The sequence below is a fragment of the Embiotoca jacksoni genome, unplaced genomic scaffold (assembly GCF_022577435.1).
Source record: "Embiotoca jacksoni isolate LCO1_2020_lvr unplaced genomic scaffold, fEmbJac1.0.p SCAF_78, whole genome shotgun sequence".
NCBI classification, from domain to species: domain Eukaryota; kingdom Metazoa; phylum Chordata; class Actinopteri; family Embiotocidae; genus Embiotoca; species Embiotoca jacksoni.
This window is the reverse complement of record NW_027185434.1, coordinates 810,133-881,248: the sequence shown is the minus strand read 5'-3', so window position 1 is coordinate 881,248 and position 71,116 is coordinate 810,133. Positions and strand designations below refer to the sequence as shown.

Genomic DNA, 71,116 nt, shown 5'->3' with positions numbered 1-71,116 from the left:
TCAGTGGTAGAAGTTACACCGCTGTCCTCAGTTGATAATGTTGAGTCTGTTGTCCTAGTTCCATCAGAAGTAGCGGTGGGATTTGCTGTTTCGGTTGATGGGGAAGAGCCATCGGTTGAGTCTGTTGTCTGCGTTGCATCGGATGTCTGGGTTTGCCCAGCTGTTGAAAGTCCATCGGTCGAACCGCTTGTTATGAAGGTGGTGTCAGATTGGTCCGTTGAGAAGGTGCCATCGTTGGACCCAGTTGTAAACCCAGTTGTATCAGATTGATCAGTTGTGAAGATTGAATCCGTTACCTCAGTTGTTATCATGTCAGGAGTTGTGCTACTCTCATCAGTTGTTGATGAGCCATCGGTTTTCCCAATTGTCACCTCGCTAGTTGCTGACTGATCAGTTGTAAGTGTGGCATCTGTGGGTTCTGTTGTCAGCTCGGATTCAGAGGTTGTCACGTGATCAGTGGTAGAAGTTGCACCGCTTTCCTCAGTTGATATCATTGAGTCTGTTGTCCTAGATCCATCGGAAGTAGCGGTGGTGTCAGATTTGTCTGTTGAGAAGGTGCCATCGGTGGACTCAGTTGTCACCTCGCTAGTTGCTGACTGATCAGTTGTAAGCGTGGCATCTGCGGGTTCTGTTGTCAGCTCGGATTCAGAGGTTGTCACGTGATCAGTGATAGAAGTTGCACCGCTTTCCTCAGTTGATAACATTGAGTCTGTTGTCCTCGTTCCATCGGAAGTCGCGGTGGTGTCAGATTTGTCTGTTGAGAAGGTGCCATCGGTGGACTCAGTTGTCACCTCGCTAGTTGCTGACTGATCAGTGGTAAGTGTGGCATCCGTGGGTTCTGCTGTCAGCTCGGATTCAGAGGTTGTCACTTGATCAGTGGTAGAAGTTGCACCACTTTCCTCAGTTGATAACATTGAGTCTGTTGTCCTAGTTCCATCAGAAGTAGCGGTGGGATTTGCTGTTTCGGTTGATGGGGAAGAGCCATCGGTTGAGTCTGTTGTCTGCGTTGCATCGGATGTCTGGGTTTGCCCTGCTGTTGAAAGTCCATCGGTCGAACCGCTTGTTATGAAGGTGGTGTCAGATTGGTTCGTTGAGAAGGTGCCATCGGTGGACCCAGTTGTAAACCCAGTTGTATCAGATTGATCAGTTGTGAAGATTGAATCCGTTACCTCAGTTGTTATCATGTCAGGAGTTGTGCTACTCTCATCAGTTGTTGATGAGCCATCGGTTTTCCCAATTGTCACCTCGCTAGTTGCTGACTGATCAGTTGTAAGTGTGGCATCTGTGGGTTCTGTTGTCAGCTCGGATTCAGAGGTTGTCATGTGATCAGTGGTAGAAGTTGCACCGCTGTCCTCAGTTGATAATGTTGACTCTGTTGTCCTAGTTCCATCAGAAGTAGCGTTGGTGTCAGATTTGTCTGTTGAGAAGGTGCCATCGGTGGACTCAGTTGTCACCTCACTAGCTGCTGACTGATCAGTTGTATGTGTGGCATCTGTGGGTTCTGTTGTCAGTTCGGATTCAGAGGTTGTCACGTGATCAGTGGTAGAAGTTACACCGCTGTCCTCAGTTGATAATGTTGAGTCTGTTGTCCTAGTTCCATCAGAAGTAGCGGTGGGATTTGCTGTTTCGGTTGATGGGGAAGAGCCATCGGTTGAGTCTGTTGTCTGCGTTGCATCGGATGTCTGGGTTTGCCCAGCTGTTGAAAGTCCATCGGTCGAACCGCTTGTTATGAAGGTGGTGTCAGATTGGTCCGTTGAGAAGGTGCCATCGGTGGACCCAGTTGTAAACCCAGTTGTATCAGATTGATCAGTTGTGAAGATTGAATCCGTTACCTCAGTTGTTATCATGTCAGGAGTTGTGCTACTCTCATCAGTTGTTGATGAGCCATCGGTTTTCCCAATTGTCACCTCGCTAGTTGCTGACTGATCAGTTGTAAGTGTGGCATCTGTGGGTTCTGTTGTCAGCTCGGATTCAGAGGTTGTCACGTGATCAGTGGTAGAAGTTGCACCGCTTTCCTCAGTTGATATCATTGAGTCTGTTGTCCTAGATCCATCGGAAGTAGCGGTGGTGTCAGATTTGTCTGTTGAGAAGGTGCCATCGGTGGACTCAGTTGTCATCTCACTAGTTGCTGACTGATCAGTTGTATGTGTGGCATCTGTGGGTTCTGTTGTCAGCTCGGATTCAGAGGTTGTCACGTGATCAGTGGTAGAAGTTGCACCGCTTTCCACAGTTGATATCATTGAGTCTGTTGTCCTAGTTCCATCGGAAGTAGCGGTGGTGTCAGATTTGTCTGTTGAGAAGGTGCCATCGGTTTTCTCAGTTGTCACCTCGCTAGTTGCTGACTGATCAGTTGTAAGCGTGGCATCTGCGGGTTCTGTTGTCAGCTCGGATTCAGAGGTTGTCACGTGATCAGTGATAGAAGTTGCACCGCTTTCCTCAGTTGATAACATTGAGTCTGTTGTCCTCGTTCCATCGGAAGTCGCGGTGGTGTCAGATTTGTCTGTTGAGAAGGTGCCATCGGTGGACTCAGTTGTCACCTCGCTAGTTGCTGACTGCTCAGTAGTATGTGTGGCATCCGTGGGTTCTGCTGTCAGCTCGGATTCAGAGGTTGTCACTTGATCAGTGGTAGAAGTTGCACCGCTTTCCTCAGTTGATAACATTGAGTCTGTTGTCCTAGTTCCATCAGAAGTAGCGGTGGGATTTGCTGTTTCGGTTGATGGGGAAGAGCCATCGGTTGAGTCTGTTGTCTGCGTTGCATCGGATGTCTGGGTTTGCCCTGCTGTTGAAAGTCCATCGGTCAAACCGCTTGTTATGAAGGTGGTGTCAGATTGGTTCGTTGAGAAGGTGCCATCGGTGGACCCAGTTGTAAACCCAGTTGTATCAGATTGATCAGTTGTGAAGATTGAATCCGTTACCTCAGTTGTTATCATGTCAGGAGTTGTGCTACTCTCATCAGTTGTTGATGAGCCATCGGTTTTCCCAATTGTCACCTCGCTAGTTGCTGACTGATCAGTTGTAAGTGTGGCATCTGTGGGTTCTGTTGTCAGCTCGGATTCAGAGGTTGTCATGTGATCAGTGGTAGAAGTTGCACCGCTGTCCTCAGTTGATAATGTTGACTCTGTTGTCCTAGTTCCATCAGAAGTAGCGTTGGTGTCAGATTTGTCTGTTGAGAAGGTGCCATCGGTGGACTCAGTTGTCACCTCACTAGTTGCTGACTGATCAGTTGTATGTGTGGCATCTGTGGGTTCTGTTGTCAGTTCGGATTCAGAGGTTGTCACGTGATCAGTGGTAGAAGTTACACCGCTGTCCTCAGTTGATAATGTTGAGTCTGTTGTCCTAGTTCCATCAGAAGTAGCGGTGGGATTTGCTGTTTCGGTTGATGGGGAAGAGCCATCGGTTGAGTCTGTTGTCTGCGTTGCATCGGATGTCTGGGTTTGCCCAGCTGTTGAAAGTCCATCGGTCGAACCGCTTGTTATGAAGGTGGTGTCAGATTGGTCCGTTGAGAAGGTGCCATCGGTGGACCCAGTTGTAAACCCAGTTGTATCAGATTGATCAGTTGTGAAGATTGAATCCGTTACCTCAGTTGTTATCATGTCAGGAGTTGTGCTACTCTCATCAGTTGTTGATGAGCCATCGGTTTTCCCAATTGTCACCTCGCTAGTTGCTGACTGATCAGTTGTAAGTGTGGCATCTGTGGGTTCTGTTGTCAGCTCGGATTCAGAGGTTGTCACGTGATCAGTGGTAGAAGTTGCACCGCTTTCCTCAGTTGATATCATTGAGTCTGTTGTCCTAGATCCATCGGAAGTAGCGGTGGTGTCAGATTTGTCTGTTGAGAAGGTGCCATCGGTGGACTCAGTTGTCATCTCACTAGTTGCTGACTGATCAGTTGTATGTGTGGCATCTGTGGGTTCTGTTGTCAGCTCGGATTCAGAGGTTGTCACGTGATCAGTGGTAGAAGTTGCACCGCTTTCCACAGTTGATATCATTGAGTCTGTTGTCCTAGTTCCATCGGAAGTAGCGGTGGTGTCAGATTTGTCTGTTGAGAAGGTGCCATCGGTTTTCTCAGTTGTCACCTCGCTAGTTGCTGACTGATCAGTTGTAAGCGTGGCATCTGCGGGTTCTGTTGTCAGCTCGGATTCAGAGGTTGTCACGTGATCAGTGATAGAAGTTGCACCGCTTTCCTCAGTTGATAACATTGAGTCTGTTGTCCTCGTTCCATCGGAAGTCGCGGTGGTGTCAGATTTGTCTGTTGAGAAGGTGCCATCGGTGGACTCAGTTGTCACCTCGCTAGTTGCTGACTGCTCAGTAGTATGTGTGGCATCCGTGGGTTCTGCTGTCAGCTCGGATTCAGAGGTTGTCACTTGATCAGTGGTAGAAGTTGCACCGCTTTCCTCAGTTGATAACATTGAGTCTGTTGTCCTAGTTCCATCAGAAGTAGCAGTGGGATTTGCTGTTTCGGTTGATGGAGAAGAGCCATCGGTTGAGTCTGTTGTCTGCGTTGCATCGGATGTCTGGGTTTGCCCTGCTGTTGAAAGTCCATCGGTCGAACCGCTTGTTATGAAGGTGGTGTCAGATTGGTCCGTTGAGAAGGTGCCATCGGTGGACCCAGTTGTAAACCCAGTTGTATCAGATTGATCAGTTGTGAAGATTGAATCCGTTACCTCAGTTGTTATCATGTCAGGAGTTGTGCTACTCTCATCAGTTGTTGATGAGCCATCGGTTTTCCCAATTGTCATCTCGCTAGTTGCTGACTGATCAGTTGTAAGTGTGGCATCTGTGGGTTCTGTTGTCAGCTCGGATTCAGAGGTTGTCATGTGATCAGTGGTAGAAGTTGCACCGCTGTCCTCAGTTGATAATGTTGACTCTGTTGTCCTAGTTCCATCAGAAGTAGCGTTGGTGTCAGATTTGTCTGTTGAGAAGGTGCCATCGGTGGACTCAGTTGTCACCTCACTAGTTGCTGACTGATCAGTTGTATGTGTGGCATCTGTGGGTTCTGTTGTCAGTTCGGATTCAGAGGTTGTCACGTGATCAGTGGTAGAAGTTACACCGCTGTCCTCAGTTGATAATGTTGAGTCTGTTGTCCTAGTTCCATCAGAAGTAGCGGTGGGATTTGCTGTTTCGGTTGATGGGGAAGAGCCATCGGTTGAGTCTGTTGTCTGCGTTGCATCGGATGTCTGGGTTTGCCCAGCTGTTGAAAGTCCATCGGTCGAACTGCTTGTTATGAAGGTGGTGTCAGATTGGTCCGTTGAGAAGGTGCCATCGGTGGACCCAGTTGTAAACCCAGTTGTATCAGATTGATCAGTTGTGAAGATTGAATCCGTTACCTCAGTTGTTATCATGTCAGGAGTTGTGCTACTCTCATCAGTTGTTGATGAGCCATCGGTTTTCCCAATTGTCACCTCGCTAGTTGCTGACTGATCAGTTGTAAGTGTGGCATCTGTGGGTTCTGTTGTCAGCTCGGATTCAGAGGTTGTCACGTGATCAGTGGTAGAAGTTGCACCGCTTTCCTCAGTTGATATCATTGAGTCTGTTGTCCTAGATCCATCGGAAGTAGCGGTGGTGTCAGATTTGTCTGTTGAGAAGGTGCCATCGGTGGACTCAGTTGTCATCTCACTAGTTGCTGACTGATCAGTTGTATGTGTGGCATCTGTGGGTTCTGTTGTCAGCTCGGATTCAGAGGTTGTCACGTGATCAGTGGTAGAAGTTGCACCGCTTTCCACAGTTGATATCATTGAGTCTGTTGTCCTAGTTCCATCGGAAGTAGCGGTGGTGTCAGATTTGTCTGTTGAGAAGGTGCCATCGGTTTTCTCAGTTGTCACCTCGCTAGTTGCTGACTGATCAGTTGTAAGCGTGGCATCTGCAGGTTCTGTTGTCAGCTCGGATTCAGAGGTTGTCACGTGATCAGTGATAGAAGTTGCACCGCTTTCCTCAGTTGATAACATTGAGTCTGTTGTCCTCGTTCCATCGGAAGTCGCGGTGGTGTCAGATTTGTCTGTTGAGAAGGTGCCATCGGTGGACTCAGTTGTCACCTCGCTAGTTGCTGACTGCTCAGTAGTATGTGTGGCATCCGTGGGTTCTGCTGTCAGCTCGGATTCAGAGGTTGTCACTTGATCAGTGGTAGAAGTTGCACCGCTTTCCTCAGTTGATAACATTGAGTCTGTTGTCCTAGTTCCATCAGAAGTAGCAGTGGGATTTGCTGTTTCGGTTGATGGAGAAGAGCCATCGGTTGAGTCTGTTGTCTGCGTTGCATCGGATGTCTGGGTTTGCCCTGCTGTTGAAAGTCCATCGGTCGAACCGCTTGTTATGAAGGTGGTGTCAGATTGGTCCGTTGAGAAGGTGCCATCGGTGGACCCAGTTGTAAACCCAGTTGTATCAGATTGATCAGTTGTGAAGATTGAATCCGTTACCTCAGTTGTTATCATGTCAGGAGTTGTGCTACTCTCATCAGTTGTTGATGAGCCATCGGTTTTCCCAATTGTCATCTCGCTAGTTGCTGACTGATCAGTTGTAAGTGTGGCATCTGTGGGTTCTGTTGTCAGCTCGGATTCAGAGGTTGTCATGTGATCAGTGGTAGAAGTTGCACCGCTGTCCTCAGTTGATAATGTTGACTCTGTTGTCCTAGTTCCATCAGAAGTAGCGTTGGTGTCAGATTTGTCTGTTGAGAAGGTGCCATCGGTGGACTCAGTTGTCACCTCACTAGTTGCTGACTGATCAGTTGTATGTGTGGCATCTGTGGGTTCTGTTGTCAGTTCGGATTCAGAGGTTGTCACGTGATCAGTGGTAGAAGTTACACCGCTGTCCTCAGTTGATAATGTTGAGTCTGTTGTCCTAGTTCCATCAGAAGTAGCGGTGGGATTTGCTGTTTCGGTTGATGGGGAAGAGCCATCGGTTGAGTCTGTTGTCTGCGTTGCATCGGATGTCTGGGTTTGCCCAGCTGTTGAAAGTCCATCGGTCGAACTGCTTGTTATGAAGGTGGTGTCAGATTGGTCCGTTGAGAAGGTGCCATCGGTGGACCCAGTTGTAAACCCAGTTGTATCAGATTGATCAGTTGTGAAGATTGAATCCGTTACCTCAGTTGTTATCATGTCAGGAGTTGTGCTACTCTCATCAGTTGTTGATGAGCCATCGGTTTTCCCAATTGTCATCTCGCTAGTTGCTGACTGATCAGTTGTAAGTGTGGCATCTGTGGGTTCTGTTGTCAGCTCGGATTCAGAGGTTGTCACGTGATCAGTGGTAGAAGTTGCACCGCTTTCCTCAGTTGATATCATTGAGTCTGTTGTCCTAGATACATCGGAAGTAGCGGTGGTGTCAGATTTGTCTGTTGAGAAGGTGCCATCGGTGGACTCAGTTGTCACCTCACTAGTTGCTGACTGATCAGTTGTATGTGTGGCATCTGTGGGTTCTGTTGTCAGCTCGGATTCAGAGGTTGTCACGTGATCAGTGGTAGAAGTTGCACCGCTTTCCACAGTTGATATCATTGAGTCTGTTGTCCTAGTTCCATCGGAAGTAGCGGTGGTGTCAGATTTGTCTGTTGAGAAGGTGCCATCGGTTTTCTCAGTTGTCACCTCGCTAGTTGCTGACTGTTCAGTTGTAAGCGTGGCATCTGCGGGTTCTGTTGTCAACTCGGATTCAGAGGTTGTCACGTGATCAGTGATAGAAGTTGCACCACTTTCCTCAGTTGATAACATTGAGTCTGTTGTCCTAGTTCCATCAGAAGTAGCGGTGGGATTTGCTGTTTCGGTTGATGGGGAAGAGCCATCGGTTGAGTCTGTTGTCTGCGTTGCATCGGATGTCTGGGTTTGCCCTGCTGTTGAAAGTCCATCGGTCGAACCGCTTGTTATGAAGGTGGTGTCAGATTGGTCCGTTGAGAAGGTGCCATCGGTGGACCCAGTTGTAAACCCAGTTGTATCAGATTGATCAGTTGTGAAGATTGAATCCGTTACCTCAGTTGTTATCATGTCAGGAGTTGTGCTACTCTCATCAGTTGTTGATGAGCCATCGGTTTTCCCAATTGTCACCTCGCTAGTTGCTGACTGATCAGTTGTAAGTGTGGCATCTGTGGGTTCTGTTGTCAGCTCGGATTCAGAGGTTGTCACGTGATCAGTGGTAGAAGTTGCACCGCTTTCCTCAGTTGATATCATTGAGTCTGTTGTCCTAGATCCATCGGAAGTAGCGGTGGTGTCAGATTTGTCTGTTGAGAAGGTGCCATCGGTGGACTCAGTTGTCACCTCGCTAGTTGCTGACTGATCAGTTGTAAGCGTGGCATCTGCGGGTTCTGTTGTCAGCTCGGATTCAGAGGTTGTCACGTGATCAGTGATAGAAGTTGCACCGCTTTCCTCAGTTGATAACATTGAGTCTGTTGTCCTCGTTCCATCGGAAGTCGCGGTGGTGTCAGATTTGTCTGTTGAGAAGGTGCCATCGGTTTTCTCAGTTGTCACCTCGCTAGTTGCTGACTGATCAGTTGTAAGCGTGGCATCTGCGGGTTCTGTTGTCAGCTCGGATTCAGAGGTTGTCATGTGATCAGTGATAGAAGTTGCACCGCTTTCCTCAGTTGATAACATTGAGTCTGTTGTCCTCGTTCCATCGGAAGTCGCGGTGGTGTCAGATTTGTCTGTTGAGAAGGTGCCATCGGTGGACTCAGTTGTCACCTCACTAGTTGCTGACTGATCAGTTGTATGTGAGGCATCTGTGGGTTCTGTTGTCAGCTCGGATTCAGAGGTTGTCACGTGATCAGTGGTAGAAGTTACACCACTGTCCTCAGTTGATAATGTTGAGTCTGTTGTCCTAGTTCCATCAGAAGTAGCGGTGGGATTTGCTGTTTCGGTTGATGGGGAAGAGCCATCGGTTGAGTCTGTTGTCTGCGTTGCATCGGATGTCTGGGTTTGCCCAGCTGTTGAAAGTCCATCGGTCGAACCGCTTGTTATGAAGGTGGTGTCAGATTGGTCCGTTGAGAAGGTGCCATCGGTGGACCCAGTTGTAAACCCAGTTGTATCAGATTGATCAGTTGTGAAGATTGAATCCGTTACCTCAGTTGTTATCATGTCTGGAGTTGTGCTACTCTCATCAGTTGTTGATGAGCCATCGGTTTTCCCAGTTGTCACCTCGCTAGTTGCTGACTGATCAGTTGTAAGCGTGGCATCTGCGGGTTCTGTTGTCAGCTCGGATTCAGAGGTTGTCACGTGATCAGTGGTAGAAGTTGCACCGCTTTCCTCAGTTGATAACATTGAGTCTGTTGTCCTCGTTCCATCCGAAGTCGCGGTGGTGTCAGATTTGTCTGTTGAGAAGGTGCCATCGGTGGACTCAGTTGTCACCTCGCTAGTTGCTGACTGCTCAGTAGAATGTGTGGCATCCGTGGGTTCTGCTGTCAGCTCGGATTCAGAGGTTGTCACTTGATCAGTGGTAGAAGTTGCACCGCTTTCCTCAGTTGGTAACATTGAGTCTGTTGTCCTAGTTCCATCAGAAGTAGCGGTGGGATTTGCTGTTTCGGTTGATGGAGAAGAGCCATCGGTTGAGTCTGTTGTCTGCGTTGCATCGGATGTCTGGGTTTGCCCTGCTGTTGAAAGTCCATCGGTCGAACCGCTTGTTATGAAGGTGGTGTCAGATTGGTCCGTTGAGAAGGTGCCATCGGTGGACCCAGTTGTAAACCCAGTTGTATCAGATTGATCAGTTGTGAAGATTGAATCCGTTACCTCAGTTGTTATCATGTCAGGAGTTGTGCTACTCTCATCAGTTGTTGATGAGCCATCGGTTTTCCCAGTTGTCACCTCGCTAGTTGCTGACTGATCAGTTGTAAGTGTGGCATCTGTGGGTTCTGTTGTCAGCTCGGATTCAGAGGTTGTCACGTGATCAGTGGTAGAAGTTGCACCGCTGTCCTCAGTTGATAATGTTGACTCTGTTGTCCTAGTTCCATCAGAAGTAGCGGTGGTGTCAGATTTGTCTGTTGAGAAGGTGCCATCGGTGGACTCAGTTGTCACCTCACTAGTTGCTGACTGATCAGTTGTATGTGAGGCATCTGTGGGTTCTGTTGTCAGCTCGGATTCAGAGGTTGTCACGTGATCAGTGGTAGAAGTTACACCGCTGTCCTCAGTTGATAATGTTGAGTCTGTTGTCCTAGTTCCATCAGAAGTAGCGGTGGTGTCAGATTTGTCTGTTGAGAAGGTGCCATCAGTGGACTCAGTTGTCACCTCACTAGTTGCTGACTGATCAGTTGTATGTGAGGCATCTGTGGGTTCTGTTGTCAGCTCGGATTCAGAGGTTGTCACGTGATCAGTGGTAGACGTTACACCGCTGTCCTCAGTTGATAATGTTGAGTCTGTTGTCCTAGTTCCATCAGAAGTAGCGGTGGGATTTGCTGTTTCGGTTGATGGGGAAGAGCCATCGGTTGAGTCTGTTGTCTGCGTTGCATCGGATGTCTGGGTTTGCCCAGCTGTTGAAAGTCCATCGGTCGAACCGCTTGTTATGAAGGTGGTGTCAGATTGGTCCGTTGAGAAGGTGCCATCGGTGGACCCAGTTGTAAACCCAGTTGTATCAGATTGATCAGTTGTGAAGATTGAATCCGTTACCTCAGTTGTTATCATGTCTGGAGTTGTGCTACTCTCATCAGTTGTTGATGAGCCATCGGTTTTCCCAGTTGTCACCTCGCTAGTTGCTGACTGATCAGTTGTAAGCGTGGCATCTGCGGGTTCTGTTGTCAGCTCGGATTCAGAGGTTGTCACGTGATCAGTGGTAGAAGTTGCACCGCTTTCCTCAGTTGATAACATTGAGTCTGTTGTCCTCGTTCCATCCGAAGTCGCGGTGGTGTCAGATTTGTCTGTTGAGAAGGTGCCATCGGTGGACTCAGTTGTCACCTCGCTAGTTGCTGACTGCTCAGTAGTATGTGTGGCATCCGTGGGTTCTGCTGTCAGCTCGGATTCAGAGGTTGTCACTTGATCAGTGGTAGAAGTTGCACCGCTTTCCTCAGTTGGTAACATTGAGTCTGTTGTCCTAGTTCCATCAGAAGTAGCGGTGGGATTTGCTGTTTCGGTTGATGGAGAAGAGCCATCGGTTGAGTCTGTTGTCTGCGTTGCATCGGATGTCTGGGTTTGCCCTGCTGTTGAAAGTCCATCGGTCGAACCGCTTGTTATGAAGGTGGTGTCAGATTGGTCCGTTGAGAAGGTGCCATCGGTGGACCCAGTTGTAAACCCAGTTGTATCAGATTGATCAGTTGTGAAGATTGAATCCGTTACCTCAGTTGTTATCATGTCAGGAGTTGTGCTACTCTCATCAGTTGTTGATGAGCCATCGGTTTTCCCAGTTGTCACCTCGCTAGTTGCTGACTGATCAGTTGTAAGTGTGGCATCTGTGGGTTCTGTTGTCAGCTCGGATTCAGAGGTTGTCACGTGATCAGTGGTAGAAGTTGCACCGCTTTCCTCAGTTGATATCATTGAGTCTGTTGTCCTAGTTCCATCGGAAGTAGCGGTGGTGTCAGATTTGACTGTTGAGAAGGTGCCATCGGTGGACTCAGTTGTCACCTCACTAGTTGCTGACTGATCAGTTATATGTGTGGCATCTGTGGGTTCTGTTGTCAGCTCGGATTCAGAGGTTGTCACGTGATCAGTGGTAGACGTTACACCGCTGTCCTCAGTTGATAATGTTGAGTCTGTTGTCCTAGTTCCATCAGAAGTAGCGGTGGGATTTGCTGTTTCGGTTGATGGGGAAGAGCCATCGGTTGAGTCTGTTGTCTGTGTTGCATCGGATGTCTGGGTTTGCCCAGCTGTTGAAAGTCCATCGGTCGAACCGCTTGTTATGAAGGTGGTGTCAGATTGGTCCGTTGAGAAGGTGCCATCGGTGGACCCAGTTGTAAACCCAGTTGTATCAGATTGATCAGTTGTGAAGATTGAATCCGTTACCTCAGTTGTTATCATGTCAGGAGTTGTGCTACTCTCATCAGTTGTTGATGAGCCATCGGTTTTCCCAATTGTCACCTCGCTAGTTGCTGACTGATCAGTTGTAAGTGTGGCATCTGTGGGTTCTGTTGTCAGCTCGGATTCAGAGGTTGTCACGTGATCAGTGATAGAAGTTGCACCGCTTTCCACAGTTGAAATCATTGAGTCTGTTGTCCTACTTCCATCGGAAGTAGCGGTGGTGTCAGATTTGTCTGTTGAGAAGGTGCCATCGGTTTTCTCAGTTGTCACCTCGCTAGTTGCTGACTGATCAGTTGTAAGCGTGGCATCTGCGGGTTCTGTTGTCAGCTCGGATTCAGAGGTTGTCACGTGATCAGTGATAGAAGTTGCACCGCTTTCCTCAGTTGATAACATTGAGTCTGTTGTCCTAGTTCCATCAGAAGTAGCGGTGGGATTTGCTGTTTCGGTTGATGGGGAAGAGCCATCGGTTGAGTCTGTTGTCTGCGTTGCATCGGATGTCTGGGTTTGCCCTGCTGTTGAAAGTCCATCGGTCGAACCGCTTGTTATGAAGGTGGTGTCAGATTGGTCCGTTGAGAAGGTGCCATCGGTGGACCCAGTTGTAAACCCAGTTGTATCAGATTGATCAGTTGTGAAGATTGAATCCGTTACCTCAGTTGTTATCATGTCAGGAGTTGTGCTACTCTCATCAGTTGTTGATGAGCCATCGGTTTTCCCAATTGTCACCTCGCTAGTTGCTGACTGATCAGTTGTAAGTGTGGCATCTGTGGGTTCTGTTGTCAGCTCGGATTCAGAGGTTGTCACGTGATCAGTGGTAGAAGTTGCACCGCTGTCCTCAGTTGATAATGTTGACTCTGTTGTCCTAGTTCCATCAGAAGTAGCGGTGGTGTCAGATTTGTCTGTTGAGAAGGTGCCATCGGTGGACTCAGTTGTCACCTCGCTAGTTGCTGACTGCTCAGTAGTATGTGTGGCATCCGTGGGTTCTGCTGTCAGCTCGGATTCAGAGGTTGTCACTTGATCAGTGGTAGAAGTTGCACCGCTTTCCTCAGTTGGTAACATTGAGTCTGTTGTCCTAGTTCCATCAGAAGTAGCGGTGGGATTTGCTGTTTCGGTTGATGGAGAAGAGCCATCGGTTGAGTCTGTTGTCTGCGTTGCATCGGATGTCTGCGTTTGCCCTGCTGTTGAAAGTCCATCGGTCGAACCGCTTGTTATGAAGGTGGTGTCAGATTGGTCCGTTGAGAAGGTGCCATCGGTGGACCCAGTTGTAAACCCAGTTGTATCAGATTGATCAGTTGTGAAGATTGAATCCGTTACCTCAGTTGTTATCATGTCAGGAGTTGTGCTACTCTCATCAGTTGTTGATGAGCCATCGGTTTTCCCAGTTGTCACCTCGCTAGTTGCTGACTGATTAGTTGTAAGTGTGGCATCTGTGGGTTCTGTTGTCAGCTCGGATTCAGAGGTTGTCACGTGATCAGTGGTAGAAGTTGCACCGCTGTCCTCAGTTGATAATGTTGACTCTGTTGTCCTAGTTCCATCAGAAGTAGCGGTGGTGTCAGATTTGTCTGTTGAGAAGGTGCCATCGGTGGACTCAGTTGTCACCTCGCTAGTTGCTGACTGCTCAGTAGTATGTGTGGCATCCGTGGGTTCTGCTGTCAGCTCGGATTCAGAGGTTGTCACTTGATCAGTGGTAGAAGTTGCACCGCTTTCCTCAGTTGGTAACATTGAGTCTGTTGTCCTAGTTCCATCAGAAGTAGCGGTGGGATTTGCTGTTTCGGTTGATGGAGAAGAGCCATCGGTTGAGTCTGTTGTCTGCGTTGCATCGGATGTCTGGGTTTGCCCTGCTGTTGAAAGTCCATCGGTATAACCGCTTGTTATGAAGGTGGTGTCAGATTGGTCCGTTGAGAAGGTGCCATCGGTGGACCCAGTTGTAAACCCAGTTGTATCAGATTGATCAGTTGTGAAGATTGAATCCGTTACCTCAGTTGTTATCATGTCAGGAGTTGTGCTACTCTCATCAGTTGTTGATGAGCCATCGGTTTTCCCAATTGTCACCTCGCTAGTTGCTGACTGATCAGTTGTAAGTGTGGCATCTGTGGGTTCTGTTGTCAGCTCGGATTCAGAGGTTGTCACGTGATCAGTGGTAGAAGTTGCACCGCTGTCCTCAGTTGATAATGTTGACTCTGTTGTCCTAGTTCCATCAGAAGTAGCGGTGGTGTCAGATTGGTCTGTTGAGAAGGTGCCATCCGTGGACTCAGTTGTCACCTCGCTAGTTGCTGACTGCTCAGTAGTATGTGTGGCATCCGTGGGTTCTGCTGTCAGCTCGGATTCAGAGGTTGTCACTTGATCAGTGGTAGAAGTTGCACCGCTTTCCTCAGTTGGTAACATTGAGTCTGTTGTCCTAGTTCCATCAGAAGTAGCGGTGGGATTTGCTGTTTCGGTTGATGGAGAAGAGCCATCGGTTGAGTCTGTTGTCTGCGTTGCATCGGATGTCTGGGTTTGCCCTGCTGTTGAAAGTCCATCGGTCGAACCGCTTGTTATGAAGGTGGCGTCAGATTGGTCCGTTGAGAAGGTACCATCGGTGGACCCAGTTGTAAACCCAGTTGTATCAGATTGATCAGTTGTGAAGATTGAATCCGTTACCTCAGTTGTTATCATGTCAGGAGTTGTGCTACTCTCATCAGTTGTTGATGAGCCATCGGTTTTCCCATTTGTCACCTCGCTAGTTGCTGACTGATCAGTTGTAAGTGTGGCATCTGTGGGTTCTGTTGTCAGCTCGGATTCAGAGGTTGTCACGTGATCAGTGGTAGAAGTTGCACCGCTTTCCTCAGTTGATAACATTGAGTCTGTTGTCCTCGTTCCATCGGAAGTCGCGGTGGTGTCAGATTTGTCTGTTGAGAAGGTGCCATCGGTGGACTCAGTTGTCAACTCGCTAGTTGCTGACTGATCAGTAGTAAGTGTGGCATCCGTGGGTTCTGCTGTCAGCTCGGATTCAGAGGTTGTCACTTGATCAGTGGTAGAAGTTGCACCACTTTCCTCAGTTGATAACATTGAGTCTGTTGTCCTAGTTCCATCAGAAGTAGCGGTGGGATTTGCTGTTTCGGTTGATGGGGAAGAGCCATCGGTTGAGTCTGTTGTCTGCGTTGCATCGGATGTCTGGGTTTGCCCTGCTGTTGAAAGTCCATCGGTCGAACCGCTTGTTATGAAGGTGGTGTCAGATTGGTCCGTTGAGAAGGTGCCATCGGTGGACCCAGTTGTAAACCCAGTTGTATCAGATTGATCAGTTGTGAAGATTGAATCCGTTACCTCAGTTGTTATCATGTCAGGAGTTGTGCTACTCTCATCAGTTGTTGATGAGCCATCGGTTTTCCCAATTGTCACCTCGCTAGTTGCTGACTGATCAGTTGTAAGTGTGGCATCTGTGGGTTCTGTTGTCAGCTCGGATTCAGAGGTTGTCACGTGATCAGTGGTAGAAGTTGCACCGCTTTCTTCAGTTGATATCATTGAGTCTGTTGTCCTAGATCCATCGGAAGTAGCGGTGGTGTCAGATTTGTCTGTTGAGAAGGTGCCATCGGTGGACTCAGTTGTCACCTCGCTAGTTGCTGACTGATCAGTAGTATGTGTGGCATCCGTGGGTTCTGCTGTCAGCTCGGATTCAGAGGTTGTCAATGGATCAGTGATAGAAGTTGCCCCACTTTCCTCAGTTGATAACATTGAGTCTGTTGTCCTAGTTCCATCAGAAGTAGCAGTGGGATTTGCTGTTTCGGTTGATGGGGAAGAGCCATCGTTTGAAACTGTTGTCTGCGTTGCATCAGATGTCTGAGTTTGCCCTGCTGTTGAAAGTCCATCGGTCGAACCGCTTGTTACGAAGGTGGTGTCAGATTGGTCCGTTGAGAAGGTGCCATCGGTGGACCCAGTTGTAAACCCAGTTGTATCAGATTGATCAGTTGTTAAGATTGAATCCGTTACCTCAGTTGTTATCATGTCAGGAGTTGTGCTACTCTCATCAGTTGTTGATGAGCCATCGGTTTTCCCAGTTGTCACCTCGCTAGTTGCTGACTGATCAGTTGTAAGTGTGGCATCTGTGGGTTCTGTTGTCAGCTCGGATTCAGAGGTTGTCACGTGATCAGTGGTAGAAGTTGCACCGCTGTCCTCAGTTGATAATGTTGACTCTGTTGTCCTAGTTCCATCAGAAGTAGCGGTGGTGTCAGATTTGTCTGTTGAGAAGGTGCCATCGGTGGACTCAGTTGTCACCTCACTAGTTGCTGACTGATCAGTTGTATGTGAGGCATCTGTGGGTTCTGTTGTCAGCTCGGATTCAGAGGTTGTCACGTGATCAGTGGTAGAAGTTACACCGCTGTCCTCAGTTGATAATGTTGAGTCTGTTGTCCTAGTTCCATCAGAAGTAGCGGTGGGATTTGCTGTTTCGGTTGATGGGGAAGAGCCATCGGTTGAGTCTGTTGTCTGCGTTGCATCGGGTGTCTGGGTTTGCCCAGCTGTTGAAAGTCCATCGGTCGAACCGCTTGTTATGAAGGTGGTGTCAGATTGGTCCGTTGAGAAGGTGCCATCGGTGGACCCAGTTGTAAACCCAGTTGTATCAGATTGATCAGTTGTGAAGATTGAATCCGTTACCTCAGTTGTTATCATGTCTGGAGTTGTGCTACTCTCATCAGTTGTTGATGAGCCATCGGTTTTCCCAGTTGTCACCTCGCTAGTTGCTGACTGATCAGTTGTAAGCGTGGCATCTGCGGGTTCTGTTGTCAGCTCGGATTCAGAGGTTGTCACGTGATCAGTGGTAGAAGTTGCACCGCTTTCCTCAGTTGATAACATTGAGTCTGTTGTCCTCGTTCCATCGGAAGTCGCGGTGGTGTCAGATTTGTCTGTTGAGAAGGTGCCATCGGTGGACTCAGTTGTCACCTCGCTAGTTGCTGACTGCTCAGTAGTATGTGTGGCATCCGTGGGTTCTGTTGTCAGCTCGGATTCAGAGGTTGTCACTTGATCAGTGGTAGAACTTGCACCGCTTTCCTCAGTTGGTAACATTGAGTCTGTTGTCCTAGTTCCATCAGAAGTAGCGGTGGGATTTGCTGTTTCGGTTGATGGAGAAGAGCCATCGGTTGAGTCTGTTGTCTGCGTTGCATCGGATGTCTGGGTTTGCCCTGCTGTTGAAAGTCCATCGGTCGAACCGCTTGTTATGAAGGTGGTGTCAGATTGGTCCATTGAGAAGGTGCCATCGGTGGACCCAGTTGTAAACCCAGTTGTATCAGATTGATCAGTTGTGAAGATTGAATCCGTTACCTCAGTTGTTATCATGTCAGGAGTTGTGCTACTCTCATCAGTTGTTGATGAGCCATCGGTTTTCCCAATTGTCACCTCGCTAGTTGCTGACTGATCAGTTGTAAGTGTGGCATCTGCGGGTTCTGTTGTCAGCTCGGATTCAGAGGTTGTCACGTGATCAGTGGTAGAAGTTGCACCGCTTTCCTCAGTTGATAACATTGAGTCTGTTGTCCTCGTTCCATCGGAAGTCGCGGTGGTGTCAGATTTGTCTGTTGAGAAGGTGCCATCGGTGGACTCAGTTGTCAACTCGCTAGTTGCTGACTGATCAGTAGTAAGTGTGGCATCCGTGGGTTCTGCTGTCAGCTCGGATTCAGAGGTTGTCATTTGATCAGTGGTAGAAGTTGCACCACTTTCCTCAGTTGATAACATTGAGTCTGTTGTCCTAGTTCCATCAGAAGTAGCGGTGGGATTTGCTGTTTCGGTTGATGGAGAAGAGCCATCGGTTGAGTCTGTTGTCTGCGTTGCATCGGATGTCTGGGTTTGCCCTGCTGTTGAAAGTCCATCGGTCGAACCGCTTGTTATGAAGGTGGTGTCAGATTGGTCCGTTGAGAAGGTGCCATCGGTGGACCCAGTTGTAAACCCAGTTGTATCAGATTGATCAGTTGTGAAGATTGAATCCGTTACCTCAGTTGTTATCATGTCAGGAGTTGTGCTACTCTCATCAGTTGTTGATGAGCCATCGGTTTTCCCAGTTGTCACCTCGCTAGTTGCTGACTGATCAGTTGTAAGCGTGGCATCTGCGGGTTCTGTTGTCAGCTCGGATTCAGAGGTTGTCACGTGATCAGTGGTAGAAGTTGCACCGCTTTCCTCAGTTGATAACATTGAGTCTGTTGTCCTCGTTCCATCGGAAGTCGCGGTGGTGTCAGATTTGTCTGTTGAGAAGGTGCCATCGGTGGACTCAGTTGTCACCTCGCTAGTTGCTGACTGCTCAGTAGTATGTGTGGCATCCGTGGGTTCTGCTGTCAGCTCGGATTCAGAGGTTGTCATTTGATCAGTGGTAGAAGTTGCACCACTTTCCTCAGTTGATAACATTGAGTCTGTTGTCCTAGTTCCATCAGAAGTAGCGGTGGGATTTGCTGTTTCGGTTGATGGGGAAGAGCCATCGGTTGAGTCTGTTGTCTGCGTTGCATCGGATGTCTGGGTTTGCCCTGCTGTTGAAAGTCCATCGGTCGAACCGCTTGTTATGAAGGTGGTGTCAGATTGGTCCGTTGAGAAGGTGCCATCGGTGGACCCAGTTGTAAACCCAGTTGTATCAGATTGATCAGTTGTGAAGATTGAATCCGTTACCTCAGTTGTTATCATGTCAGGAGTTGTGCTACTCTCATCAGTTGTTGATGAGCCATCGGTTTTCCCAATTGTCACCTCGCTAGTTGCTGACTGATCAGTTGTAAGTGTGGCATCTGTGGGTTCTGTTGTCAGCTCGGATTCAGAGGTTGTCACGTGATCAGTGGTAGAAGTTGCACCGCTTTCTTCAGTTGATATCATTGAGTCTGTTGTCCTAGATCCATCGGAAGTAGCGGTGGTGTCAGATTTGTGTGTTGAGAAGGTGCCATCGGTGGACTCAGTTGTCACCTCGCTAGTTGCTGACTGATCAGTAGTAAGTGTGGCATCTGTGGGTTCTGTTGTCAGCTCGGATTCAGAGGTTGTCACGTGATCAGTGGTAGAAGGTGCACCGCTTTCCTCAGTGGATAACATTGAGTCTGTTGTCCTCGTTCCATCGGAAGTCGCGGTGGTGTCAGATTTGTCTGTTGAAAAGGTGCCATCGGTGGACTCAGTTGTCACCTCGCTAGTTGCTGACTGATCAGTTGTAAGCGTGGCATCTGCGGGTTCTGTTGTCAGCTCGGATTCAGAGGTTGTCACGTGATCAGTGGTAGAAGTTGCACCGCTTTCCTCAGTTGATAACATTGAGTCTGTTGTCCTCGTTCCATCGGAAGTCGCGGTGGTGTCAGATTTGTCTGTTGAGAAGGTGCCATCGGTGGACTCAGTTGTCACCTCGCTAGTTGCTGACTGCTCAGTAGTATGTGTGGCATCCGTGGGTTCTGCTGTCAGCTCGGATTCAGAGGTTGTCATTTGATCAGTGGTAGAAGTTGCACCACTTTCCTCAGTTGATAACATTGAGTCTGTTGTCCTAGTTCCATCAGAAGTAGCGGTGGGATTTGCTGTTTCGGTTGATGGGGAAGAGCCATCGGTTGAGTCTGTTGTCTGCGTTGCATCGGATGTCTGGGTTTGCCCTGCTGTTGAAAGTCCATCGGTCGAACCGCTTGTTATGAAGGTGGTGTCAGATTGGTCCGTTGAGAAGGTGCCATCGGTGGACCCAGTTGTAAACCCAGTTGTATCAGATTGATCAGTTGTGAAGATTGAATCCGTTACCTCAGTTGTTATCATGTCAGGAGTTGTGCTACTCTCATCAGTTGTTGATGAGCCATCGGTTTTCCCAATTGTCACCTCGCTAGTTGCTGACTGATCAGTTGTAAGTGTGGCATCTGTGGGTTCTGTTGTCAGCTCAGATTCAGAGGTTGTCACGTGATCAGTGGTAGAAGTTGCACCGCTTTCTTCAGTTGATATCATTGAGTCTGTTGTCCTAGATCCATCGGAAGTAGCGGTGGTGTCAGATTTGTCTGTTGAGAAGGTGCCATCGGTGGACTCAGTTGTCACCTCGCTAGTTGCTGACTGATCAGTAGTAAGTGTGGCATCTGTGGGTTCTGTTGTCAGCTCGGATTCAGAGGTTGTCACGTGATCAGTGGTAGAAGTTGCACCGCTTTCCTCAGTGGATAACATTGAGTCTGTTGTCCTCGTTCCATCGGAAGTCGCGGTGGTGTCAGATTTGTCTGTTGAAAAGGTGCCATCGGTGGACTCAGTTGTCACCTCGCTAGTTGCTGACTGATCAGTTGTAAGTGTGGCATCTGTGGGTTCTGTTGTCAGCTCGGATTCAGAGGTTGTCACGTGATCAGTGGTAGACGTTACACCGCTGTCCTCAGTTGATAATGTTGAGTCTGTTGTCCTAGTTCCATCAGAAGTAGCGGTGGGATTTGCTGTTTCGGTTGATGGGGAAGAGCCATCGGTTGAGTCTGTTGTCTGTGTTGCATCGGATGTCTGGGTTTGCCCAGCTGTTGAAAGTCCATCGGTCGAACCGCTTGTTATGAAGGTGGTGTCAGATTGGTCCGTTGAGAAGGTGCCATCGGTGGACCCAGTTGTAAACCCAGTTGTATCAGATTGATCAGTTGTGAAGATTGAATCCGTTACCTCAGTTGTTATCATGTCAGGAGTTGTGCTACTCTCATCAGTTGTTGATGAGCCATCGGTTTTCCCAATTGTCACCTCGCTAGTTGCTGACTGATCAGTTGTAAGTGTGGCATCTGTGGGTTCTGTTGTCAGCTCGGATTCAGAGGTTGTCACGTGATCAGTGATAGAAGTTGCACCGCTTTCCACAGTTGATATCATTGAGTCTGTTGTCCTAGTTCCATCGGAAGTAGCGGTGGTGTCAGATTTGTCTGTTGAGAAGGTGCCATCGGTTTTCTCAGTTGTCACCTCGCTAGTTGCTGACTGATCAGTTGTAAGCGTGGCATCTGCGGGTTCTGTTGTCAGCTCGGATTCAGAGGTTGTCACGTGATCAGTGATAGAAGTTGCACCGCTTTCCTCAGTTGATAACATTGAGTCTGTTGTCCTCGTTCCATCGGAAATCGCGGTGGTGTCAGATTTGTCTGTTGAGAAGGTGCCATCGGTGGACTCAGTTGTCACCTCGCTAGTTGCTGACTGATCAGTAGTAAGTGTGGCATCCGTGGGTTCTGCTGTCAGCTCGGATTCAGAGGTTGTCACTTGATCAGTGGTAGAAGTTGCACCACTTTCCTCAGTTGATAACATTGAGTCTGTTGTCCTAGTTCCATCAGAAGTAGCGGTGGGATTTGCTGTTTCGGTTGATGGGGAAGAGCCATCGGTTGAGTCTGTTGTCTGCGTTGCATCGGATGTCTTGGTTTGCCCTGCTGTTGAAAGTCCATCGGTCGAACCGCTTGTTATGAAGGTGGTGTCAGATTGGTCCGTTGAGAAGGTGCCATCGGTGGACCCAGTTGTAAACCCAGTTGTATCAGATTGATCAGTTGTGAAGATTGAATCCGTTACCTCAGTTGTTATCATGTCAGGAGTTGTGCTACTCTCATCAGTTGTTGATGAGCCATCGGTTTTCCCAATTGTCACCTCGCTAGTTGCTGACTGATCAGTTGTAAGTGTGGCATCTGTGGGTTCTGTTGTCAGCTCGGATTCAGAGGTTGTCACGTGATCAGTGGTAGAAGTTGCACCGCTGTCCTCAGTTGATAATGTTGACTCTGTTGTCCTAGTTCCATCAGAAGTAGCGGTGGTGTCAGATTTGTCTGTTGAGAAGGTGCCATCGGTGGACTCAGTTGTCACCTCACTAGTTGCTGATTGATCAGTTGTATGTGAGGCATCTGTGGGTTCTGTTGTCAGCTCGGATTCAGAGGTTGTCACGTGATCAGTGGTAGAAGTTACACCGCTGTCCTCAGTTGATAATGTTGAGTCTGTTGTCCTAGTTCCATCAGAAGTAGCGGTGGGATTTGCTGTTTCGGTTGATGGGGAAGAGCCATCGGTTGAGTCTGTTGTCTGCGTTGCATCGGATGTCTGGGTTTGCCCAGCTGTTGAAAGTCCATCGGTCGAACCGCTTGTTATGAAGGTGGTGTCAGATTGGTCCGTTGAGAAGGTGCCATCGGTGGACCCAGTTGTAAACCCAGTTGTATCAGATTGATCAGTTGTGAAGATTGAATCCGTTACCTCAGTTGTTATCATGTCTGGAGTTGTGCTACTCTCATCAGTTGTTGATGAGCCATCGGTTTTCCCAGTTGTCACCTCGCTAGTTGCTGACTGATCAGTTGTAAGCGTGGCATCTGCGGGTTCTGTTGTCTGCTCGGATTCAGAGGTTGTCACGTGATCAGTGGTAGAAGTTGCACCGCTTTCCTCAGTTGATAACATTGAGTCTGTTGTCCTCGTTCCATCGGAAGTCGCGGTGGTGTCAGATTTGTCTGTTGAGAAGGTGCCATCGGTGGACTCAGTTGTCACCTCACTAGTTGCTGATTGATCAGTTGTATGTGAGGCATCTGTGGGTTCTGTTGTCAGCTCGGATTCAGAGGTTGTCACGTGATCAGTGGTAGAAGTTACACCGCTGTCCTCAGTTGATAATGTTGAGTCTGTTGTCCTAGTTCCATCAGAAGTAGCGGTGGGATTTGCTGTTTCGGTTGATGGGGAAGAGCCATCGGTTGAGTCTGTTGTCTGCGTTGCATCGGATGTCTGGGTTTGCCCAGCTGTTGAAAGTCCATCGGTCGAACCGCTTGTTATGAAGGTGGTGTCAGATTGGTCCGTTGAGAAGGTGCCATCGGTGGACCCAGTTGTAAACCCAGTTGTATCAGATTGATCAGTTGTGAAGATTGAATCCGTTACCTCAGTTGTTATCATGTCTGGAGTTGTGCTACTCTCATCAGTTGTTGATGAGCCATCGGTTTTCCCAGTTGTCACCTCGCTAGTTGCTGACTGATCAGTTGTAAGCGTGGCATCTGCGGGTTCTGTTGTCTGCTCGGATTCAGAGGTTGTCACGTGATCAGTGGTAGAAGTTGCACCGCTTTCCTCAGTTGATAACATTGAGTCTGTTGTCCTCGTTCCATCGGAAGTCGCGGTGGTGTCAGATTTGTCTGTTGAGAAGGTGCCATCGGTGGACTCAGTTGTCACCTCGCTAGTTGCTGACTGCTCAGTAGTATGTGTGGCATCCGTGGGTTCTGCTGTCAGCTCGGATTCAGAGGTTGTCACTTGATCAGTGGTAGAAGTTGCACCGCTTTCCTCAGTTGGTAACATTGAGTCTGTTGTCCTAGTTCCATCAGAAGTAGCGGTGGGATTTGCTGTTTCGGTTGATGGAGAAGAGCCATCGGTTGAGTCTGTTGTCTGCGTTGCATCGGATGTCTGGGTTTGCCCTGCTGTTGAAAGTCCATCGGTCGAACCGCTTGTTATGAAGGTGGTGTCAGATTGGTCCGTTGAGAAGGTGCCATCGGTGGACCCAGTTGTAAACCCAGTTGTATCAGATTGATCAGTTGTGAAGATTGAATCCGTTACCTCAGTTGTTATCATGTCAGGAGTTGTGCTACTCTCATCAGTTGTTGATGAGCCATCGGTTTTCCCAATTGTCACCTCGCTAGTTGCTGACTGATCAGTTGTAAGTGTGGCATCTGTGGGTTCTGTTGTCAGCTCGGATTCAGAGGTTGTCACGTGATCAGTGGTAGAAGTTGCACCGCTTTCCTCAGTTGTTAACATTGAGTCTGTTGTCCTCGTTCCATCGGAAGTCACGGTGGTGTCAGATTTGTCTGTTGAGAAGGTGCCATCGGTGGACTCAGTTGTCACCTCACTAGTTGCTGACTGATCAGTTGTAAGTGTGGCATCTGTGGGTTCTGTTGTCAGCTCGGATTCAGAGGTTGTCACGTGATCAGTGGTAGAAGTTGCACCGCTTTCCTCAGTGGATAACATTGAGTCTGTTGTCCTCGTTCCATCGGAAGTCGCGGTGGTGTCAGATTTGTCTGTTGAAAAGGTGCCATCGGTGGACTCAGTTGTCACCTCGCTAGTTGCTGACTGATCAGTTGTAAGTGTGGCATCTGTGGGTTCTGTTGTCAGCTCGGATTCAGAGGTTGTCACGTGATCAGTGGTAGACGTTACACCGCTGTCCTCAGTTGATAATGTTGAGTCTGTTGTCCTAGTTCCATCAGAAGTAGCGGTGGGATTTGCTGTTTCGGTTGATGGGGAAGAGCCATCGGTTGAGTCTGTTGTCTGTGTTGCATCGGATGTCTGGGTTTGCCCAGCTGTTGAAAGTCCATCGGTCGAACCGCTTGTTATGAAGGTGGTGTCAGATTGGTCCGTTGAGAAGGTGCCATCGGTGGACCCAGTTGTAAACCCAGTTGTATCAGATTGATCAGTTGTGAAGATTGAATCCGTTACCTCAGTTGTTATCATGTCAGGAGTTGTGCTACTCTCATCAGTTGTTGATGAGCCATCGGTTTTCCCAATTGTCACCTCGCTAGTTGCTGACTGATCAGTTGTAAGTGTGGCATCTGTGGGTTCTGTTGTCAGCTCGGATTCAGAGGTTGTCACGTGATCAGTGATAGAAGTTGCACCGCTTTCCACAGTTGATATCATTGAGTCTGTTGTCCTAGTTCCATCGGAAGTAGCGGTGGTGTCAGATTTGTCTGTTGAGAAGGTGCCATCGGTTTTCTCAGTTGTCACCTCGCTAGTTGCTGACTGATCAGTTGTAAGCGTGGCATCTGCGGGTTCTGTTGTCAGCTCGGATTCAGAGGTTGTCACGTGATCAGTGGTAGAAGTTGCACCGCTTTCCTCAGTTGATAACATTGAGTCTGTTGTCCTCGTTCCATCGGAAGTCGCGGTGGTGTCAGATTTGTCTGTTGAGAAGGTGCCATCGGTGGACTCAGTTGTCACCTCGCTAGTTGCTGACTGCTCAGTAGTATGTGTGGCATCCGTGGGTTCTGCTGTCAGCTCGGATTCAGAGGTTGTCATTTGATCAGTGGTAGAAGTTGCACCACTTTCCTCAGTTGATAACATTGAGTCTGTTGTCCTAGTTCCATCAGAAGTAGCGGTGGGATTTGCTGTTTCGGTTGATGGGGAAGAGCCATCGGTTGAGTCTGTTGTCTGCGTTGCATCGGATGTCTGGGTTTGCCCTGCTGTTGAAAGTCCATCGGTCGAACCGCTTGTTATGAAGGTGGTGTCAGATTGGTCCGTTGAGAAGGTGCCATCGGTGGACCCAGTTGTAAACCCAGTTGTATCAGATTGATCAGTTGTGAAGATTGAATCCGTTACCTCAGTTGTTATCATGTCAGGAGTTGTGCTACTCTCATCAGTTGTTGATGAGCCATCGGTTTTCCCAATTGTCACCTCGCTAGTTGCTGACTGATCAGTTGTAAGTGTGGCATCTGTGGGTTCTGTTGTCAGCTCGGATTCAGAGGTTGTCACGTGATCAGTGGTAGAAGTTGCACCGCTGTCCTCAGTTGATAATGTTGACTCTGTTGTCCTAGTTCCATCAGAAGTAGCGGTGGTGTCAGATTTGTCTGTTGAGAAGGTGCCATCGGTGGACTCAGTTGTCACCTCACTAGTTGCTGATTGATCAGTTGTATGTGAGGCATCTGTGGGTTCTGTTGTCAGCTCGGATTCAGAGGTTGTCACGTGATCAGTGGTAGAAGTTACACCGCTGTCCTCAGTTGATAATGTTGAGTCTGTTGTCCTAGTTCCATCAGAAGTAGCGGTGGGATTTGCTGTTTCGGTTGATGGGGAAGAGCCATCGGTTGAGTCTGTTGTCTGCGTTGCATCGGATGTCTGGGTTTGCCCAGCTGTTGAAAGTCCATCGGTCGAACCGCTTGTTATGAAGGTGGTGTCAGATTGGTCCGTTGAGAAGGTGCCATCGGTGGACCCAGTTGTAAACCCAGTTGTATCAGATTGATCAGTTGTGAAGATTGAATCCGTTACCTCAGTTGTTATCATGTCTGGAGTTGTGCTACTCTCATCAGTTGTTGATGAGCCATCGGTTTTCCCAGTTGTCACCTCGCTAGTTGCTGACTGATCAGTTGTAAGCGTGGCATCTGCGGGTTCTGTTGTCTGCTCGGATTCAGAGGTTGTCACGTGATCAGTGGTAGAAGTTGCACCGCTTTCCTCAGTTGATAACATTGAGTCTGTTGTCCTCGTTCCATCGGAAGTAGCGGTGGTGTCAGATTTGTCTGTTGAGAAGGTGCCATCGGTGGACTCAGTTGTCACCTCGCTAGTTGCTGACTGCTCAGTAGTATGTGTGGCATCCGTGGGTTCTGCTGTCAGCTCGGATTCAGAGGTTGTCACTTGATCAGTGGTAGAAGTTGCACCGCTTTCCTCAGTTGGTAACATTGAGTCTGTTGTCCTAGTTCCATCAGAAGTAGCGGTGGGATTTGCTGTTTCGGTTGATGGAGAAGAGCCATCGGTTGAGTCTGTTGTCTGCGTTGCATCGGATGTCTGAGTTTGCCCTGCTGTTGAAAGTCCATCGGTCGAACCGCTTGTTTTGAAGGTGGTGTCAGATTGGTCCGTTGAGAAGGTGCCATCGGTGGACCCAGTTGTAAACCCAGTTGTATCAGATTGATCAGTTGTGAAGATTGAATCCGTTACCTCAGTTGTTATCATGTCAGGAGTTGTGCTACTCTCATCAGTTGTTGATGAGCCATCGGTTTTCCCAATTGTCACCTCGCTAGTTGCTGACTGATCAGTTGTAAGTGTGGCATCTGTGGGTTCTGTTGTCAGCTCGGATTCAGAGGTTGTCACGTGATCAGTGGTAGAAGTTACACCGCTGTCCTCAGTTGATAATGTTGAGTCTGTTGTCCTAGTTCCATCAGAAGTAGCGGTGGGATTTGCTGTTTCGGTTGATGGAGAAGAGCCATCGGTTGAGTCTGTTGTCTGCGTTGCATCGGGTGTCTGGGTTTGCCCAGCTGTTGAAAGTCCATCGGTCGAACCGCTTGTTATGAAGGTGGTGTCAGATTGGTCCGTTGAGAAGGTGCCATCGGTGGACCCAGTTGTAAACCCAGTTGTATCAGATTGATCAGTTGTGAAGATTGAATCCGTTACCTCAGTTGTTATCATGTCTGGAGTTGTGCTACTCTCATCAGTTGTTGATGAGCCATCAGTTTTCCCAGTTGTCACCTCGCTAGTTGCTGACTGATCAGTTGTAAGCATGGCATCTGCGGGTTCTGTTGTCAGCTCGGATTCAGAGGTTGTCACGTGATCAGTGGTAGAAGTTGCACCGCTTTCTTCAGTTGATATCATTGAGTCTGTTGTCCTAGATCCATCGGAAGTAGCGGTGGTGTCAGATTTGTCTGTTGAGAAGGTGCCATCGGTGGACTCAGTTGTCACCTCGCTAGTTGCTGACTGATCAGTAGTAAGTGTGGCATCCGTGGGTTCTGCTGTCAGCTCGGATTCAGAGGTTGTCAATGGATCAGTGATAGAAGTTGCCCCACTTTCCTCAGTTGATAACATTGAGTCTGTTGTCCTAGTTCCATCAGAAGTAGCAGTGGGATTTGATGTTTCGGTTGATGGGGAAGAGCCATCGTTTGAAACTGTTGTCTGCGTTGCATCGGATGTCTGAGTTTGCCCTGCTGTTGAAAGTCCATCGGTCGAACCGCTTGTTACGAAGGTGGTGTCAGATTGGTCCGTTGAGAAGGTGCCATCGGTGGACCCAGTTGTAAACCCAGTTGTATCAGATTGATCAGTTGTGAAGATTGAATCCGTTACCTCAGTTGTTATCATGTCAGGAGTTGTGCTACTCTCATCAGTTGTTGATGAGCCATCGGTTTTCCCAGTTGTCACCTCGCTAGTTGCTGACTGATCAGTTGTAAGTGTGGCATCTGTGGGTTCTGTTGTCAGCTCGGATTCAGAGGTTGTCACGTGATCAGTGGTAGAAGTTGCACCGCTGTCCTCAGTTGATAATGTTGACTCTGTTGTCCTAGTTCCATCAGAAGTAGCGGTGGTGTCAGATTTGTCTGTTGAGAAGGTGCCATCGGTGGACTCAGTTGTCACCTCACTAGTTGCTGACTGATCAGTTGTATGTGAGGCATCTGTGGGTTCTGTTGTCAGCTCGGATTCAGAGGTTGTCACGTGATCAGTGGTAGAAGTTACACCGCTGTCCTCAGTTGATAATGTTGAGTCTGTTGTCCTAGTTCCATCAGAAGTAGCGGTGGGATTTGCTGTTTCGGTTGATGGAGAAGAGCCATCGGTTGAGTCTGTTGTCTGCGTTGCATCGGGTGTCTGGGTTTGCCCAGCTGTTGAAAGTCCATCGGTCGAACCGCTTGTTATGAAGGTGGTGTCAGATTGGTCCGTTGAGAAGGTGCCATCGGTGGACCCAGTTGTAAACCCAGTTGTATCAGATTGATCAGTTGTGAAGATTGAATCCGTTACCTCAGTTGTTATCATGTCTGGAGTTGTGCTACTCTCATCAGTTGTTGATGAGCCATCGGTTTTCCCAGTTGTCACCTCGCTAGTTGCTGACTGATCAGTTGTAAGCGTGGCATCTGCGGGTTCTGTTGTCAGCTCGGATTCAGAGGTTGTCACGTGATCAGTGGTAGAAGTTGCACCGCTTTCCTCAGTTGATAACATTGAGTCTGTTGTCCTCGTTCCATCGGAAGTCGCGGTGGTGTCAGATTTGTCTGTTGAGAAGGTGCCATCGGTGGACTCAGTTGTCACCTCGCTAGTTGCTGACTGCTCAGTAGTATGTGTGGCATCCGTGGGTTCTGCTGTCAGCTCGGATTCAGAGGTTGTCACTTGATCAGTGGTAGAAGTTGCACCGCTTTCCTCAGTTGGTAACATTGAGTCTGTTGTCCTAGTTCCATCAGAAGTAGCGGTGGGATTTGCTGTTTCGGTTGATGGAGAAGAGCCATCGGTTGAGTCTGTTGTCTGCGTTGCATCGGATGTCTGGGTTTGCCCTGCTGTTGAAAGTCCATCGGTCGAACCGCTTGTTATGAAGGTGGTGTCAGATTGGTCCGTTGAGAAGGTGCCATCGGTGGACCCAGTTGTAAACCCAGTTGTATCAGATTGATCAGTTGTGAAGATTGAATCCGTTACCTCAGTTGTTATCATGTCAGGAGTTGTGCTACTCTCATCAGTTGTTGATGAGCCATCGGTTTTCCCAATTGTCACCTCGCTAGTTGCTGACTGATCAGTTGTAAGTGTGGCATCTGTGGGTTCTGTTGTCAGCTCGGATTCAGAGGTTGTCACGTGATCAGTGGTAGAAGTTGCACCGCTTTCTTCGGTTGATATCATTGAGTCTGTTGTCCTAGATCCATCGGAAGTAGCGGTGGTGTCAGATTTGTCTGTTGAGAAGGTGCCATCGGTGGACTCAGTTGTCACCTCGCTAGTTGCTGACTGATCAGTAGTAAGTGTGGCATCCGTGGGTTCTGCTGTCAGCTCGGATTCAGAGGTTGTCAATGGATCAGTGATAGAAGTTGCCCCACTTTCCTCAGTTGATAACATTGAGTCTGTTGTCCTAGTTCCATCAGAAGTAGCAGTGGGATTTGCTGTTTCGGTTGATGGGGAAGAGCCATCGTTTGAAACTGTTGTCTGCGTTGCATCGGATGTCTGAGTTTGCCCTGCTGTTGAAAGTCCATCGGTCGAACCGCTTGTTACGAAGGTGGTGTCAGATTGGTCCGTTGAGAAGGTGCCATCGGTGGACCCAGTTGTAAACCCAGTTGTATCAGATTGATCAGTTGTGAAGATTGAATCCGTTACCTCAGTTGTTATCATGTCAGGAGTTGTGCTACTCTCATCAGTTGTTGATGAGCCATCGGTTTTCCCAGTTGTCACCTCGCTAGTTGCTGACTGATCAGTTGTAAGTGTGGCATCTGTGGGTTCTGTTGTCAGCTCGGATTCAGAGGTTGTCACGTGATCAGTGGTAGAAGTTGCACCGCTGTCCTCAGTTGATAATGTTGACTCTGTTGTCCTAGTTCCATCAGAAGTAGCGGTGGTGTCAGATTTGTCTGTTGAGAAGGTGCCATCGGTGGACTCAGTTGTCACCTCACTAGTTGCTGACTGATCAGTTGTATGTGAGGCATCTGTGGGTTCTGTTGTCAGCTCGGATTCAGAGGTTGTCACGTGATCAGTGGTAGAAGTTACACCGCTGTCCTCAGTTGATAATGTTGAGTCTGTTGTCCTAGTTCCATCAGAAGTAGCGGTGGGATTTGCTGTTTCGGTTGATGGAGAAGAGCCATCGGTTGAGTCTGTTGTCTGCGTTGCATCGGGTGTCTGGGTTTGCCCAGCTGTTGAAAGTCCATCGGTCGAACCGCTTGTTATGAAGGTGGTGTCAGATTGGTCCGTTGAGAAGGTGCCATCGGTGGACCCAGTTGTAAACCCAGTTGTATCAGATTGATCAGTTGTGAAGATTGAATCCGTTACCTCAGTTGTTATCATGTCTGGAGTTGTGCTACTCTCATCAGTTGTTGATGAGCCATCGGTTTTCCCAGTTGTCACCTCGCTAGTTGCTGACTGATCAGTTGTAAGCGTGGCATCTGCGGGTTCTGTTGTCAGCTCGGATTCAGAGGTTGTCACGTGATCAGTGGTAGAAGTTGCACCGCTTTCCTCAGTTGATAACATTGAGTCTGTTGTCCTCGTTCCATCGGAAGTCGCGGTGGTGTCAGATTTGTCTGTTGAGAAGGTGCCATCGGTGGACTCAGTTGTCACCTCGCTAGTTGCTGACTGCTCAGTAGTATGTGTGGCATCCGTGGGTTCTGCTGTCAGCTCGGATTCAGAGGTTGTCACTTGATCAGTGGTAGAAGTTGCACCGCTTTCCTCAGTTGGTAACATTGAGTCTGTTGTCCTAGTTCCATCAGAAGTAGCGGTGGGATTTGCTGTTTCGGTTGATGGAGAAGAGCCATCGGTTGAGTCTGTTGTCTGCGTTGCATCGGATGTCTGGGTTTGCCCTGCTGTTGAAAGTCCATCGGTCGAACCGCTTGTTATGAAGGTGGTGTCAGATTGGTCCGTTGAGAAGGTGCCATCGGTGGACCCAGTTGTAAACCCAGTTGTATCAGATTGATCAGTTGTGAAGATTGAATCCGTTACCTCAGTTGTTATCATGTCAGGAGTTGTGCTACTCTCATCAGTTGTTGATGAGCCATCGGTTTTCCCAATTGTCACCTCGCTAGTTGCTGACTGATCAGTTGTAAGTGTGGCATCTGTGGGTTCTGTTGTCAGCTCGGATTCAGAGGTTGTCACGTGATCAGTGGTAGAAGTTGCACCGCTTTCTTCGGTTGATATCATTGAGTCTGTTGTCCTAGATCCATCGGAAGTAGCGGTGGTGTCAGATTTGTCTGTTGAGAAGGTGCCATCGGTGGACTCAGTTGTCACCTCGCTAGTTGCTGACTGATCAGTAGTAAGTGTGGCATCCGTGGGTTCTGCTGTCAGCTCGGATTCAGAGGTTGTCAATGGATCAGTGATAGAAGTTGCCCCACTTTCCTCAGTTGATAACATTGAGTCTGTTGTCCTAGTTCCATCAGAAGTAGCAGTGGGATTTGCTGTTTCGGTTGATGGGGAAGAGCCATCGTTTGAAACTGTTGTCTGCGTTGCATCGGATGTCTGAGTTTGCCCTGCTGTTGAAAGTCCATCGGTCGAACCGCTTGTTACGAAGGTGGTGTCAGATTGGTCCGTTGAGAAGGTGCCATCGGTGGACCCAGTTGTAAACCCAGTTGTATCAGATTGATCAGTTGTGAAGATTGAATCCGTTACCTCAGTTGTTATCATGTCAGGAGTTGTGCTACTCTCATCAGTTGTTGATGAGCCATCGGTTTTCCCAGTTGTCACCTCGCTAGTTGCTGACTGATCAGTTGTAAGTGTGGCATCTGTGGGTTCTGTTGTCAGCTCGGATTCAGAGGTTGTCACGTGATCAGTGGTAGAAGTTGCACCGCTGTCCTCAGTTGATAATGTTGACTCTGTTGTCCTAGTTCCATCAGAAGTAGCGGTGGTGTCAGATTTGTCTGTTGAGAAGGTGCCATCGGTGGACTCAGTTGTCACCTCACTAGTTGCTGACTGATCAGTTGTATGTGAGGCATCTGTGGGTTCTGTTGTCAGCTCGGATTCAGAGGTTGTCACGTGATCAGTGGTAGAAGTTACACTGCTGTCCTCAGTTGATAATGTTGAGTCTGTTGTCCTAGTTCCATCAGAAGTAGCGGTGGGATTTGCTGTTTCGGTTGATGGGGAAGAGCCATCGGTTGAGTCTGTTGTCTGCGTTGCATCGGGCGTCTGGGTTTGCCCAGCTGTTGAAAGTCCATCGGTCGAACCGCTTGTTATGAAGGTGGTGTCAGATTGGTCCGTTGAGAAGGTGCCATCGGTGGACCCAGTTGTAAACCCAGTTGTATCAGATTGATCAGTTGTGAAGATTGAATCCGTTACCTCAGTTGTTATCATGTCTGGAGTTGTGCTACTCTCATCAGTTGTTGATGAGCCATCGGTTTTCCCAGTTGTCACCTCGCTAGTTGCTGACTGATCAGTTGTAAGCGTGGCATCTGCGGGTTCTGTTGTCAGCTCGGATTCAGAGGTTGTCACGTGATCAGTGGTAGAAGTTGCACCGCTTTCCTCAGTTGATAACATTGAGTCTGTTGTCCTCGTTCCATCGGAAGTCGCGGTGGTGTCAGATTTGTCTGTTGAGAAGGTGCCATCGGTGGACTCAGTTGTCACCTCGCTAGTTGCTGACTGATCAGTAGTATGTGTGGCATCCGTGGGTTCTGTTGTCAGCTCGGATTCAGAGGTTGTCACGTGATCAGTGGTAGAAGTTGCACCGCTTTCCTCAGTTGATAACATTGAGTCTGTTGTCCTCGTTCCATCGGAAGTCGCGGTGGTGTCAGATTTGTCTGTTGAGAAGGTGCCATCGGTGGACTCAGTTGTCAACTCGCTAGTTGCTGACTGATCAGTAGTAAGTTTGGCATCCGTGGGTTCTGCTGTCAGCTCGGATTCAGAGGTTGTCATTTGATCAGTGGTAGAAGTTGCACCACTTTCCTCAGTTGATAACATTGAGTCTGTTGTCCTAGTTCCATCAGAAGTAGCGGTGGGATTTGCTGTTTCGGTTGATGGAGAAGAGCCATCGGTTGAGTCTGTTGTCTGCGTTGCATCGGATGTCTGGGTTTGCCCTGCTGTTGAAAGTCTATCGGTCGAACCGCTTGTTATGAAGGTGGTGTCAGATTGGTCCGTTGAGAAGGTGCCATCGGTGGACCCAGTTGTAAACCCAGTTGTATCAGATTGATCAGTTGTGAAGATTGAATCCGTTACCTCAGTTGTTATCATGTCAGGAGTTGTGCTACTCTCATCAGTTGTTGATGAGCCATCGGTTTTCCCAATTGTCACCTCGCTAGTTGCTGACTGATCAGTTGTAAGTGTGGCATCTGTGGGTTCTGTTGTCAGCTCGGATTCAGAGGTTGTCACGTGATCAGTGGTAGAAGTTGCACCGCTTTCTTCAGTTGATATCATTGAGTCTGTTGTCCTAGATCCATCGGAAGTAGCGGTGGTGTCAGATTTGTCTGTTGAAAAGGTGCCATCGGTGGACTCAGTTGTCACCTCGCTAGTTGCTGACTGATCAGTAGTAAGTGTGGCATCCGTGGGTTCTGCTGTCAGCTCGGATTCAGAGGTTGTCAATGGATCAGTGATAGAAGTTGCCCCACTTTCCTCAGTTGATAACATTGAGTCTGTTGTCCTAGTTCCATCAGAAGTAGTGGTGGGATTTGCTGTTTCGGTTGATGGGGAAGAGCCATCGTTTGAAACTGTTGTCTGCGTTGCATCGGATGTCTGAGTTTGCCCTGCTGTTGAAATTCCATCGGTCGAACCGCTTGTTACGAAGGTGGTGTCAGATTGGTCCGTTGAGAAGGTGCCATCGGTGGACCCAGTTGTAAACCAAGTTGCATCAGATTGATCAGTTGTGAAGATTGAATCCGTTACCTCAGTTGTTATCATGTCTGGAGTTGTGCTACTCTCATCAGTTGTTGATGAGCCATCGGTTTTCCCAGTTGTCACCTCGCTAGTTGCTGACTGATCAGTTGTAAGCGTGGCATCTGCGGGTTCTGTTGTCAGCTCGGATTCAGAGGTTGTCACGTGATCAGTGGTAGAAGTTGCACCGCTTTCCTCAGTTGATAACATTGAGTCTGTTGTCCTCGTTCCATCGGAAGTCGCGGTGGTGTCAGATTTGTCTGTTGAGAAGGTGCCATCGGTGGACTCAGTTGTCACCTCGCTAGTTGCTGACTGCTCAGTAGTATGTGTGGCATCCGTGGGTTCTGCTGTCAGCTCGGATTCAGAGGTTGTCTTTTGATCAGTGGTAGAAGTTGCACCACTTTCCTCAGTTGATAACATTGAGTCTGTTGTCCTAGTTCCATCAGAAGTAGCGGTGGGATTTGCTGTTTCGGTTGATGGGGAAGAGCCATCGGTTGAGTCTGTTGTCTGCGTTGCATCGGATGTCTGGGTTTGCCCTGCTGATGAAAGTCCATCGGTCGAACCGCTTGTTATGAAGGTGGTGTCAGATTGGTCCGTTGAGAAGGTGCCATCGGTGGACCCAGTTGTAAACCCAGTTGTATCAGATTGATCAGTTGTGAAGATTGAATCCGTTACCTCAGTTGTTATCATGTCAGGAGTTGTGCTACTCTCATCAGTTGTTGATGAGCCATCGGTTTTCCCAATTGTCACCTCGCTAGTTGCTGACTGATCAGTTGTAAGTGTGGCATCTGTGGGTTCTGTTGTCAGCTCGGATTCAGAGGTTGTCACGTGATCAGTGGTAGAAGTTGCACCGCTTTCTTCAGTTGATATCATTGAGTCTGTTGTCCTAGATCCATCGGAAGTAGCGGTGGTATCAGATTTGTCTGTTGAGAAGGTGCCATCGGTGGACTCAGTTGTCACCTCGCTAGTTGCTGACTGATCAGTAGTAAGTGTGGCATCTGTGAGTTCTGTTGTCAGCTCGGATTCAGAGGTTGTCACGTGATCAGTGGTAGAAGTTGCACCGCTTTCCTCAGTGGATAACATTGAGTCTGTTGTCCTCGTTCCATCGGAAGTCGCGGTGGTGTCAGATTTGTCTGTTGAGAAGGTGCCATCGGTGGACTCAGTTGTCACCTCGCTAGTTGTTGACTGATCAGTTGTAAGTGTGGCATCTGTGGGTTCTGTTGTCAGCTCGGATTCAGAGGTTGTCACGTGATCAGTGGTAGACGTTACACCGCTGTCCTCAGTTGATAATGTTGAGTCTGTTGTCCTAGTTCCATCAGAAGTAGCGGTGGGATTTGCTGTTTCGGTTGATGGGGAAGAGCCATCGGTTGAGTCTGTTGTCTGTGTTGCATCGGATGTCTGGGTTTGCCCAGCTGTTGAAAGTCCATCGGTCGAACCGCTTGTTATGAAGGTGGTGTCAGATTGTTCCGTTGAGAAGGTGCCATCGGTGGACCCAGTTGTAAACCCAGTTGTATCAGATTGATCAGTTGTGAAGATTGAATCCGTTACCTCAGTTGTTATCATGTCAGGAGTTGTGCTACTCTCATCAGTTGTTGATGAGCCATCGGTTTTCCCAATTGTCACCTCGCTAGTTGCTGACTGATCAGTTGTAAGTGTGGCATCTGTGGGTTCTGTTGTCAGCTCGGATTCAGAGGTTGTCACGTGATCAGTGATAGAAGTTGCACCGCTTTCCACAGTTGATATCATTGAGTCTGTTGTCCTAGTTCCATCGGAAGTAGCGGTGGTGTCAGATTTGTCTGTTGAGAAGGTGCCATCGGTGGACTCAGTTGTCACCTCACTAGTTGCTGACTGATCAGTTGTATGTGAGGCATCTGTGGGTTCTGTTGTCAGCTCGGATTCAGAGGTTGTCACGTGATCAGTGGTAGAAGTTACACCGCTGTCCTCAGTTGATAATGTTGAGTCTGTTGTCCTAGTTCCATCAGAAGTAGCGGTGGGATTTGCTGTTTCGGTTGATGGGGAAGAGCCATCGGTTGAGTCTGTTGTCTGCGTTGCATCGGATGTCTGGGTTTGCCCAGCTGTTGAAAGTCCATCGGTCGAACCGCTTGTTATGAAGGTGGTGTCAGATTGGTCCGTTGAGAAGGTGCCATCGGTGGACCCAGTTGTAAACCCAGTTGTATCAGATTGATCAGTTGTGAAGATTGAATCCGTTACCTCAGTTGTTATCATGTCAGGAGTTGTGCTACTCTCATCAGTTGTTGATGAGCCATCGGTTTTCCCAATTGTCACCTCGCTAGTTGCTGACTGATCAGTTGTAAGTGTGGCATCTGTGGGTTCTGTTGTCAGCTCGGATTCAGAGGTTGTCACGTGATCAGTGGTAGAAGTTGCACCGCTTTCTTCAGTTGATATCATTGAGTCTGTTGTCCTAGATCCATCGGAAGTAGCGGTGGTGTCAGATTTGTCTGTTGAAAAGGTGCCATCGGTGGACTCAGTTGTCACCTCGCTAGTTGCTGACTGATCAGTAGTAAGTGTGGCATCCGTGGGTTCTGCTGTCAGCTCGGATTCAGAGGTTGTCAATGGATCAGTGATAGAAGTTGCCCCACTTTCCTCAGTTGATAACATTGAGTCTGTTGTCCTAGTTCCATCAGAAGTAGCGGTGGGATTTGCTGTTTCGGTTGATGGGGAAGAGCCATCGTTTGAAACTGTTGTCTGCGTTGCATCGGATGTCTGAGTTTGCCCTGCTGTTGAAATTCCATCGGTCGAACCGCTTGTTACGAAGGTGGTGTCAGATTGGTCCGTTGAGAAGGTGCCATCGGTGGACCCAGTTGTAAACCCAGTTGTATCAGATTGATCAGTTGTGAAGATTGAATCCGTTACCTCAGTTGTTATCATGTCTGGAGTTGTGCTACTCTCATCAGTTGTTGATGAGCCATCGGTTTTCCCAGTTGTCACCTCGCTAGTTGCTGACTGATCAGTTGTAAGCGTGGCATCTGCGGGTTCTGTTGTCAGCTCGGATTCAGAGGTTGTCACGTGATCAGTGGTAGAAGTTGCACCGCTTTCCTCAGTTGATAACATTGAGTCTGTTGTCCTCGTTCCATCGGAAGTCGCGGTGGTGTCAGATTTGTCTGTTGAGAAGGTGCCATCGGTGGACTCAGTTGTCACCTCGCTAGTTGCTGACTGCTCAGTAGTATGTGTGGCATCCGTGGGTTCTGCTGTCAGCTCGGATTCAGAGGTTGTCATTTGATCAGTGGTAGAAGTTGCACCACTTTCCTCAGTTGATAACATTGAGTCTGTTGTCCTAGTTCCATCGGAAGTCGCGGTGGTGTCAGATTTGTCTGTTGAGAAGGTGCCATCGGTGGACTCAGTTGTCACCTCGCTAGTTGCTGACTGATCAGTTGTAAGTGTGGCATCTGTGGGTTCTGTTGTCAGCTCGGATTCAGAGGTTGTCACGTGATCAGTGGTAGACGTTACACCGCTGTCCTCAGTTGATAATGTTGAGTCTGTTGTCCTAGTTCCATCAGAAGTAGCGGTGGGATTTGCTGTTTCGGTTGATGGGGAAGAGCCATCGGTTGAGTCTGTTGTCTGTGTTGCATCGGATGTCTGGGTTTGCCCAGCTGTTGAAAGTCCATCGGTCGAACCGCTTGTTATGAAGGTGGTGTCAGATTGGTCCGTTGAGAAGGTGCCATCGGTGGACCCAGTTGTAAACCCAGTTGTATCAGATTGATCAGTTGTGAAGATTGAATCCGTTACCTCAGTTGTTATCATGTCAGGAGTTGTGCTACTCTCATCAGTTGTTGATGAGCCATCGGTTTTCCCAATTGTCACCTCGCTAGTTGCTGACTGATCAGTTGTAAGTGTGGCATCTGTGGGTTCTGTTGTCAGCTCGGATTCAGAGGTTGTCACGTGATCAGTGATAGAAGTTGCACCGCTTTCCACAGTTGATATCATTGAGTCTGTTGTCCTAGTTCCATCGGAAGTAGCGGTGGTGTCAGATTTGTCTGTTGAGAAGGTGCCATCGGTGGACTCAGTTGTCACCTCGCTAGTTGCTGACTGCTCAGTAGTATGTGTGGCATCCGTGGGTTCTGCTGTCAGCTCGGATTCAGAGGTTGTCACTTGATCAGTGGTAGAAGTTGCACCGCTTTCCTCAGTTGGTAACATTGAGTCTGTTGTCCTAGTTCCATCAGAAGTAGCGGTGGGATTTGCTGTTTCGGTTGATGGAGAAGAGCCATCGGTTGAGTCTGTTGTCTGCGTTGCATCGGATGTCTGGGTTTGCCCTGCTGTTGAAAGTCCATCGGTCGAACCGCTTGTTATGAAGGTGGTGTCAGATTGGTCCGTTGAGAAGGTGCCATCGGTGGACCCAGTTGTAAACCCAGTTGTATCAGATTGATCAGTTGTGAAGATTGAATCCGTTACCTCAGTTGTTATCATGTCAGGAGTTGTGCTACTCTCATCAGTTGTTGATGAGCCATCGGTTTTCCCAGTTGTCACCTCGCTAGTTGCTGACTGATCAGTTGTAAGTGTGGCATCTGTGGGTTCTGTTGTCAGCTCGGATTCAGAGGTTGTCACGTGATCAGTGGTAGAAGTTGCACCGCTGTCCTCAGTTGATAATGTTGACTCTGTTGTCCTAGTTCCATCAGAAGTAGCGGTGGTGTCAGATTTGTCTGTTGAGAAGGTGCCATCGGTGGACTCAGTTGTCACCTCACTAGTTGCTGACTGATCAGTTGTATGTGAGGCATCTGTGGGTTCTGTTGTCAGCTCGGATTCAGAGGTTGTCACGTGATCAGTGGTAGAAGTTACACCGCTGTCCTCAGTTGATAATGTTGAGTCTGTTGTCCTAGTTCCATCAGAAGTAGCGGTGGGATTTGCTGTTTCGGTTGATGGGGAAGAGCCATCGGTTGAGTCTATTGTCTGCGTTGCATCGGATGTCTGGGTTTGCCCAGCTGTTGAAAGTCCATCGGTCGAACCGCTTGTTATGAAGGTGGTGTCAGATTGGTCCGTTGAGAAGGTGCCATCGGTGGACCCAGTTGTAAACCCAGTTGTATCAGATTGATCAGTTGTGAAGATTGAATCCGTTACCTCAGTTGTTATCATGTCAGGAGTTGTGCTACTCTCATCAGTTGTTGATGAGCCATCGGTTTTCCCAATTGTCACCTCGCTAGTTGCTGACTGATCAGTTGTAAGTGTGGCATCTGTGGGTTCTGTTGTCAGCTCGGATTCAGAGGTTGTCACGTGATCAGTGGTAGAAGTTGCACCGCTTTCCTCAGTTGATAACATTGAGTCTGTTGTCCTCGTTCCATCAGAAGTAGCGGTGGGATTTGTTGTTTCGGTTGATGGGGAAGAGCCATCGGTTGAGTCTGTTGTCTGCGTTGCATCGGATGTCTGGGTTTGCCCAGCTGTTGAAAGTCCATCGGTCGAACCGCTTGTTATGAAGGTGGTGTCAGATTGGTCCGTTGAGAAGGTGCCATCGGTGGACCCAGTTGTAAACCCAGTTGTATCAGATTGATCAGTTGTGAAGATTGAATCCGTTACCTCAGTTGTTATCATGTCTGGAGTTGTGCTACTCTCATCAGTTGTTGATGAGCCATCGGTTTTCCCAGTTGTCACCTCGCTAGTTGCTGACTGATCAGTTGTAAGCGTGGCATCTGCGGGTTCTGTTGTCAGCTCGGATTCAGAGGTTGTCACGTGATCAGTGGTAGAAGTTGCACCGCTTTCCTCAGTTGATAACATTGAGTCTGTTGTCCTCGTTCCATCGGAAGTCGCGGTGGTGTCAGATTTGTCTGTTGAGAAGGTGCCATCGGTGGACTCAGTTGTCACCTCGCTAGTTGCTGACTGCTCAGTAGTATGTGTGGCATCCGTGGGTTCTGCTGTCAGCTCGGATTCAGAGGTTGTCACTTGATCAGTGGTAGAAGTTGCACCGCTTTCCTCAGTTGGTAACATTGAGTCTGTTGTCCTAGTTCCATCAGAAGTAGCGGTGGGATTTGCTGTTTCGGTTGATGGAGAAGAGCCATCGGTTGAGTCTGTTGTCTGCGTTGCATCGGATGTCTGGGTTTGCCCTGCTGTTGAAAGTCCATCGGTCGAACCACTTGTTATGAAGGTGGTGTCAGATTGGTCCGTTGAGAAGGTGCCATCGGTGGACCCAGTTGTAAACCCAGTTGTATCAGATTGATCAGTTGTGAAGATTGAATCCGTTACCTCAGTTGTTATCATGTCAGGAGTTGTGCTACTCTCATCAGTTGTTGATGAGCCATCGGTTTTCCCAATTGTCACCTCGCTAGTTGCTGACTGATCAGTTGTAAGTGTGGCATCTGTGGGTTCTGTTGTCAGCTCGGATTCAGAGGTTGTCACGTGATCAGTGGTAGAAGTTGCACCGCTTTCCTCAGTTGATAACATTGAGTCTGTTGTCCTCGTTCCATCAGAAGTAGCGGTGGGATTTGTTGTTTCGGTTGATGGGGAAGAGCCATCGGTTGAGTCTGTTGTCTGCGTTGCATCGGATGTCTGGGTTTGCCCAGCTGTTGAAAGTCCATCGGTCGGGCCGCTTGTTATGAAGGTGGTGTCAGATTGGTCTGTTGAGAAGGTGCCATCGGTGGACCCAGTTGTAAACCCAGTTGTATCAGATTGATCAGTTGTGAAAATTGAATCCGTTACCTCAGTTGTTATCATGTCTGGAGTTGTGCTACTCTCATCAGTTGTTGATGAGCCATCGGTTTTCCCAGTTGTCACCTCGCTAGTTGCTGACTGATCAGTTGTAAGCGTGGCATCTGCGGGTTCTGTTGTCAGCTCGGATTCAGAGGTTGTCACGTGATCAGTGGTAGAAGTTGCACCGCTTTCATCAGTTGATAACATTGAGTCTGTTGTCCTCGTTCCATCGGAAGTCGCGGTGGTGTCAGATTTGTCTGTTGAGAAGGTGCCATCGGTGGACTCAGTTGTCACCTCGCTAGTTGCTGACTGATCAGTTGTAAGTGTGGCATCTGTGGGTTCTGTTGTCAGCTCGGATTCAGAGGTTGTCACGTGATCAGTGGTAGAAGTTGCACCGCTGTCCTCAGTTGATAATGTTGACTCTGTTGTCCTAGTTCCATCAGAAGTAGCGGTGGTGTCAGATTTGTCTGTTGAGAAGGTGCCATCGGTGGACTCAGTTGTCACCTCACTAGTTGCTGACTGATCAGTTGTATGTGAGGCATCTGTGGGTTCTGTTGTCAGCTCGGATTCAGAGGTTGTCACGTGATCAGTGGTAGAAGTTACACCGCTGTCCTCAGTTGATAATGTTGAGTCTGTTGTCCTAGTTCCATCAGAAGTAGCGGTGGGATTTGCTGTTTCGGTTGATGGGGAAGAGCCATCGGTTGAGTCTGTTGTCTGCGTTGCATCGGATGTCTGGGTTTGCCCAGCTGTTGAAAGTCCATCGGTCGAACCGCTTGTTATGAAGGTGGTGTCAGATTGGTCCGTTGAGAAGGTGCCATCGGTGGACCCAGTTGTAAACCCAGTTGTATCAGATTGATCAGTTGTGAAGATTGAATCCGTTACCTCAGTTGTTATCATGTCAGGAGTTGTGCTACTCTCATCAGTTGTTGATGAGCCATCGGTTTTCTCAGTTGTCACCTCGCTAGTTGCTGACTGATCAGTTGTAAGCGTGGCATCTGCGGGTTCTGTTGTCAGCTCGGATTCAGAGGTTGTCACGTGATCAGTGGTAGAAGTTGCACCGCTTTCCTCAGTTGATAACATTGAGTCTGTTGTCCTCGTTCCATCGGAAGTCGCGGTGGTGTCAGATTTGTCTGTTGAGAAGGTGCCATCGGTGGACTCAGTTGTCACCTCGCTAGTTGCTGACTGCTCAGTAGTATGTGTGGCATCCGTGGGTTCTGCTGTCAGCTCGGATTCAGAGGTTGTCACTTGATCAGTGGTAGAAGTTGCACCGCTTTCCTCAGTTGGTAAAATTGAGTCTGTTGTCCTAGTTCCATCAGAAGTAGCGGTGGGATTTGCTGTTTCGGTTGATGGAGAAGAGCCATCGGTTGAGTCTGTTGTCTGCGTTGCATCGGATGTCTGGGTTTGCCCTGCTGTTGAAAGTCCATCGGTCGAACCGCTTGTTATGAAGGTGGTGTCAGATTGGTCCGTTGAGAAGGTGCCATCGGTGGACCCAGTTGTAAACCCAGTTGTATCAGATTGATCAGTTGTGAAGATTGAATCCGTTACCTCAGTTGTTATCATGTCAGGAGTTGTGCTACTCTCATCAGTTGTTGATGAGCCATCGGTTTTCTCAGTTGTCACCTCGCTTATTGCTGACTGATCAGTTGTAAGCGTGGCATCTGCGGGTTCTGTTGTCAGCTCGGATTCAGAGGTTGTCACGTGATCAGTGGTCGAAGTTGCACCGCTTTCCTCAGTTGATAACATTGAGTCTGTTGTCCTCGTTCCATCGGAAGTCGCGGTGGTGTCAGATTTGTCTGTTGAGAAGGTGCCATCGGTGGACTCAGTTGTCACCTCGCTAGTTGCTGACTGATCAGTAGTAAGTGTGGCATCCGTGGGTTCTGCTGTCAGCTCGGATTCAGAGGTTGTCACTGGATCAGTGGTAGAAGTTGCACCGCTTTCCTCAGTTGATAACATTGAGTCTGTTGTCCTAGTTCCATCAGAAGTAGCGGTGGGATTTGCTGTTTCGGTTGATGGGGAAGAGCCATCGGTTGAGTCTGTTGTCTGCGTTGCATCGGATGTCTGAGTTTGCCCTGCTGTTGAAAGTCCATCGGTCGAACCGCTTGTTACGAAGGTGGTGTCAGATTGGTCCGTTGAGAAGGTGCCATCGGTGGACCCAGTTGTAAACCCAGTTGTATCAGATTGATCAGTTGTGAAGATTGAATCCGTTACCTCAGTTGTTATCATGTCAGGAGTTGTGCTACTCTCATCAGTTGTTGATGAGCCATCGGTTTTCCCAGTTGTCACCTCGCTAGTTGCTGACTGATCAGTTGTAAGTGTGGCATCTGTGGGTTCTGTTGTCAGCTCGGATTCAGAGATTGTCACGTGATCAGTGGTCGAAGTTGCACCGCTTTCCTCAGTTGATATCATTGAGTCTGTTGTCCTAGTTCCATCGGAAGTAGCGGTGGTGTCAGATTTGTCTGTTGAGAAGGTGCCATCGGTGGACTCAGTTGTCACCTCACTAGTTGCTGACTGATCAGTAGTAAGTGTGGCATCTGTGGGTTCTGTTGTCAGCTCGGATTCAGAGGTTGTCACGTGATCAGTGGTAGAAGTTGCACCGCTGTCCTCAGTTGATAATGTTGAGTCTGTTGTCCTAGTTCCATCAGAAGTAGCGGTGGTGTCAGATTTGTCTGTTGAGAAGGTGCCATCAGTGGACTCAGTTGTCACCTCACTAGTTGCTGACTGATCAGTTATATGTGTGGCATCTGTGGGTTCTGTTGTCAGCTCGGATTCAGAGGTTGTCACGTGATCAGTGGTAGACGTTACACCGCTGTCCTCAGTTGATAATGTTGAGTCTGTTGTCCTAGTTCCATCAGAAGTAGCGGTGGGATTTGCTGTTTCGGTTGATGGGGAAGAGCCATCGGTTGAGTCTGTTGTCTGTGTTGCATCGGATGTCTGGGTTTGCCCAGCTGTTGAAAGTCCATCGGTCGAACCGCTTGTTATGAAGGTGGTGTCAGATTGGTCCGTTGAGAAGGTGCCATCGGTGGACCCAGTTGTAAACCCAGTTGTATCAGATTGATCAGTTGTGAAGATTGAATCCGTTACCTCAGTTGTTATCATGTCAGGAGTTGTGCTACTCTCATCAGTTGTTGATGAGCCATCGGTTTTCTCAGTTGTCACCTCGCTAGTTGCTGACTGATCAGTTGTAAGCGTGGCATCTGCGGGTTCTGTTGTCAGCTCAGATTCAGAGGTTGTCACGTGATCAGTGGTAGAAGTTGCACCGCTTTCCTCAGTTGATAACATTGAGTCTGTTGTCCTCGTTCCATCGGAAGTCGCGGTGGTGTCAGATTTGTCTGTTGAGAAGGTGCCATCGGTGGACTCAGTTGTCACCTCACTAGTTGCTGACTGATCAGTTGTAAGTGTGGCATCTGTGGGTTCTGTTGTCAGCTCGGATTCAGAGGTTGTCACGTGATCAGTGGTAGAAGTTGCACCGCTGTCCTCAGTTGATAACATTGAGTCTGTTGTCCCAGTTCCATCAGAAGTAGCGGTGGGATTTGCTGTTTCGGTTGATGGGGAAGAGCCATCGGTTGAGTCTGTTGTCTGTGTTGCATCGGATGTCTGGGTTTGCCCAGCTGTTGAAAGTCCATCGGTCGAACCGCTTGTTATGAAGGTGGTGTCAGATTGGTCCGTTGAGAAGGTGCCATCGGTGGACCCAGTTGTATCAGATTGATCAGTTGTGAAGATTGAATCCGTTACCTCAGTTGTTATCATGTCAGGAGTTGTGCTACTCTCATCAGTTGTTGATGAGACATCGGTTTTCTCAGTTGTCACCTCGCTAGTTGCTGACTGATCAGTTGTAAGCGTGGCATCTGCGGGTTCTGTTGTCAGCTCGGATTCAGAGGTTGTCACGTGATCAGTGGTAGAAGTTGCACCACTTTCCTCAGTTGATAAGGTTGAGTCTGTTGTCCCAGTTCCATCAGAAGTAGTGGTGGGATTTGATGTTTCGGTTGATGGGGAAGAGCCATCGGTTGAGTCTGTTGTCTGCGTTGCATCGGATGACTGGGTTTGCCCAGCTGTTGAAAGTCCATCGGTCGAACCGCTTGTTATGAAGGTGGTGTCAGATTGGTCCGTTGAGAAGGTGCCATCGGTGGACCCAGTTGTAAACCCAGTTGTATCAGATTGAACAGTTGTGAAGATTGAATCCGTTACCTCAGTTGTTATCATGTCAGGAGTTGTGCTACTCTCATCAGTTGTTGATGAGCCATCGGTTTTCTCAGTTGTCACCTCGCTAGTTGCTGACTGATCAGTTGTAAGCGTGGCATCTGTGGGTTCTGTTGTCAGCTCGGATTCAGAGGTTGTCACGTGATCAGTGGTAGAAGTTACACCGCTGTCCTCAGTTGATAACATTGAGTCTGTTGTCCCAGTTCCATCAGAAGTAGCGGTGGGATTTGCTGTTTCGGTTGATGGGGAAGAGCCATCGGTTGAGTCTGTTGTCTGCGTTGCATCGGATGTCTGGGTTTGCCCAGCTGTTGAAAGTCCATCGGTCGAACCGCTTGTTATGAAGGTGGTGTCAGATTGGTCCAGTGAGAAAGTTAAATTTGAATTGATGTAAGTTGAATCACTTAATGTTGATGTTTCTTTTGGTCGTATTCTGTTGTTTTCAGGATAAGTTTCAATAACGTTTTTCGTTAGTGATGTATCGGAGGAGGTGTTGTTTAAAAATGGGTCGCCTGTACCTGCGTTTTTGTTTTCTCTCAGGTCATTTTGGGTCATTAGTTTGTCTTCTGGCCATTCATTGTTACCTGCAAAATAACAACAAAAAAATAACATTTCAAATTTGTTTTACTTTTTACCCTTCAAATTCATGAAAAATACATGCTCATTTTGTTTTTGATGCCAGCGACATGTGTGAGGGTCGACAAAAAGCTGTAAAAGTTCTGAAAGTTGTGTTGTGCTAAAAGAAACCCCTTGTGGTCTGATTTACTAAGACCTCAAATAAAGCAACTAAATTGCGTTTTCCTTCCAAAAGCTAATTTTTTTGCTCTCGTTTTGCAGGTGATTTACTGAGTAATTGCGTCTTTGAAATCAGGTGAAATCTGTATTTAAATCAGGGTTTGTGATTTAAAGTGATTCCAGCAATGGAAAACAGAGCGACCGCAAAAGGAAATCTGATCCCATTGAAATTAAGAAATATAAATATACCAAGAACAAAATGCTTTATAGGAGATTATCAGCAAGAACGTAAATTCTTTGGGGAAAAACAAAAAGGCAAAAAAAAAAGTCTTCGTAATAAAACGTGGGTAAATAAAAGAGGAGGACGGTGGATGAGATCCTCTAACAGACAGAGATCAGCAGGTCCATATCTTTCTGTGATGAGCAGCTGATGTTTCATTGAGTTCCTGGAGGTCTCGTGAACCTGATGAAGCTCCCTGTGAATTCTGCAGGACTCATTCAGGATGTGACAGCTCACCTGAACAACAGGACTGGAGGGAGATCCAAGCAGAGATACGCTGGAACCACCCAGAGAAATGCTGAGTTGAAGAAGTTTTTTAATTGCTGGTATTTCATGGCTCCTCCTTGTTGTTGGCTGTCAATCATCTTTCAGTTCATTCAATAACTCAGAAATATCATCGCTGACAAACGATATGTCTGAATAAATTATGCCTCTGACATCAGAAATGTTTAACTGGTGTAAAACCTCATTCTCTACTTATTCTCTGGTTTCCTGTGTTTCCTTCACAATAAGAGCAGCCGTCTCTCCTGATGTTCATCTGATTAAAACCTTCAGTCGTACTAAAATACACAACAATCACTTCTCCTGTTTCTACTTCCTGGTTCAGTAAATATCATTGCGGGTGATAAATTGTTCTATTTGCATGTTTCCTCTCAGTATTTTACTCCTTCAGGCAGAAACACCCAATATTACATATGATGGAGGAAAACACGCAGAATGGACAACGTGTGCTAAACTGCACATTTGAAAGATGAAATCGTCGCTGCACGTCGTCAGTAGATCTGATGGACATTGTTTTGCGGGTGGTTTGAAGTTTGCATGTGATTTTACACATGCAAGCCTTCAGTAAATCAGACCCATGGGACACAACGAATTATGAATCTGGAGAATTCTCTGTGCACAAGGGTCAAGGCTAAAAAAAACAATTGGATGGTGGTGATCTTTGGGCCCTGAAGTGCCAATGCCCTGAAAACAACACAATTCTGGAGTGGAAATCACTGCATGAGCTCAGGAACACTTGTGAACACAGTCTATCGCTGCGTCCACAAATGCAGGTTAAAACTCTCCAAAGAAGAAACCAGATAGAAACATGATCCAGAAACACCGCCGCCTTCTTCAATGGCTTTCATAGACATTTAATTTTGTCTGCACACATCACCGCAGACACCTTGATGCACGCCACATCCCACTATCCCCTCTACCAACATGTCCAACATCACTCTCAACAACACGTTCAGCAGTTTACTCTTTGTATCCCTGATTGTCACCAAGACAACCATCCTCATCAACTTAAAGTCAAGGAACACAGTCAACACCCCACTGACTACGTATCAATGGAAAAATTATCCGCTTCTATCAAAAAACAAACCAACTATTTTGGAATGATCTGGAACCCATTCATCAAAAGATTAAATTCATAAAACCCATTTCAATGTGTTTTGGACTGTCCACCATCCACTAACATGCAGATCATCACTCACGAACGTCTTAACATCTCACATACACTGGGATCACGTTGTATTTATCAAATTTGTATTTTCACAATATAAAAAATATTGTTATTATTAATAAAATATTGTTATCATTATTGTTGATCTTGGTGGTGACAACTTTAATAATATGTGTGTTTGTGTCAATGCACCTATATTTAACCTACCTTTCCTATAAACATGCCATTTTAGTTGATTTGTCAATATCATAAACCTTTATAGATTTCTTATCTACGTGTATCCTCCTGAAACACATCAAAGTTCCGGGTCGTGTTACTGTGTGACCACTTGTGACCTAAATATTAATAGCAGAAACTCAGTGTAGGCTCTGATGACATCATGGCGGTCATTTAACAGGTGAAGGGTCACATTTTCCCGCCACTCCCTCCAACTGTCTGTGTGAAATAAAACGCTTTTTGGTTCCAACTTTTCACCAGCTGGACCTCCAACATTCATGACTTATGACAGCACAGGCAGCGCTGTAGGAGATGCACACACATGACGTGAACACACATAATTTAAAATACATAGCCTGCATCAGAAAAAAAGGAGTTTTGGAGATTATATTTTTACAGTGATTATGATCACTTGGCATTTTATCAAGTACTTTAGGATTTGTTAACAGCGTAAGGACATGAGTGTAGTCTCACACCTGTCTGTGATGACGTTCTGCTTTCAGAAAAATCAAAGTGTGTTCAGAAAACTTTGCAGCAGATGGACACATGATGCCTGTCGCTTCTTAAGATTTCAGCTTTGCTGTGTTGGCAGAACAAACTGTGTCTACAGTGATGCGCCATCAGGCCCGTTTACGTGGAGGTCATGATGTCAACTTGGGCATGATTTTTCCATTCATGGAATCCACAGACCAGAACACATCAGTGGAACAGGAAGACTTGCAGAGACCCTCTGCCTCATACAACAGTATGGAAAACAGAATTACATGAAAACTTCTGATGCAGTACAAAACGTTTGGAGTACTTTTGGATTTTGGATGACATTTTTTGTCAATGTCTCTTTCTCGTTTATTTTTACAGCAGTTCAGGATGAGGCATCTAAACGAATGCTGGAGCAGAACACAGCAGGGTTTCTTATCACCAGTCAAATATAAAATGATATAGTTGCTCTTCATTTTCAGCACATACTGTAACTATGTGAACACATTTTACCAGTGTGTGGCACAAATGATGGTGGAACAGGTTGACATTAGTAGCAGGATTTATTATTCTGTGGTCCAGTGGCTTATGAATGATTTAATGAACATGTGAAGCTTGTGGCGTTTGATTGAAACGTTTTTGTTGCACGTTTTTAGAATTTTGTGAGTGTTTGAGCATTTTGCAAACTGCGTGTGAACTATTTTAAAAGCGAAACTTCTGTTCGGACAAATGTGTTCGAGCAAATGAGAAAAATAAAATCTTATTTATATGATTAAATGAATAAATCAAACATGCTTGGATTTGTATTTGTTTTTTAGCTACCTGATTTCTTTTTTTGATCCATGTAACACAGCCGCTGTCAAAGTTTTACAACAATAACACAGGGGAAAGTTAAACTAACTTAAATATAATATATAAAACTTACCGTAAACGCTTGTGTCGGCAGAGCAGAAGCAGATAAGTGAAATCAAGATGATGATGAAACTTGAAGAAAGTGCCATCATCAGATTACATTCCAGATCTCGTTGTCAGTGATGAAAGACTCCAAACTCCCACAACATCTGAAAATACTGAGTGGAACACAAGTACTGAATAAAAACACATACCTACATACCCTCTGTAAAGATTCTGACTCGTGTGGATTAACTGAAGTGTCAACTATTCTCTACAAGCAGCGTTGAGGCGTGGAAACAGCGCCAAGCTATAGGAGATAAGTGACAGCAACAAAACATGAAACCTTTTGACCTGTACTTGTGTTTATTGCTCGTACACGTCCTTCGTGTATCTCCTACCAACTATTTTACACTCCCGTTCCGAGTGTCAGTGACCACAGCCAGGCTCTGAGTCACTGATAAATTGGTGTGGACCTCCGATGACCTGCGACTGAAGTTATGTAAAACCTTCGCCCATCCCTGCCAAGCGCAATCTTTTGCAGTGGTATTGTCGGGTTGGCCTGTGCAATAAAACAGAATGAAATATGGATCCGCTGTGATTCTCTCAGCTGGATAAGATAAAAGAAGGTAACTGCGGTTTGTGGCTCTGAATCGATTTCAACATACCATGAATGTGCACATTAATTTAATTATATATGTACACAGTTTTAGGTCCCTCTGTACTGTTTGGAAACGGTGATTCAAATAAAAAGGGATTTACTTTTAAAAATCTGAATTTTAAAAATGTTGGTTTCATTCTGTAATCTTTTTTTTTTTTTTTTTTAATTGTTTTAAAAAGTGGTGTAAACATGCAGGACATGCACCAAATCAAAAGCTAAATTAAGTCATAAAACACGAGTGGAGTGCTACTGGTGACTAGGCCGCAGCTATAGGCAGTAACGGGGGGGAGGGGGGGAAACAGACTCTGGGACAAGGACCTCACCAGCTCCTGTGCGCCACACACACACTCACATCAAACTATACAAAATTATAATCAAAAGCATGCAAATGCTGAAGGGATGTGTAAGACAAAAAGAAAATACCATCAGCCACACAACTGAGAATGTGAGGAGCAGGTAAGAGACCCAGTCACCAGACCCACCACACTGCTGCCAGCCCCAAAGCACTCCTAAAAGAAAACAGGATAATCAAACTTGACAAAAATAAAATTTTATGGAAAGCAATATTCTTGGGGGAAATAGCAAACACAGTTTAGTTAAAACACAGGAAACTAACACCAACAAAATGCATCTAATTAAACCATACCACAGAAATAAACAAACACAAAACAGGAGCAAAACAAAACAAAACAGCAGTGGCTTTCAGTTCTAGCCTGAATGTTGTGCCTCCTCCATCTGGGTAGGCTCACACCTGGTTTGGGCCTCCATGAGGAGCTGGATCAGATCACTGTGGATCCTCAATGCAGCACTGACACCACAGGGACACGCAGGCATAATTGCCACTGTGGTGCAGGAGGTACTTTATTTTATGTGACACTTACATTAACATTAACTTACCTTTACAGATGTTTTCTCAGGTTTTGCATAACAACATGGGCCTAACTCTTTGTTCTGGTTGATAAAAAAAAAAAGCAAATTGATTTGATTGGTGGACGAGAGGCGGGGCGAATTCAAACAGAGAGCCAATTAAAATGCATGCATAAAATTTGAGCGCATAAAAAAGATGCAAAGCAACAGAATAAATATTCTATATTCACATGTACTTTTTTCACCGAAAAGAATCACCAACAATTTGAGTAGTAACTGAAATTGAATTACAATTTTTTTCTCAGTAATTTAATTTAATTCAATTCAATTTTATTTAGATAGCGCCAAATCACAACAGCTTATTTCATGGCATTTCACACATTAAAGTTCTTACTGCATTATAAAACTAACAGATTATAGTCATGTTTATTTTGTGAATTGATTATGTAATGCTGGGTAATGCAACTAGGTAATCTCTCACACTGGCTGCAGCTAACCAGACAAATATGACTAATGGCTCCAGGACAAGGGCGAAGATAGCAACAGAGGCAGGTCACCTGTCCAAAGCCCCAGAGCTCACAAACTAAAAGCACGTTCTCCCTCTCGACTCAGTCATGTGCCTTTTCATGAGTTGAATACCAGTGGAGTCTCATCATTTCTGGTTGACCACATTCAATCCATCAAACTCTGTAAAATGTCACATTACTGGTTGTCTTTGGATCTCAACACAGTTTGTGGCTGTTGGAGCAAGAAGCTGAAACATCTGTCACTGAGCTCAAAGAAATACAGCTGGTCCATCACAGTCCAACAGCACAACCCATGTGGCGATGAGTTTGTAGTGGCTGCCGGGGAAGGCTCGGAGGTCGAGTCCTCAAAAGACTGAGGCTAGGAAAGTTGCAGAGCTGGGAAAGGAGCCAGCAGAGCGCCTGGACCGGTGAGCACGACGTCGCCTCCTCCTGGGGGGTTGCTCTAGCAAGGCAGGTGCCTTCAAAATCCTCTCCATGTTCAACTTGATCGTGTAAGAACTAGCTGGCCAGCTCCCTGTTCCTCATGGAGTCTGAAGGTCTTGCCAGGGCTGATGACCTTATTACAGAAGCCGATGAAGACACTGGAGATTCTGAGGCTGACCTGGGCAGTGATGCTATTAGGTCTGAGGCTGACTCGCAGAAACTGAAGTAGGGTAGCAGGTTTAAGAACAGGCCACACTTGAGAACCGCAGGGATCTTCGAAGAAAGCCTCCATGCACTTCCTAAGCTTGGTCATGTTATTGACCGTTTTAGAGACCGAGGGTACAGTAGCCAGCCAGGGCAAGGATGTCACAGTTCTCTCTATTAGGGTGAAAGCTGCAAATTGCAGGTCAATGTCAGGGTCCAGAATGGCAGCATATAAATATTCCAGGGTGGACCTCACCCCCAGGAGGTCGTCTGCAGGGTGAGTATCGGGGGGAGGGGGGGAGGGGTGGAGAGAGCGGCGGAGCTTGTTGGCTGGAGATAGAGGCAGTAACGGGGGATGATTTAAAACCAAGGGCTTTCTGTCCCGAGTCTGTCAGTCCATTCTGTGGTGGCAGATGGACCCAAGAGCAGACAGTGAGAATACAATGTCACGTTTTATTGTAACAGGAGTTGTAGATGGGCTGTGTAGGCAGGGGAAGACCGGGAGTCTTCCAGGCTAGTGGCGAGTCTGAGTGTGAGGATTCAACAGAGAGAGAGAGAGTTCTCCTGCTGGTCTGAGTCTGAACTGGTGGAGCAGCACAGCAGCGAGGCAGACGTGGAGGAACCAGAGGACTCTGGGAGCAGCAGGCCGGAGCTGACTGGTGACCTCCGTGGGACGACACAGGACATCAGGTTAGTCCGAGGCAGGCTGCAGGTACGCTGACAGGTTGCTGAGGCAGGTAGACAAAACTGAGGTCAGAGCCAGATGAGGAAAATGAGGATCAAAACATACAGCAGCGTGAAACCGGCTGAGTAGATGGAACGAACTGACGATGCTGGAGTGCAGGAACAGGGTTGATATACTCCCAGGAGGTGATCAACTGGATTGCCAGCAGCTGTGCAGACCAATCAGTGGTGTGGCCATGGGAGGTGTCTTGAGGCAGGAAGTGAAGAAACACAGAACATAACACCGAGCACATGGCAGGCAACAACAAACATGGGAAAGACAGAACACATGAGGAGATCAGGGGAACAAAGGTTAAAACACAAGGTCAGACAGGGATCCCGACACAAACGGCACACCAACCAGCAGCAAAGAGAAGTTCTGCAAAACCAATGATAACAAGGCCAAAGTTTTCTCTTTTCTGTTATATTTCGGGGATAAATGTTTATTTCCAATAAACGATGGTGAAGAACTGGACATCTGGAAGCATTGGTGAAGCTTGGGAGTTGTTTTTGTCCCACAGAGTTTCCTGAGCTTCTGATTGGTGTGTGAACAATCTTAACCCTCATGCTGTGTTCAAATGGAACTCGTGATTAACAACACGAGAAGTTGTTCGCACCGTATGCTCGGCGTTCAAGTGGTTAAGTCGTGAAAACACTATTGCTAGGCAACAGCTACAGAGGCTAACAGTTTATCAAGCTAACAGGAGGGTAACGTAATGCAGGAAATACAAAGACACCGAGGGAAAAGATGAGGCCTTTGGGAAGATCAACATGTTCCTCAGACGTAGACTGTTATTTAACTTATGAAGACAAACTCTACGTGACTAAAACTACAACATACCAGCTGAACATACAACCAGACATGAACCTCCATGTCCTCTGACCTTTCTGGAAACGTCAGCAAACCCATCACAACTGGTGAACTGGAGGCTGATAGAATGAGCACACGTTGCAGAATTGTGGATCTAGTTTTGGATAACCGGTCTGTTTCAGGTAAGATCATGATTTGGGATGTCCAGTTATGTTGCATAAGAAATCATGAAGAACTGCATTTCATAGATTGGGACAGAACATGAACTCCATGGACCACATCCACCACCCAGACATCTCCACCCTTTTCTCTGCCTACCTACAATTATAGCTGCACTTTAGCCCTGGATACTGCGATACTAAAACCAGTCATAAGCACTGAAAACTGCCAACAAAGAGCAAACCAGCAACCACCTTTGGTCCTGGGCTTGTGCGTCACAGGTTTTCCAAATTGTTAAAATACAAAATCTCATTCTCGGAACCCGACTCTAAATGAACTGAACCCATTTATTTAATCAATCCCTCTCAGTCAGTTAAGCACCTTCTCACTCACTGGAACAGTGATGCACTTGTGATGGTGGATGGTGACAGGAGGTAAACACAACCACAGCACAGATGTCATCGTCAACACCCCAGGACTAAAGATTGGTCTCAGTTGTTGCTAAAGATGTGCTGAAACTAAAATGAGCCAGTTTAAAGTTGGAAGGTCGATAGAAACAACTGATGGAGAGGTAGAGGAGGCAGTGTGCACACGAGAGGTGGTGGACAAGAACAAGACCAAGTACACCAACTTCAGATGAAATTCAAGGATCTCTGATAGAACACGTTCCTGTTCATGGACTGAAGGACGACCTGATTCCACAAGTTCCCTTGGAAACAACAAAACATTGTTATCTACTTTTTTTTACCTTCATTCAAAACTAAAAGCTGCTGCAAATAGAAAAGCCCACTCCTTCATCAATTACCTGCAGCCAGAATGCACATGTGAAAACACTTAGAAACAAAACACCAAATCACAAATTTGAGCCACTACAGGTTTCATCCAGATACTTCAGAAGGAGAGCAGGTAAGAGATCCACATGATTCACAGTATTTCAGTCTCCGGCTGTTCATCGGACCACAAGGAGACAGCTCAAAGGATCTCAGCTTCTTTTTTCAAATCAAACCCAACTGAAGGTTTATTTTTATCCACATCAGTCTTAAAAACACATATCCAACGATGCTTCATATCAAAGATAAGTACATTTATACAGTACCAGTCAGAAGTTTGGACACACCTTCTCATTCAATGTTTTTTCTTTATTTAAATTTTTTTCTACATTGTAGATTAATAATGAAGACATCCAAACTATGAAGGAACATGCATGGAATTATGTGGTAAACAAAAAAGTGTTAAACAAACCAGAATGTGTTTTATATTTCACATTCTTCAAAGTAGCCACCTTTTGCTTTGATGACAGCTTTGCACACTCTTGGGATTCTTTCAATCAGCTTCATGAGGTCGTCACCTGGAATGGTTTTCCAACAGTCTTGAAGGAGTTCCCAGAGGTGCTGAGCACTTGTTGGCTGCTTTGCCTTCACTCTGCGGTCCAACTCATCCCAGACCATCTCATTGGGTTTAGGTCGGGGGATTGTGGAGGCCAGGTCATCTGACGCAGCACTCATCACTCTCCTTCTTGGTTAAACAGCCTTTCCACAGCCTGGAGGTGTGTTTGGGGTCGTTGACCTGTTGAAATACAAATGCTGGTCCCACTAAGCTCAAACCAGATGGGATGGCATGTCACTGCAGAATGCTGTGGGAGCCATGCTGGTTAAGTATGCCTTGAATTCTGAATAAATCACCAACAGGGTGACCAGCAAAGCCCCCCCACCCCCCTCCACACACACACACACACACCATCACACCTCCTCCTCCATGCTTCACGGTGGGAACCACACATGTAGAAACCATCCGCTCACCTTTTCTGTGTTTTACAAAGACACGCCGGGTGGAATCAAAAATCTCAAATTTGGACTCATCAGACCAAAGTCCAGAGTTCCACTGGTTTGATGTCCAGTCCTTGTGTTTCTTGGCCCAAGCAAGTCTCTTCTTCTTGTTCATCCTCAGTAGCGGCTTCTTTGCAGCAATTGGACCTTGAAGGCCTGATTCACGCAGTGTCGTCTGAACAGTTGATGTTGAGATGTGTCTGCTACTTGAACTGTTAATTTGCGGTTTCTGAGGCTGGTAACTCTAATGAATTTATCCTCAGCAGCAGAGGTAACTCTTGGTCTTCCTGTCCTGGGTGGTCCTCATGAGAGACAGTTTCATCAGCGCATTTGATGGTTTTCACAACTGCACTTGAGGATACATTCAAAATTCTCTAAATGTTCCGGATTGACTGACCTTCCTGTCTTAAAGTAATGATGGACTGTCGTTTCTCTTTACTTAGTTGAGTGGTTCTTCCATAATATGGATTAGAACTGTAGTCCAATATACCGATTCACTGTATGGAACTGTGCACCAACCCTGCCTCTGCACAACACAACTGATGCTCTCAAACACATTAAGAAGGCAAGAAATTCCACAAATGAACTCTTGACAAGGCTCACCTGTTAATGGAAAACCATTCCAGGTGATGACCTCATGGAGCTGATTGAAAGAATGCCAAGAGTGTGCAAAGCTGTCATCAAAGCAAAAGGTGGCTACTTTGAAGAATGTAAAATATAAAACATATTCTGGTTTGTTTAACACTTTTTTGTTTACCACATAATTCCAGATGTTCCTTCATAGTTTAGATGTCTTCAATATTAATCTGCAATGTAGAAAAAAATAAAGAAAATCCTTTGAATGAGAAGCTGTGTCCAAACTTTTGACTGGTACTGTATATAAGTGAAATAAGTATATATATACTACCTTCCCACCCTTTATACTTATGGTTTTGAGTCATAGCCTAGTTTATGTATCTTTATTTGTCTTTGTTGAAATGTTCCAAAATTTTATAAAAATCCAAAATACGACTAAAAACAGAATGGAATGATTTGCAAATCACATAAACTCATATTTAATTGAAAATAGACCAAAGACAACAGATCAGATGTTGAAACTAAGAAATGTTATTCTTTTATGAAAACTATCTGCTTATTTTAGAATTTGATGGCAGCAAAACGTCTGTTAAAACTCCACGTAGCAGCAGTCACGGTAACGTGCTGAATCAGGAGCTGCTGTTGATCCAGAGAACAAACAGCTTGCTGTCCTTTCCCGCTGCAGCGCTGCAACAGGAAGAGTCTGAGATGTTCATTGCGTCTTGTCGTGTTGAATGAGTGTTTTTATTTCCAGAACAGATAAAACTGTTAGAGTCAGAGGTTTTCAGTGTCATTTGAAAATTGTGTTTTGAGTTCACAGTTCTGACAAAAGGGTGAAAGGTTTGTGTCAAATTAATTCTGAAAAACAAGATGCAAACATTCAGAAAATACAATTCCTTTGGTAAGTTTACAAAAGCATCCAAAATGATCACGTGATAGAGAGTTTAAATTATTGATTCAGTTTCTGCTCCACATTAAAATGGTCAAAGATGTCTGTTTGTCAGGATTTCTCAACAGCTTAACATTCGATTCCTCAGATGTGCTGCATCGTATCACTGTACACTGTAAAAGATGCACCAGGAAACCTTGTAACACCTTCACATATCAAAGGTTAAAAGGTTTATGGAGGAATCCTGAGATAAGGCCAAGTTACAAGTTACAATATGGAAACTCAATTGTCTCCTCAGGTCACAAGTTGGCATTAACCCTTGTGTTGTCCTTGGGTCAAAATGTGCAGCTGTGTTCAACCAAGTTCTATTTAATTTTCATATTTTTTGGGATCATTGGTGACAAGGAGGCTGTGAGGGTTTCTTTAAAGAGTGGTGAGCAATTATCCCAAAAAATATAAAAATATAGAAATAAAATAGAACTTGGTTGAACACAGTTGCGGGTAATTTTGACCCAAGGACAACATGAGGGTTAAGTTTCATTTGATCTGAAACCTGATTTTAATGTTCACCCGTCAGCTGCATTATCTACTGCCAAGTCATACAAAGTCCAGTCAGGAAAGGCTGATAAGAGACATAATGGTGGATCTCCTTGGAAAGCCACTGATGTTGTATATTCATAAAAAGATCTATATTTATATAAACATAACAATCCTCCTACGTTACTAAGCACTGAATGTTGCCGTATATGACCACAGGCGGGCGCTCGTACACCGGAGAGACTATTTACAGACGAAAAACCAACAGCAGTTTAACTATGGATCCATGTCAGCTGAACAATACATCTCCAGTTATCATCCATTAAATACCTGCTGCATGACATCCAACAATTCATCCATCCATCCATCCATCCATCCAACAATTCATCCATCCATCCAACAATCCATCCATCCATCCATCCAACAATGCATCCATCCATCCATCCAACAATGCATCCATCCATCCAACAATGCATCCATCCATCCAACAATTCATCCATCCATCCATCTATCCATCCATCCAACAATTCATCCATCCATCAAACAATTTATCCATCCATCCATCCATCCATCCATCCATCCATCCATCCAACAATTCATCCATTCATCCATCCATCAAACAATTCATCCATCCATCCATCCATCCATCCATCCATCCATCCATCCATCCATCCAACAATTCATCCAACAATTCATCCATCCATCAAACAATTTATCCATCCATCCATCCATCCATCCATCCAACAATTCATCCATCCAGCAATTAATCCATTCATCCATCCATCCAACAATTCATCCATTCATCCATCCATCCATCCATCCAACAATTCATCCATCCATCCATCCATCCATCCATCCATCCATCCATCCATCCAACAATTCATCCATCCATCTATCCATCCATCCAACAATTCATCCATCCATCCATCCATCCATCCATCATCTTCCACTTATCCGGGACAGGTCGTGGTGGCAGAAGCCAAGCAAACTGACCCAGACTTCCATCTCCTGCAACATCTTCCAGCTCCTCCTGGAGGATCCCAAGGTGTTCCCAGACCAGCTGGGAGATATAATTCTCCAGATGTCCTGGGTCTCCTGCCAGTTGGCCATGCTGGTAAACCTCAAGAGGGAGGCGGCCAGGAGGATCCTGATCAGAAGTTGAACCACCTCAGCTGACTCCTTTCGACGTGAAGGAGTAGCGCTTCATCTCCAAGTTCCAAGTCCACCCTCCATGCTCCACCTTCCACGTTCCACCCTCCATCCTCCACCTTCCACCCTCCATCTTCCACCCTCTACCTTCCATCCTCCATCATCCACCCTCCATTTTCCACCCTCCATCCTCTATCTTCCCCCCTCCACCCTCCACCTTCCACCCTCCATCCTCCACCCTCCACCCTCCATCCTCCACTTTCCAACCTCCATCTTCCACCCTCCACCTACCCCCTCTTCCTCCTCCCTCCACCGTCCTCCCTCCATCCTCCATCCTCCATCCTCCATCTTCCATCCTCCATCCTCCACCCTCTTCCCTCCATCCTCCACCCTCCATCCTCCACCCTTCTCCCTCCATCCTCTGCCTTCCATCTTCCATCCTCCATCCTCCGCCTTCCATCCTCCATCCTCCACCCTCCACACTCCTCCCTCCATCCTCCATCCTCCGCCTTCCATCTTCCTCCCTCCATCCTCCGCCTTCCATCCTCCATCCTCCACCCTCCACCCTCCATCTTCCATCCTCCACCCTCCTCCCTCCATCCTCCACCCTCCATCTTCCTCCCTCCCTCCTTCACCCTCCTCCCTCCCTCCTCCATCCTCCACCCTCCTCCCTCCATCCTCCGCCTTCCATCTTCCATCTTCCTCCCTCCATCCTCCATCCTCCGCCTTCCATCCTCCATCCTCCACCTTCCTCCCTCCATCCTCCATCCTCCATCCTCCGCCTTCCATCTTCCACCCTCCATCCTCTGCAGAACAGAGTAAAGCGAGGCTCGACCGAGTCTAGTCGATGTTTCCTGACTTAAAATGTTCCACAACTCAAGTCAAGCTGGGTGTTATTAATTCAGATACGTTCACATCCACGGCTTCTTTAAAAGGCCATGAGGTCGATCAAAGATTCACTGATGGAGAAGATGGAGACGAGATGTGCTGCTGACTTTACTCTCGTTGAACAACATTTCTTCATGGAAGCGAATGAGGAGGTCAGAATATGTGAAAAATGAAAAGAAACTAAGTATTCTGAAAATAAACATTTACCAACCGCTGTTCTGTCATCATTACATTCTTCAATTTGTCCTTTAATTTTGAATTTTTGTATTTATATTTATGGTAACATCTGTCCAGGAACCACAGAGAAGAAATAGATTTTGGTTAACATGATATTCATGTCCTTGTTAAATAAACCCATAAATAAATAAATTAATTTGGCTTCAATGATACAGAGACAGTAGCTTTGATTTTTGAACACTAGCTTTTTATTTATAGAAAGTACATCCAAAGCTTTCAGGCCAAAACATCTGTTGGAGCGCAAAATCACAATATTGTCAGTATCGTTTGTATTCAGCGCTGCTTCCAGTCTCCTCTGCCTCAGATCTTCATCATCATTGGCTGACAGAGACAAACATCTGCTCACTCAGCACACTAATAAAGATAGAATTACATTTGATTTTTTTACAGTGTCTTGAGGAACTCAACTGTCAGTAATTTCAGCCATTAAGGTGCTTGTTTACCTGCTGAAGATTCGCAGCACAAACAAAACTCTTTCTTAGTTTTGTAGGTGGTGAACTTTTTATTTACTACTGATAGTTCTGTCTATGATCGAAGCGTCTGGCCATGTATGTTTATAACGGGATTTTATCATCAACTGCAGGTCTGCAGGACTTTTTAGTCCCTCCAATGATCCACTTTTAAAGTAGGACGTTACTGTGAACCAGGTTTACAGCTGAGAGTTGTTTCTTAAGCTCATGTTACATTAAAAACCTTTAATTGTATTCATTCCAGTACAAACTATCCTGCAGCCTTGTTAAGGCCCAATCAACACGTCTGACTCAAAACAGAACAAGCTTCAAAAAGGTAGCATTTAGGAAAAAATATATATATAAATATTAAATATAAATACCAATCAAAGGTTTGGACACACCCACTGATTCAAGGTTTTCGTTTTTTTATATTTTCTCCATTTTAGGAAAATTGTAAGTTGTGAGAAAAAAGTGTGAACAAAGCAAAATATGTTTCCTGTAGATTCCCAACAGAAGCCTCATCTCTCATGAAGCTTGTTAAGGCACAACGATCTCACGTCATTACCAGATTCTGGTTTGTTTAAAACCTTTTCATTAGTTATTATGTCATAATTCTGATGTGTTCAGTATTGTTCCACAGTAGCATGTAGAAAAGAGAAAACAAAGAAACATCTTTGATTGAGTAGGAGTCCAAACTTTTCATTGGTTCTGTTCAATACAATATCACTTGAGCTCATTGTCAATTCAAGAAATCTATAAATAAATCAAGCAATAGTGCAAACATCTATAAATGAGCAGGTATAAATAGTTTGGAGGGCATAAAAGGAAGCAGTCATCATTTTAAAAAACACAGTGAGGCTAAGGTGTCAGAGCAGCATTCAGGCCAAGGAAGTTCTGATCTGAGGTCTGCTGATCCTCATCTGGGAAACAAAGAAGAAGGAACGATCAGAGTGAGACCAACATGTTCAAATGGCACCAAACACAATTCATCCTTCTGCAGATGTGCACTGACCGGTTTATTGGGTAAGAAGTATCCGTTGGGTCGGGCTGTACTGCCGAGGGTCTGTGGGGGGGGGGACGGGCTCGACTGTCGGGTGTCAGAATGGTAAGATGGAAGATTCAGCTGGTGCACAGGAACACGCTGCCTGTAATCATCGGGATCCTCTCGGTAGGACGCTTCTTCATGTGCAAACGAGGAGTTTCTGTAATAATCTGGAAGCAGCACGAACAGTGAAGAATTATGGGAGATTCACGACACAATCCTCCAGAGTACTTTTCAGTTGAGGCACCTCAGGTTTAGTACTCATATAAAGGCAAACCTGTAAAACACTGCTCTGTTCATTTCTAACACACTTCTGCAACATTGTTGGACTCCCATTGATCCGTTAAACAGAAGTCTTTGCAGCAGAAGATGAGACACCTGCTGCATTACGGTCCATTAGATCCCACCATGTAACTCCGCTTCTGGCAGCACCTCGGTTCTGCTCACAGCTGCTGACCACTCGACCCAACCAGGACATTTATCAGACACACAGCTGGAAACATTGAAGTCCCTCAGACCTACAAACACACACTTTCGGAAATATTTTTAAAAACAGGTATCTTCCTGAGAAGACCCAAGAAAGTCCTTTAAGTCTGCAGTGAAACGAACGTGTTGGTGTTCCGTAGTTCAACTTCATTTTAAACTTTTCACTGCAGTATTCCTGTAATTGTGTTCAAATCTTTCTGGTTTCCCTTTTACGCTGAAGATTGTTGCACTATTTTCCCACAGAGTGGTGAACCTCTCCCCATCTTCACTGCTGAGAGACTCTGCCTCTCTGAAATCAGTTTCAACATTTGATATGTTGTTTCTGGTCTATTTTCAATTAAATATGAGTTTATGGGATTTTCAAATCATTGCATTCTGTTTTTTATACCTTTTACTCAGCGTGGCAACTTTTTCAGAAACAGGGTTGTATTTGGATTTCATACTTTAAGCTTTATACTCTTCTTATAATAGTTTTAATTTGATTTATTTTGCCAAATCCGCATGATTATGGAAGTTACTTGTTTTTGATTGGTTGGCAGGGACCTACACCCAGTGCCATGTATTCTCCACCCACTGTAGTTCGGTGTATGACTGTGTGTTCATGTTGTAAATATACCAGCGTTATACGTGTTGGCCAGGCTGTTGGATCTGGACCAGTTGAAGTCCTCGTTCATCCACTGGTTCACCAGCTTCTCTTTAATGTCTCTCTTCCTGTAGAAACATACATACATGTTCACGTTCATCTGAAACACATCCTCAAAGCTGTTCAGTTAAGAAACAGGCCACAAACTTCTGCACCAAACATAGGTGACACATTATAATAATTTAAAAATATATTTTCTGCATTAAACGATTAAACCAAGAAAACCCACATTACTGTATTGATTTCTTGTTATTTAAACTCATTCTGCAGTCTAAAGTGTTGCGTGTACTAAAGTCTGTCTGCTTTGAAACACATGAACAGCACCTCCGTCACCAAGCTTCTTCATGTTTCATGTATTTTCTAAAGCAACAGCTTTCAGTGGTCTCCCACTGTACTTCTCGATATATATATATATATATATATATATATATATATATATATATATATATATACACATAAAAAAACAGTGTTGAGCTTACTTTGTTTGTTTGTGTTTGTTGACCAGCACAAATGTAGTCAGGACTCCCATAGCCACCAAGAGGACAGCGAGGGTCCCACTTAACCCGGCGTAGAAAGGAGTCTTCTTTATCGGCAAACTACAGTCATTGCCCAAGTACCAAGTGGAATTGAGATTCAGACAACTGAGAGGAGAGCAGAGGTAAAAAGCAGTGAACCACTGTGTTAAAAGTTCAAATTATATATTACAGTAAAAAAGAATTAAATAATTTTCTGAATCTTTTTAGTTAAAGTTGATGCTGAACTGTGTCAGGTGATATAATTAGAACTCTGTGACGGGCATGAATCACTTGCTGGTGGGAAATTTGATCATTTCCTTTTCTCCATCTTTGAGTGTTGTACATATCAGACTTGAGGCAAATATTTCTCCAGAAAGAAAGTAGTCAAGCGTAGAAATCCACTCATCTCTATTAGAATGCATCTTTTTTTTTTAAACTGCCCTGAGGGTGCCAAAGTCTGAAATATCCATCTGGTCTAGTTGAGGCTGGATCATAATTAACCATTAAGACCATGAGGTGACCCATTCGTTTGAGAACTACCTTTTTAAAACATGAGGTCTGACATTTCAGCCGTCGCCATCTTGTTTTTTTCTGGAGCCAGAAGTGACCACATTTAGACGAGCTGGGGCTGAGCGAGGGGCGGATCTGAGTGATTATACCCCATCCAACCTGATTGCACCCCCTGTATGTCAATCAAACAGCCCCCGCCCTCCTAGTGGTCCTCAATGGTACTACAGTTTAAGGCATTTCCTCATTGACCTCACTTTTCAGACCCAGAAGCGACATCTACTTTTGTATACAATCTCTGATCTCATCATTCTGGTGGCGCCATCTACAGTCGACTTCCAAGACTTCACATCCCCCCCAATGACTTTTGATATTTAGACGGGTTCATTTTAAGACTTGTTCTGTTTGAGGCAACACTTTCATCTGAACCAGCAGCAACAGGCTGGATAGTAGATAAAGATTATAGATATGTTAAGTGCTGAAGCAGTACATGCCAGTGAAAGCCGAGACAACTGATTGGTTCGTTCATTTCTTTGCAGCGCTGGATGCAGGGAATCGAGAAATGTTTCTGTTTATTACAGAAAAAATACGTGAATGAAAGCATCCAACTGACAGTCAACTTACATGCAAACAGGTCCGGTGTCCTTGAACAACGTGCAGCTTCCGTCATTGTAGCATGTTTTAGGAGTTGAGTGTAGACTGTTGCAGATAGTCACACAGATGACCTCTCCGTTGATCTCCTTTGGTTCATAGTACTGAGCGATGGCCGGATCGCCCACAAAGCTTTTACATAGCACTGGTGAGAGAAAAGAAGACATTCAGTTCAACGTCAACGCTGGCGTTTCTTTGTTAAACATGCATTTACACTCAGCTGTCAACTCTCAGGGTCGTTATGCTGTGATCTGACATCATACAGTACCAGTTCCAGTGTTGATTCAAACTTGACCACATGACTGTCTTATGAAATAAATATTCAGCAACATGACTCGCTGGTTATTTCTGTTAGCAGGCTAGCAGGTGGCGACCAAGTATATATTTTAACGGACTTCACTTCCATATGAGGGGCGATCAAAAGGTTCTGAGATGGTTCCTGTTGTGCATGAACGCAGAGCGCCAGCAGGAAACTACAACCTTTACGAGTTCTGTCTCTTCATCTACATCACACGTTTTTGTGATCACTGGTACATGAACATCAGCGATGTCACCACGGACCTGAAACTGAAGCTCCCCCTCCACCCCCCATCCAGCGATTTAATTTATCTCAGCTCACTGCTGATGTTTGAGAAGCAACAACCTCTCCCTCATTCAACCACAATGTCCCTTTAAACCTTATGCTGTGGGGACGTTTGTGCCCAAAAGGATTTATGTAACCCCCCCCCCCCCACACACACACACACACACACACTGCAGTAATACTTACATTCCAAATCCACCACAGTTGTAGTCACGTTGGGCGGGATTGTAATTGTAATATCGGAAGGACAACCTGAAAATTCACAAGTGAAAAAAACCAAATCATGACTTTAGATGATTTTGGATGAAGTGTTTAAACCAAACCTAAAGCCTGTAACTCATGTAGTTGTGATGTCCCAGTGTGACAGTAACTTTGTGTCGTACCTTCTGTGCAGTTGATCAGCCGTTCAACCGCCTTCCTCACTGCTTCAACGTTGTCCTCGTACAGCTGAGAAGAGGTGCTGTTGTTTGGAATCACTAGAACCACATTGTGTGTGACGCTAACACTGAAACACACAGTTTCATACCACACATCAATATGAGGGAAGGCATAGCTGTTGAGGTTATTTCCTCTCTCAACTTTCCTTATTTGTCGTGATCACTGTCGGTAAATGAACCTGTTTAATCAGCCTTAATACTGAAATGAGGAAATACGATAGGAACAAATTTCCACAAATTAGTCTGAATACTGCTGGAAGATTTAAGGAATTCATCAGTTTGTAATTAACAATTATTTTCCAGCTGGGCCTTTTTCTAGTAGGGTGACATCACAGCTGGATCAGCCAACAACAACAGGGGACATTAGTTTTCAGGCTTCACAAACATGGTTTTTGTCACTTGTTTTGTTTTCCTTACCTTAACTTTAGCATTTTCCACAACTGAGACATGTGGAAAGGTTGTGTGCAGACGTGTGGTATGTTTTCCTTGCAGTGCTAAATAATATGTAAGTTGGTACAGTAAATGAAAATATGAGGCTGTTATCAATGTAAGATCTTTGAAGCATCTGTGCATTTACCGTTCTGCTCCTGAAGTGATGGCGATTGCTGCATCTTCAGCTGATGATCTCATCTGAAATAAAGATTGAACAGTTAACAGCTGGTTAATATTTGATCTCTGATTCAGTATCCTGCTGGGAAATGTTTGAATTGCTTTACCTCTCTCACAGAGCTGTCTGAGAATCTGATCAAAGGTCCTCCTCGGCTAAGACAGAAACAGAAAAATGTGATACCAGAAAGCACAACAGCACTGTTATATTAAAACAGAAACATTTCATGTTGTATCTTCAGTTTATCAACTGGACCAATTCTGTGTTTACAATATAGAGTAAAATGCAGTGCTGATGGTTTACCTGACATCCGTTACGACAACTTTATCAAAGTGCGTGATCTTTCCCTGGTAATAACCAGTCATCTGAAACAGTAACATAATTATGTTTCAAAGCAGAATTCCTGAGACTGGAGGAACCGCATTGGTCACATGAAATGATAATTATTTATCCTCCTCTACATGAACTGCATCTGTACCAATTGTAGTGGTGTAAACCATTTCACTTTTTAACCCTTTCCAGGACCAGTTTAATAAAATAAGTGTCAGTGACTCTATATTTTAAGGGAGTTATTTACTATTTGACAGACTGGCCGTTGTAATTACACAGAAGGTTATAACTCTGGCTTGGGTTATGGGGAAAGGGATACTGATTATGTCCTGCCAAATGTCTCTTACTGAGGGCCTCTTTAACCCCTTTACTAAGACCTATTTATCACTTTTCATTATGTAAAGTCCCCTGAGATGACTAATGTTGTCATTTGACACAAATAAAATTAAACTGAATCATTGGAGTCCCTCTCCAAAAAAACCTAAAACCAAAGTACCTCGTATAGTAAAATCACCTCTGAAAATAAGAACATTGAACTCGTCGCATGATGTTCTTGTCATTGTGTAATTATCTAGAAACCTTGATTCACCTTGGTGTATTAATTCATTGTATTCAGTAATGTAGAGCTGAACATGTACATTCAGGGCGCACTATAATTTGAAATATGACTACTTGTTCAGTCTAGCATGTTTGATGAATGCAGTTTTGCTTTTTGCTTTTTCTCCGGTCACCACATACATAGTTATGGAAAAATTCCAATACCACAACATACTAAAAAAAAAAAAAAAATAGACATATAGGTTAATGTATCTTGGGATTTCTCACTGGATTTACATTTGACTTACCTGGTTCGTGAAGTTTTGAACAAATTCTTTGTATTGGGATGATCCTTCGTTGTTATAATTGTCATCATATAATTGATCGAGCACCGCATTCACCATCACTGACCGGTTAATTGTAACTGCAAACAAAATAAGTATATTGGTCACCAAATGTAGAAAAATAAGGACAGGAACTTTACAAATTGTGCTCAATAACATTTATCAATTTGAAGATGACCAAGCTTGTAAGTTGTTGACAGTACCTGGCGTAACAGCCAAAACAGACTCGCAAAATCGTCCGCCGAATCCAGTAGGACATATGCAGGTGGAGCCATTGAAAAGACCCCCATTTTGGCAGAAAATGGGCTCCACTGTTGACAAGGCTGGAGTGGTAATTTGAGATGTTGACGTGGAAAGTTGTGTAGTTGGTTGTGTTGTTGGTGGATCAGTTGATGGTTTGGTTGATTGTATGGTTGGCTGTGTGGTAAGTAAAGTAGTGGGGATTATCTCTGATGGTTCAGATGTTGGTGAAGCTGTTGGACTGGTTGGCTGAGGTGTCTGACTTGTGGGTTCAGGTGGCAAACTGGTTTCAGTAGGCTGTGATGTTACCATGTCAGTCTGACCAGTTGTTTCAGGTACCAGGGATGTGCCAGCGGGCTGAGAGGTTAAAGAATCTGTTGGACTGGTTAGCTCTGGTGTTGCAGCAGTACCAACAGGGTCAGATGTTCCTGATTCTGTAGTACCTGTCAATTCAGGTGCCAAACTGGTCTCAGCAGGCTGTGATGTTACTGTGTCAGTAGTAACGACTGGGTCAGGTGCTGACGTATCTGCAGGATCAGATGTTGCTACATCATTTGGACTTGTTGGCTCAGGTGCTGAAGTAGTACCAACAGGCTCAGACGTTCCTGACTCAGTAGGACGAGTGGATTCAGGTGCCAAACTGGTTTCAGCAGGCTGTGACGTTTCTGTTTCACTCTGAGCAGTTGTTTCAGGTACCAGGGTTGTGTCAGCAGGTTGAGAGGTTACTGAATCAGTTGAACTGGTTAACTCTGGTGCTGCAGTAGTACCAACCGGCTCAGATGCTCCTGATTCTGTAGGACTTGTCAATTCAGGTGCCAAACTGGTCTCAGCAGGCCGTGATGTTACTATGTCAGTAGTAATGATTGGTTGAGGTGCTGACGTATCTGCAGGCTCGGATGTTACTACACCATTTGGACTGGTTAACTCTGGTGCTGCGGTAGTACCAACTGGCTCAGATGTTCCTGATTCTGTAGGACTTGTCAATTCAGGTGCCAAACTGGTCTCAGCAGGCTGTGATGTTACTGTGTCAGTAGTAATGATTGGTTCAGGTGCTGACGTATCTGCAGGCTCGGATGTTACTACACCATTTGGACTGGTTAACTCTGGTGCTGCAGTAGTACCAACAGGCTCAGACGTGCCTGACTCAGTAGGACTGGTGGATTCAGGTGCCAAACTGGTTTCAGCAGACTGTGCCGTTTCCGTTTCACTCTGAGCAGTTGTTTCAGGTACCAGGGTTGTGCCAGCAGGCTGAGAGGTTAAATAATCTGTTGGACTGGTTTGCTCTGGTGCTGCGGTAGTACCAACAGGCTCAGATGTTCCTGACTCAGTGGGACTTGTGGGTTCAGGTGCCAAACTGGTCTCAGCAGGCTGTGATGTTACTGTGTCAGTAGTAATGATTGGTTCAGGTGCTGACGTATCTGCAGGCTCGGATGTTGCTACACCATTTGGACTGGTTAACGCTGGTGCTGCAGTAGTACCAACCGGCTCAGATGTTCCTGACTCAGTAGGACGAGTGGATTCAGGTGCCAAACTGGTTTCAGCAGGCTGTGACGTTTCTGTTTCACTCTGAGCAGTTGTTTCAGGTACCAGGGTTGTGTCAGCAGGTTGAGAGGTTACTGAATCAGTTGAACTGGTTAACTCTGGTGCTGCAGTAGTACCAACCGGCTCAGATGCTCCTGATTCTGTAGGACTTGTCAATTCAGGTGCCAAACTGGTCTCAGCAGGCCGTGATGTTACTATGTCAGTAGTAATGATTGGTTGAGGTGCTGACGTATCTGCAGGCTCGGATGTTACTACACCATTTGGACTGGTTAACTCTGGTGCTGCGGTAGTACCAACTGGCTCAGATGTTCCTGATTCTGTAGGACTTGTCAATTCAGGTGCCAAACTGGTCTCAGCAGGCTGTGATGTTACTGTGTCAGTAGTAATGATTGGTTCAGGTGCTGACGTATCTGCAGGCTCGGATGTTACTACACCATTTGGACTGGTTAACTCTGGTGCTGCAGTAGTACCAACAGGCTCAGACGTGCCTGACTCAGTAGGACTGGTGGATTCAGGTGCCAAACTGGTTTCAGCAGACTGTGCCGTTTCCGTTTCACTCTGAGCAGTTGTTTCAGGTACCAGGGTTGTGCCAGCAGGCTGAGAGGTTAAATAATCTGTTGGACTGGTTTGCTCTGGTGCTGCGGTAGTACCAACAGGCTCAGATGTTCCTGACTCAGTGGGACTTGTGGGTTCAGGTGCCAAACTGGTCTCAGCAGGCTGTGATGTTACTGTGTCAGTAGTAATGATTGGTTCAGGTGCTGACGTATCTGCAGGCTCGGATGTTGCTACACCATTTGGACTGGTTAACGCTGGTGCTGCAGTAGTACCAACCGGCTCAGATGTTCCTGACTCAGTAGGACTTGTGCGTTCAGGTGCCAAACTGGTCTCAGTAGGCTGTGATGTTACTGTGTCAGTAGTAACGATTGGCTCAGGTGCTGACGTTGTGTCTGCAGGCTCAGATGTTGCTACATCATTTGGACTTGTTGGCTCTGGTGCTGCAGTAGTACCAACAGGCTCAGATGTTCCTGACTCAGTAGGACTGGTGGATTCAGTTGCCAAACTGGTTTCAGCAGGCTGTGACGTTTCCGTTTCACTCTGAGCAGTTGTTTCAGGTACCAGGGTTGTGCCAGCAGGCTGAGAGGTTAAATAATCTGTTGGACTGGTTAGCTCTGGTGCTGCGGTAGTACCAACAGGCTCAGATGTTCCTGACTCAGTGGGACTTGTGGGTTCAGGTGCCAAACTGGTCTCAGCAGGCTGTGATGTTACTGTGTCAGTAGTAACGATTGGCTCAGGTGCTGACGTTGTGTCTGCAGGCTCAGATGTTGCTACATCATTTGGACTTGTTGGCTCTGGTGCTGCAGTAGTACCAACAGGCTCAGATGTTCCTGACTCAGTAGGACTGGTGGATTCAGTTGCCAAACTGGTTTCAGCAGGCTGTGACGTTTCCGTTTCACTCTGAGCAGTTGTTTCAGGTACCAGGGTTGTGCCAGCAGGCTGAGAGGTTAAATAATCTGTTGGACTGGTTAGCTCTGGTGCTGCGGTAGTACCAACAGGCTCAGATGTTCCTGACTCAGTGGGACTTGTGGGTTCAGGTGCCAAACTGGTCTCAGCAGGCTGTGATGATACTGTGTCAGTAGTAACGATTGGGTCAGGTGCTGACGTATCTGCAGGATCAGATGTTGCTACATCATTTGGACTTGTTGGCTCTGGTGCTGAAGTAGTACCAACAGGCTCAGACGTTCCTGACTCAGTAGGACGAGTGGATTCAGGTGCCAAACTGGTTTCAGCAGGCTGTGACGTTTCTGTTTCACTCTGAGCAGTTGTTTCAGGTACCAGGGTTGTGTCAGCAGGTTGAGAGGTTACTGAATGAGTTGGACTGGTTAACTCTGGTGCTGCAGTAGTACCAACCGGCTCAGATGTTCCTGATTCTGTAGGACTTGTCAATTCAGGTGCCAAACTGGTCTCAGCAGGCCGTGATGTTACTATGTCAGTAGTAATGATTGGTTCAGGTGCTGACGTATCTGCAGGCTCGGATGTTACTACACCATTTGGACTGGTTAACTCTGGTGCTGTGGTAGTACCAACTGGCTCAGATGTTCCTGATTCAGTAGGACTGGTGGATTCAGGTGCCAAACTGGTTTCAGCAGGCTGTGACGTTTCCGTTTCACTCTGAGCAGTTGTTTCAGGTACCAGGGTTGTGCCAGTAGGCTGAGAGGTTAAAGAATCTGTTGGACTGGTTAGCTCTGGTGCTGCAGTAGTACCAACAGGCTCAGATGTTCCTGACTCAGTGGGACTTGTGGGTTCAGGTGCCAAACTGGTCTCAGCAGGCTGTGATGTTACTGTGTCAGTAGTAATGATTGGTTCAGGTGCTGACGTATCTGCAGGCTCGGATGTTACTACACCATTTGGACTGGTTAACGCTGGTGCTGCAGTAGTACCAACCGGCTCAGATGTTCCTGATTCTGTAGGACTTGTCAATTCAGGTGCCAAACTGGTCTCAGCAGGCCGTGATGTTACTATGTCAGTAGTAATGATTGGTTCAGGTGCTGACGTATCTGCAGGCTCGGATGTTACTACACCATTTGGACTGGTTAACTCTGGTGCTGCGGTAGTACCAACTGGCTCAGATGTTCCTGATTCAGTAGGACTGGTGGATTCAGGTGCCAAACTGGTTTCAGCAGGCTGTGACGTTTCCGTTTCACTCTGAGCAGTTGTTTCAGGTACCAGGGTTGTGCCAGTAGGCTGAGAGGTTAAAGAATCTGTTGGACTGGTTAGCTCTGGTGCTGCAGTAGTACCAACAGGCTCAGATGTTCCTGACTCAGTGGGACTTGTGGGTTCAGGTGCCAAACTGGTCTCAGCAGGCTGTGATGTTACTGTGTCAGTAGTAATGATTGGTTCAGGTGCTGACGTATCTGCAGGCTCGGATGTTACTACACCATTTGGAGTGGTTAACGCTGGTGCTGCAGTAGTACCAACCGGCTCAGATGTTCCTGACTCAGTAGGACTTGTGCGTTCAGGTGCCAAACTGGTCTCAGCAGGCTGTGATGATACTGTGTCAGTAGTAACGATTGGGTCAGGTGCTGACGTATCTGCAGGATCAGATGTTGCTACATCATTTGGACTTGTTGGCTCAGGTGCTGAAGTAGTACCAACAGGCT

The 71,116-nt window shown here is 46.5% G+C and overlaps 1 protein-coding gene across 1 annotated transcript; it reads right to left on the bottom strand.

Annotated features, from left to right (window-relative positions):
• Positions 1-15,014: 15,014 nt before the first annotated feature.
• LOC138215630 (uncharacterized) lies at positions 15,015-40,076 on the bottom strand (the record flags this gene model as incomplete). Its single annotated transcript, XM_069177885.1, has 4 exons — positions 40,026-40,076; positions 27,606-27,656; positions 19,755-20,144; positions 15,015-15,065 (listed from the first exon to the last, which is right to left on the bottom strand). Coding segments are annotated over exons 1-4 (543 nt in total), but the record flags the coding sequence as incomplete, so codon positions are not given.
• Positions 40,077-71,116: the final 31,040 nt, after the last annotated feature.